Here is a 72,089-nt window from a genome sequence, read left to right on the forward strand (position 1 = left end):
ACTGCGGACGTGGTTAAAACCAAGTGTCTGTGTGCATGTGCTATTATACATGCTTGTTTCACCGTTATCAGTCCTGCAACACGCACAGATAACGTGTACTATGGTCTGTCTGTCATAAGAGGAGCAGTGAGGACATCCAGTGGCGAGACGATGGATGGATGAGAGCAGTCCACTATAACAAAGGAGGACATTCTTCTCACTTTTTACCACAGTAAACCAGATACTGCGGCTACCTTAACATAAAATAAAATACAGATTGGCATCTTCATTGAGAACACTAGGCGGATGTGTTATGGAGCAATGTGTTGGATGGGGTGGGATTGTGTGATTGGAGGGCTGTCATTTCTATCCCATAATATTCTCTCTCAGTGGTCCGCGGTAACCCAGTGTTAGCATTCCAGAATGAGGTCAACCAGCCATCCAATAATAATCACTGTGTGCTGTCGTATAGTGTGCTCATAGTGTTGATGTTCTCTGAATTGAATTAGCTTATATATTTATATGTGTGTGTGTGTGTGTGTGTGTGTGTGTGTGTGTGTGTGTGTGCTTGTATTTCTTTTTTATGTGAATTACATGCCAAGTTTTATTTGAGACAAAAATATATTGATTCTTTTATAATATCAATAATGGGATTATGTAAAAATATAGAAATATAAATAAATCGCATCTAATTTGCAGTAATTGTAATTTGCAGTTGTGTATGTACAATGATTATATTATAACAATATTTTTTATAAAGTATATTACACAATTTAATATATTAATATTAGTTATTTTTGGAGATTATTTGCATTCATAAATAAACATATCAAATATAATAACGTTTATAAAACTTTATATTAAAATGATTAAAATATAATCTGAAATTTATAGCGTGTAAATTGCATATAGTTGCATGAATTGAATCTATACAATTTAGATATTATACAATATATATAATTAAGTAATATTTATATTTATAATATTTAATATTTATTTACTTATATTATATTATATTTTATTATATTATATTGTATTATATTATATTATATTATATTATATTATATTATATTATATTATATTATATTATATTATATTATATTATATTATATTATATTATATTATATTATAATAATCAGTAACATTTTTAAACTGTAATTCACACCCCAGGTGTCCACCTGAAGCCCATGTTAAATCACCCAAACCATCCACAATTAGCCACAGTGACATCTCAAATGAGAGTGTAAAACTGACTGGGACGGAGAGGACAGTTAATTTAAAAGAAGAGCTTTTATTTACGAGCGTGAGCTGAGCGGATGAAGAGATGAGGAGCAGAGAGGCGCCGGACATGACATGCTGTTGCTGGAGGGACGGCGGGACACAAAGACACAATACAAGGAGGAGAGGGGTGAAAAAGTGCAGGCGAGGGGAGAGACAGAGGCCACTGCTCCAATGGGGAGAAAGGCAGTGAATCTGTTATTTATTTGCTTGCTGAGGTGCAGGAGAGTTCAGCAGTAAAGACAGGCTTACGGGTGTATTTGGGTAAATAAATGGTTCTTGGACATTTTCACAAGATGATCTACATCTAGAGAGATATATACAAATAAATCTGTATTCATTTTTTAAAATCAGATTTAATTTCTAAACCAATATAATGCTTAATAAAAAAATTCATATAAAATGCTTATTTTCATAAAAAAATATATACTATGCTAAAATACCTGGCTCTTTACATGCATTAAAAATGATAAATGTTTTTGTATTTCATAAAAAATTGTACGGCATAAAAACTTTATATTAAAGAACAACATGTTCATATTTATGTTTATCACTTATATCACTTATAAGAATCACTTATAGACACTTTAAGGCTTCTATAGGCCTAAAAATACATATAATTTGTGTATGTACATAAATCACAATTTGTATGTATACACATATATAAAACAAATAAAAATTGCACATTTTATTAAATGATTAAATTGCATTAGCAAATTTGGTCACTTCCTGGCTGTCAACTGCTTTGAATGTGTTTATAAATTAATAACATAATAAAAAAAATTAATTAAATTATTAATATATGTATGTAAAATATAATATATATTATATATTAATATGTATATATATTCCCAGTAATGGGTTGCAACATGTGCTGGATAAGTTGGTGGTTCATTCCGCTGTGGCGACCCTAGATTAATAAAGGCACTAAGCAGAAAAGAAAATTAATGAATGACCATATACACCTGTCCAGCTGCTTGTTAACGCAAATCAGATTTTGATCAGAAAAATCACACCGCAGCAACTCATTGCATTTAGGCATGAAGACATGGTCAAGACAATCTGCTGCAGTTCAAATCAAGCATCAGAATAGGGATGAAAGGTGATTTAAGTGACTTTGAACGTGGCATGGTTGTTGGTGCCAGACGGGCTGGTCTGAGTATTTCAGAAACTGCAGATCTACTGAGATTTTCACGCACAGCCATCTCTAGGGTTTACAGAGAATGATCTGAAAAAAAGAAAATATCCAGTGAGTGGCAGTTTTGTGGGCGCAAATGCCTCGTTGATGCCAGAGGTCATTTTCTGATGGCTACTTCCAGGAGAGGGGTCTGGATGCAGACTTGGTGCAGTGCAATCTGAGCTGCATCCAATGCTTTTTAATACGCTCACCTAACCCCACCCCTAACCCTACCCGTCACAGTGACGTCACTTACTCCGCTAAATGCATTGTGTCTGACATTGCATCGCTGAGTGATGCAATCTCAGCTTGCATTATAAAGGTTGCATCCAGATACTACTGACTTCCAGCAGGATAACGCACCATGTCATAAAGCGTGAATCATCTCAGACTGGTTTCTTGAACATGAAAATGCGTTCACTGTACTCAAACGGCCTCCACAGTCACCAGAACTCAATTCAATAGAGCACCTTTGGGATGTGGTGGAAAGGGAGATTCATATCATCAATGTGCAGCCGACCAATCGGCAGCAACTGCATGATGCTCTGAGGAATATTTTCAGTACTTTGATAAATCTGTCATGAAGGATTAAGGCAGTTCTGAAGGCAAAAGGTCCAACACAGTACTAGTAAGGTGTATATAATAATGTGGCCAGTGAGTGTATAATATTTTTATTTATATTTAATAATATTTAGACATTTCTGTTTGTCAAAAGTAAGTGGAAAAGTGCATAATTATAGGTGTGTAAATCTAAAGGCAACTGGCTGTATTTATTTTTAATTACCAATTGGTGTAATAATTAGTTTTAAAAGCATTTTAAACTGTGACTTAAGTGTCTACGTACTTTTCAGGGGTCACAGAGCACTGAAGGAAACCAAGATCATCATACATACCTCTGTCTCTCCTTCTCTCGCTCTTCCTCTCTCTCTCTCTCTCTCCTTCTCTCGCTCTTTCTCTCTCTCTCTTTCTTTCTTTCTCTCTCTCTCTCTCTCTCTCTCTCACTCTCAGTGGTGATTTATTTGCCTAAGTTCTAATATTTGTCAGCACTGTGTTTTCTCCTCCTTGTCTAAATGTCATCCCTTCTTCGAAGACAATATGGAGAGCAGGGAGAGAGAGAGAAAAGAGGGAGCAGGGCAGAGGGAGGAAAGAAAAGGTGGGGGGCACACTCGTAAAAAAGAGCAACAAAAGTTTGGGAAAATTAAACATTAGGTAAGCCGCGTTCACACAGGCCCGGTTTTGGGACAGGTCGCAGCACCCTTCCCCTGCTGCTCTATCTGTCGGGTTATTTATTGTTCCGCCACACATTTCTCTGTCAACTTCCGCTGGCTTTCACGCACTGCTCTTTTGTGGGCGACTCAGGATTTAAGGGCGACATTTTCTGATGCACCCTTCACTGACACTAGGTAACAGATGCTTGAGTCACATGCATTGACAAAAGGAATTTCCTCCCTCTCTTTCTCTGAGTCTCATTTACGCACACAGACCTGCAGATGTGTGCATTTAGACAGCCATTTGGCACTTGACTTCTGGTCACATGGCCACTTTTTGACGCACAACACAAATACAAACAGAGATCCGAGTGTGTTAGCACTTGTATATTCGCACCATCCTGCAGGACTCATTAGTCAGAGGTCACGTATTACGTCCTGAGCAAATTGGGCAATGAGTGCAAGCTCATCCCTCAATGTTAATATACTATGGCTGAAAATGGTCCCTCCCACCCTTTATCCATCCTGCCTTTAAAACACCACAACCATCACTTCAGCCACACTTTTTTTTTTCAAAACCTTTGGATTTGCTCATTTGGTGGACAAACTGGATTATTGAAATGGCAACTTTTTAGAACTTATACTGCTCTGAAAGGGAAATAAATGCTTTTTAGGATTTTTGATAAACTTTTTAGTGAGGTAATTCTTTAAAAATGGAACATCTTCTCATTTTATCTGTATAAGTAATAATTTTTTGACCCCCGAGTCATAGACTCAAGCAAAACGGGATATAGATTTTGTTTTGTTATGGATGAGCATGCCATAAGATGAATATCTCTCTGTGTGTGACAATAAGATTACAGCTTAGAGGCATTTTATCTTCAAAACACAAGTGGAAGTAATTAGAATAGATCGAGCTGATGATCAATTGGAATCATTTCTGAGACTCGGTTTGACATCGACAGGACTTTTTTGGAGCCTTTCGGACCTCAAACTGGTAAAAGTTTATCTCTTGCTTTTTGTAATAACTGACCAAGATTTGTTTATTAGATTATTAGAAATATCACATTTGATATTATCACACTTTACCTTGTCAAGGCTATCTAATAGATTATTATTATGCTCGTTATGCAAATAAATAAATGAATAAACAAAATAAATAAATAAATAAATAAATAAATAAATAAAATTATATTCTGATCACAGCCATAACCTATAAAATCTATTTACTTCTATGAAAAGATATTTATTAAAATAATAACTAAAAAAGAACAAATACAATATATTTTATTATTTACAACTCTATATCCATACACTGTATCTAATCGTTTTTTTTTATTTTTTTTAATCAAATTAATTTGTAAGTCGCTTTGGATAAAAGCGTCTGCTAAATGACTAAATGTAAATGTAAATGTAATTTAATTTAAATTAACAAAAGAACAAAAAACTATATAAATCTATTTTGGTGCTGGTTATAATCAGTAAAAATGTCATTTATACCAGTCAGCATATGGAAAAAAAGTTATTATTTTGTCTTATCTTTTATTTTAAATTGTTTTAATATATACATTTAATAGTATAATAAATTATCTTATATACTATGAATATTTGTTAAAAATATTATGAATAATATATAGATTTGTTATGTGTAATTTGTTATTATATATTTTATAATTAAATGCGCATAATATTTATGTGTGTGTGTGTGTGTGTGTGTGTGTATATATATATATTATTTAATATTTAATAATTTATTTATTCTATATTATATATATATATATATATATATATATATATATATATATATATATATATATATATATATATATATATATATATATATATATATATATATATATATTTAGTGGTCAGCATAATTGAGTACACCTCATTTTGAAAATGAATATTTTTATCCATTTCTCAGTGAATATGGGTAATATATATAGAACATCTGTAGAAATTGAAAGATAATACATTTAAATTCATGCACAATATTGCAATAAAATATACAAACTACAACATTTCAACAAAATTGTATATTTTTTGTTTCTCTTGATTTTTGCTATTTTAAAATGTATTTTATATTTTCTATAACACATAAAGTTGGGTGTACTAGTTTTTGGATAGTTGTCAAAAATTATTTTGTTAGATAAGCTACAGATTTGGATTCAGTACTGACTAAACTAATGTTTATGCACAAATATAATATTGTAAATTGTTAAGCATCAAATGCAAAAACCATCACCATCTACCAAAGTGCCATCTGGAATTTTTCTCAACCTCTTATGTTTATGTTCAGTTATTTCATGATAAAAGGGATGAAAATAACCTATTCTTTGCCATAAAAGTGATATTACTGAATCGAGATCCATATTTCAGATGGCACTATATATATTTTTTCTCAACACATTTCTAAACATAATAGTTTTAATAACTCATTTCTGATAACTGATTTATTTTATCTTTGCCATGATGACAGTACATAATATTTGACTAGATATTTTTCGACATTTCTATACAGCTTAAAGTGACATTTAAAGGCTTAATTAGGTTAATTAGGTTAACTATTCAGGTTAGGGTAATTAGGCAAGTTATTGTATAACGATGGTTTGTTCTGTAGACTATCGAAAATATATAGCTTAAAGGGGCTAATAATTTTGACCTTAAAATGTTTTTTTTTTTTTATTAAAAACTGCTTTTATTCTAGCCAAAATAAAACAAATAAGACTTTCTCCAGAAGAAAAAACATGATCAGACATACAGTACGGTGAAATTTTCTTGCACATCATTTAGGAAATATTTAAAACAGACAAAACCTTCAAATGGGGGCTAATATATCTGACTTCGACTGTATATATATATTACCTGTATAAGATTTAGTACATATAATAATGTATATCTTAAAAATAGTATTATATTATGCATTATTAACAATGTATTTTATAGATAATGCAAAATATATATATATATATAGAATTTCATTATTATATATGTGTAAATACATTCTGTAATGTATTTTTTCATTCTACTGATTTGGACAGATATGAGGGGAACATCCCCAACTACACAGACACTACTGTAAGAGAGAAAACAGTATAGAGTTGAACAGACAGACCGGCAGGCAGACAGACAGACAGGCAATCTGATGCCAACAGTCTCCTCTGTGACTCTCACGGGACGACTCCTCCTGCTGTTGCTATGGGCAGCCCACCTCGCCATGGCAACCAACTGGCTGTAAGTAGGCTTGTGTGAAAGCGTTTGTTTGTTATGCCATAACTTGTAAAAGACGGTGACTTATTTCCCTCTATTCTGTTGACCTATCCCAGCATTCATTAACGAAATGACATCCTTTAAGTCCTCTGTCTACACTATTAGATTCCCTCGTCCTGTATTTGATGTGTCGGCCATGTTGCTGTACCTGTTTCTGCAGTTCTCTGGCACGTCTGTCCCGCTCACGTCCCGTGTCTGGTGCAGAGCCATGTGGACGTCTGAGGGGTTTGTCTCCAGGCCAGGTCGGGGTGTGTCGGGCGCGGGGGGAGGTCATGGAGTCCGTGCGAAAGGCTTCAGAGATGGTCATCGAGGAGGTGAGAGAAAACAGCACACAATGAGTATTTAATGGCCATTTTTTCAAGAACATGATGGTAAAGATTCATGAAGATACATTGTAAGCTGAAGGCCTCGGTACACAGCCAGACTTTTTTACACCACTAAATATTCATTTTACATTTACATTTTACATTTAGTCATTTAGCAGACGCTCTTATCCAAAGCGACTTACAAATGAGGACAAGGAAGCAATTTACACAACTAAGAGCAACAATGAATAAGTGCTATAGGCAAGTTTCAGGTCTGTAAAGTCTAAGAAGGGAAGTATTAGTAGTATATATTTTTTTTTTGTGTACAGTTAGTGTGATATTCAAAGAGGCAATTGCAGATTAGGAAGTGAAGTGGAGACTAAATAGTTGAGTTTTTAGTCGTTTCTTGAAAGTAGCGAGTGACTCTGCTGTTCTGATGCAGTTAGGGAGTTCATTCCACCAACTGGGCAGATTGAGCGTGAGTGTTTGCTAAAGTGATTTCTTCCCTCTTTGGGATGGAACCACGAGGCGACGTTCATTCACAGAACGCAAGTTTCTGGAGGGCACATAGATCTGCAGAAGTGAGAGCAGATAAGGAGCAAGGCCAGAGGTCACTTTGTAGGCAAACATCAGAGCTTTGAATTTGATGCGAGCAGCAACTGGCAGCCAGTGCAAACGGACTAGCAGTGGAGTGACATGTGCTCGTTTAGGTTCATTGAAGACAACTCGTGCTGCTGCATTCTGGAGCAGTTGAAGAGGCTTGATAGAGTTAGCTGGAAGCCCAGCTAGTAGAGAGTTGCAGTAATCCAGTTTGGAGAGAACAAGAGCTTGAACAAGGAGTTGAGCTGCATGTTCAGATAAGAAGGGTCAGATCTTTCTGATGTTATAGAGTGCGAATCTGCACGATCGAGCAGTTCTAGAAATGTGGTGGTCAGAGAAGTTTAGTAGGTCATCAATCGTTACTCCAAGGCTTTTCACCATTTTGGATGCAGTAATGGTTGCCCCATCCATCTGGATTGAAAAGTTATGGTGTAGAGTCGGGTTGGCAGAAACTACAAGCATTTCCGTTTTCGCGAGGTTCAGCTGAAGATGATGATCTTTCATCCAGTGTGAAATATCCAACAGGCAGGCTGAGATACGAGCTGGAACCGAGGTATCATCAGGATGAAAAGAGAGGTATAGCTGGGTATCATCAGCATAGCAGTGGTAGGAGAATCCATGTCTCTGGATGACTGGTCCTAGAGATGATGTGTAGATGGAGAAGAGAAGTGGCCCAAGAACAGAGCCTTGAGGTACCCCAGTGTTTAGATGCTGTAGGTTGGACACCTCTCCCCTCCAAGACACCCTGAATGACCTGTCAGAGAGGTAAGATCTGAACCATTGTATAACAGTGCCCGCAACGCACAGTGACTCGAGCGTAGATAGCAGGATCTGGTGGTTGACAGTGTCAAAAGCAGCTGACAAGTCCAGCAAAATGAGGACTGATGATTTGGAGTCTGCTTTAGCCAGTCTGAGATCCTCCACGACCGAGAGCAGGGCAGTCTCAGTTGAGTGGCCTTTCTTAAAGCCGGATTGCTTGTTGTCCATGAGATTGTTTTGAGTAAGAAAGTCTAGAACTTGATTGAACACTACTTTCTCCAGAATCTTGGCCATGAATGGAAGCAGGGATACTGGTCTTTAGTTTTCAAGTAGCGTATGGTCCAGGTTGGGTTTCTTTAGCAGTGGGGTTACCCTAGCCTGCTTAAATGAAGTGGGAAATAAACCAGAGTCAAGAGATGTGTTAATTATGTGAGTCAGTGTTGGTATGACTGCAGGAGAGATGGCTTGCAAGAGATGAGAGGGAATGGGATCAAGTGGACAGGTGGTTGCATGGCTAGATAGCACATATTCATCAATTATTTTTGAATGTCAATTTGTACAAGGCAAAGTGTCTGCATCAAAATTTGAATGATAAATGTTAAATACACAGAAATATTACAGACAGTGGTGTAAAGCAGTGGTTCTCAAAGTGGGGGTCGTGGGACAATGAAGAGGGGTTGCCTGGTGATTTCCAAAAATCGATTTATTTTTAACCATAATAATTACCATATTTTATCCATAATGTACTGAAGAGAAAAAAAATAGTTGTTTATCGTTACTATATGCTAGTTACTAAAGTAGCTTATAGTTACTAGTTCTATTGGATTACAACCTCTGGGGTATTTACATTCTATTAAAGACACAGCAATGGGGTCAGTTGCAGCAGATTGATTTTATAACACCAGGTTAAACTTTCTGGCCCATTTACAGCACTCACATACATTAAAAAAATTAAACAAAGGATAGACTTGGGTCTATTGGTTTGTGTGCGCCATTGCATGCAAGGTTTCTGTATTTATAACCACATCAGAGAATATTGGGGGTCGCGAGTCAATGGCATTGTTATTCTGAGGATTGTGGGCTGAAAAGTTTGGGAACTCCTGGTTTAAAGTAACAAATTACAAATACTCAAACTACTGTAACTGAGTAGGTTTTCTCAGAAATTGTAATTTACCAAGTTAAAAAATTGTGTACTTAAAAACAATCCAATATCAACATCTAATGTTTAATGTTACAGCTTGATGTTGTGTGGATGTTACCACAATGACGTCAATCAGACATTGGATTTTAGTTGCCTCACCTGACGAATGTTAGTATCTGCAACAATGACGCTAGTTTAAGATGTTGGCTCAATGTTGGATTTTGGTCGCTTTCTAACACCACCTAAAATCAACGTCATTTTTTGATGTTGTAATTGGATGTCAAAATAAGGTTGTCCTCAGACACTGCATGGCTAGATTTGAATTTTGGTCATCTGACTTCACAACCTAAATCTAACCTATTATTAATGTCTTATGACGTTGTCTGCCTGCTTGACAATAACTAAACGCACTACAGAATGTTACGTTTACACACATCCACAAATTACATGTAAGCGCATCAGCTTTTTACAGTCTAATACTCTCTACTCAATACTCTTGAGTACTTTTAAAAAGTCTACTCATAGTTTGAGTAGTATTTACAACAAATACTTTTACTCTTCTTGCACTATATTGTTAGGCAAGTAAGGGTACTTTTAATTAAGATTTTCACTACTCTTTCCACCACTAATTACAGATAAGTGTCTAATTTAAAGGACATCTATGATGAAAATCCTCTTTTGTAAGCTGTTTGGACAGAACTGTGTGTAGGTATAGTGTGTCCACAGTCATACTGAAGTGATATAAACCCAAAAAGTCTTATTTTTTAAATTTACTGACATTAAAATAGGATCCAAATCCCAGTGATTTTGAGGCCCATGCACCGCAGCATGACATAGAAGTGCAGTTTCCCTTGCTTACCAAATTGATTCACAGATACCATGTTTCTATAATAACATCTATTTACACGTCCACAGAACATGTTTTGCAAAGAAACTGGAATTAAAACATATGTTACATGTCTCTGCGATCAGCTGCACCTCAATAATAAGTGAAGTTTAGCAAACTTATGCTGCGGTCACACTTGAGTTTGAGCATGTGAAATTCTATAGTACAGCGCCGCAAAAAAGGGCGGGATTAAAAAAAATGATTCGACAGTTAAAAAAGTGAGCGATTGGTCAATATTTTACATTTCTGTCTAGTGAGGTCGTGTTTTCCTCGATTGGTCTCACGCAGTCAAGAGATGAGATTTCGCAGGTCAAAGTTCACCAAGTTTGAACTTTGCAATGCAACGAACTGTGAAACTTGCCACACGGCCTTGCGTTTCCGGTTTGCATGCATATAAATGGAAGTCTATGAGGAAAAAAATTCCCGTGTGTCTGCAGCTTAATTTCGAGGAGCACATGATATGATTGATTGCGGCTTGTCTCTCATCCGCAATCATTAGTAAGCCAAATAGATTAATCCAAACTCACTATAAGTAGCCTGTCTAAAACTACTCCCCTATCTTCGTTTTCCGAAGAAACCCCCACCCAATCTTCCCCCTTTCTTCTTTTACCAGGGGGAGCACTCAAGTACTACCTGATCTCAATCCTCCTTACATGCTTTTCGACCAGGCCTCATTTATCTCTGAGCTCAGGTTTCTCTCCTGGGACAGCATGCTAAACTTGCTAATATTATCGAGCAATATCTAAGTGTAAACTCTTGAAAAGTTTTAGAACAGAGCATGTTTGTAATAAAGAGAGTAAAATCACCATGTAATTCTTAACCGCTATAATCAACCCAACTGCATGGTGTCAGTAAATGTGCTTATGTGTGTGTGTGTACTGCAATTGGCAGTTGTGTGTGACTCATCATTTAAGAAAGGCTTGAAATAAACTTCACCACAAATACATCAAATAAACTTCCTTGGTATTTCTGAATAATGAGCTGTATTTCAGCTTCATCCATTTCTCCGTGTCTTTCTCTATCACTGACTGTTGTTTATCTGACGAAACGCATAAGAAGCAGACACACAAGTCACAGGCTAAAACAGCTACACTAGTCAGACACCAAATGGGCAGATTCTATATTACATAACAAAACTCTTACATTTTGTAAAAGGGGTAAAATAGGTGGCCTTTAAAGATTCAAAAAATGTTTGTGAAAATAAAAAGTCAAAATAAGTGTAAGAATTAATGCTTCCCTGAGTAAACAAAAACATACTTATTTGGAACAGTACTTATTAAAATATAGGAATAAGTGATAATGTTATTATATGTTAAATGATTAAGATTTGAAAGATACTGGAAAAGTATAAAGATGTAAAATGATATCAGAATTTTGACACTGCACTATATGAAAAGTCTGTTATAATTTATTCATCATTGATAGACAGAAGAGGAGTGCATAAACTCTTTTAAAATGTCATTAAATGATTGATGTTCTAAATATTCCTGACAAGACATGACATTGTCATGAAAATGACATTTTAGTTGTGTCTTCATTAATGATAAGAATGTATGATTATTTTTTCCAAATTAAAATGCAATGCCGGTTTTAAAAACAAATGTTCATAAGGTGATGCTACACTAACAGTTTCATATGTCTATATATATAAACTCTGACTAATATCCGTTTGTTGCTTTTTTTCCACTGTAGTGCCAACATCAGTTCCGAAACCGGCGCTGGAACTGCTCCACCACACCTCGGGGGATCAACGTGTTTGGGCGAGTCATGAACCAAGGTTACTACAGTGATGTCACAACACACAAACATAACTCATCAGACATAACATAATCAGACTACAGAATCATTTACATCAGTGCTACAACTTACACTGATGGTTCAAGTATAGAGTGTTAAAAGTTAAAATTAAACGTTTTTCAGTGTATTTTTCCAAATATCAAATGAAAAATTGTCATTTAGACAATTTTTAAAAATCTTTTTTTGACAAATGATCAAAATAACTTCCATTTGAATATATTCTAATCAGGGTTATTGCTGATTTCATCACTGTTCTACAGTTAATACACTGGTATTGTGCTGTTTAAAAATGAATATAAGCTAAACACATGACATTTGTTATTTTGACCATTTCTCGTTTTATGCTCTAACGTTTTTACTTTAATTCAAGTATTAGTAAGCAGAAAAAAGTAAAAACTGTTCCTTTTTACTGAGGTATATATTTACATACAAAATATTAATACCCCCTTAAATTTTTCACTCGTTGTTATATTGCAGCCATTTGCTATTATTTTTTCCTCATTAATGTACACACAGCACCTCATATTGACAGAAAAACACAGAATTGTTGACATTTGACAAAAAATATCTGAAATAACATGCTCAGTATTTAGTAAAAGCACCCTTTTCAACTAATACGGCCATTACGGCGAGTCTTTTTGGGAAAGATCCCATTTTTTACACCTGTTTTTAGGGATCCTCTGCCATTCCTCCTTGCAGATCCTCTCCAGTTCTGTCAGGTTGGATGGTAAACTTTAGTGGACAGCCATTTTTAGGTCTTTCCAGAGATGCTTGACTGGGTTTAAGTCAGGGCTCTGGCTGGGCCATTCAAGCAAAATCACAGAGTTGTTTTGAAGCCACTCTTTTGTTATTTTAGCTTTGTGCTTAGGGTCATTGTCTTGTTGGAAGGTAAATATTTGGCCCAGTCTGAGGTTCTAAGGACTCTGGAGTTTTTGTCCAGGATATCCCTGTACTTGGCCGCAGTGGGTCCCTGCAGCTGAAAAACACCCCCACAGCATGATGCTGCCACCATCATGCTTCACAGTTAAGACTCTATTGAACAGGTGATGAGCAGTGCCTGGTTTTCGCTATAAATACCACTCAGAATTAAGGCCAAAAAGTTTTATCTTGGTCTTATCAGACCAGATAATCTTATTCCTCGACATTTTAGCAAACTCCATGCAGGCTTTTTTGTGTTTGACACTGAGGAGATGCTTTCGTCGAGCCCCTCTGCCCTCTGGTTGACTAACAAATCAGCCAAAAATGTCAACAATGCTCTGTGTACATTAATAAGAGGAAAAATAAATCCAAATGTTTTCAGCAAATGGCTGCAATATAACATAGTGAAAAATCAAAAGGGGTCTGAATACTTTCCATACCCACTGTGTATCAGATATTGCATTGAACAGTAGGTGGTATTTTTGTGGCATTAATGATTACGGATATGACACCATTTAGGTGTCCACATTCATATATTACCCTTTCCTTAAGTACATAAATGCCTTCAGCTTTATAAAACTGCTCTGATTACACCTAACTGGCTGTGTTGTCCTCAGGAACGCGTGAAGCAGCTTTTGTTCACGCTCTCTCATCGGCAGCGGTGGCAGTGGCAGTGACCCGGGGCTGCAGCAGGGGTGAACTGGAGAGGTGTGGCTGTGACCGAAAGGTCAGGGGGGTCAGTCCTGAAGGTAAGAAATCAAACACCCTGATAACAAAAGCACACCAATAAAACACACAAACATATGCCTCTCACTCACCCTTAGGTTTCCAGTGGTCAGGCTGCTCTGATAATCTGTCCTACGGCGTTGCATTCTCGCAAACCTTCGTGGACGAGCCGGAAAGAGCGAAAGGCATGTCTTCAGGACGGCCACTAATGAACATTCACAATAACGAAGCAGGACGGAAGGCAAGCGAGCTCATAAAACTCATACTGATATCAAAAATCTACCTGAATATTGGCTTATGCTGCTCTTGGAGGGCCATTGTCCTGCAGAGTAAAAACAGCTGTCTGGGTGTTTCTAATAAGCCTGATTTTTAATAATTTTTGTAACAATTTTGGAACATTTGTAATAAGCCTGGATGTTTAAGAGCCTGATTTGTTGGCGTGTTTGATTGGGGTTGGTGTAAATCTCTGCAGGACTGTGTGTTTCCCTCAAGAAGATTTGGGCACCCCTGGTTTACATGGTTTTCTTTCCGTTCTGGTTTAGGCCATCCTTCATAACATGCAGGTGGAGTGCAAGTGTCATGGTGTTTCGGGATCCTGCGAGCTTAGAACATGCTGGAAGGTCATGCCTCCATTCCGGCGGGTTGGTGCAGTGCTGAAAGAACGCTTTGATGGGGCAACAGAGGTGTGTTACAAGTCTGGGTTGGATTAGGAACACAATGAGCCCTGGGGCTATAGCAAAGCCAAAAAAGGGCCCGTTTACTTTAATAGTTTATTTATTTAAGAAATATCATTCTTGTAAATAACTGGACCATTATTATCTAAAGTTCAGCTTGGTTTATATTTGATTATACATTTACATACACAGCAAACAAAGCTGCCAAAATCAGCATAAAAAAATCTTCAATACTTCCCAAATGAGTACTTTACAATATGTTAAATAGTTTTTGTGTTTACTGAAAAGTTTCTTTAGAGTTTTAGCTGAGCAGAAATTCCTAATGATGTTTTTAAAATCCATGCTTCTAATTTACAAAACAATTTGCCTTGTGAATCAATTACAGGAGGCTAGTATCATTTGTTTTAGCATCAGATATTTTATCTGATGAAAGAGCCAGCGCCAGTGTTTCATTGTCCCGGACTATTAATGTGTTTTTTATTAAAGGGCAAGATATAAACATTCATAAGAAAGTTTGCTTTCTATCTGGTTCAAAATTCAAAATGTTGTCTTGGTTATATTATTAGGGGAAAGGATTGTGCAATTGCAGACACTCAGAACCAAGATCTCTAAAAAAATAGTTCTTCATTTTTTTTATTATTATATTTTGAAGTGGTTCACAGGATTGAAGATTTTGCAGCTTGTTGAAACTACCTATTTAAAATGAGCTGAAATAATTCTCACATTTTTGGGACAACTTAATTGTTTTATGTTCAATCCACTTAAATTTGTAAAAATAATCAAGTTAACTTAAACAATTCGTGTTGGGGCAACAGGAATTCATAAGTTGTAAATTTTAAAGGTATTGTAATAAACTCCAGTGGCACTCCAGGGTTTTTCCAATGTGTATTTCAATGAGTGGCCTATAAAGTGTACCCTAAAGTCCTTACATTTTAAAAGAATAGTACATCCTTGCTTTAAATCAATAAAATTTCCTTTAGAACTAAACCTGACTGACCCAAACATTGAATGTACATTCTTTAGGTATTTGGTAACATAATTGTGTTTCTAAACATTTGGCAAGATCAAGGGTCACATCTGTTCTTGGTGTTTAGGTGCGGCTAACGCGTGTGGGCTCTCGCACAGCTCTCCTTCCACGGGACCCCCAAGTAAAGCCACCAGCCACACGGGACTTGGTCTACTTGGCTCCTTCACCAGATTTCTGCCGACTGGACCCAGACAACGGAATTCCTGGCACTGCAGGGCGACGGTGTAATGGTAAAAATCAGGTTTCACATGCTATTTTATCACGCTGTACACGCAGTTTCTAATTGTGCCTCCATTTGCCAGGAACCTCGCGGTTGGCTCCAGACGGATGTGAGCTGCTATGCTGTGGCCCAGGTTTTCGAGCAGGTCGGGCTGAGGTGGTTCAGCGCTGCTCCTGTAAGTTTTCATGGTGCTGCTCAGTGCGCTGCCAGCAGTGTAAGAACACGGTGCTCATACACACCTGCCGAGAATAAGACACACCTGGAAAAACCACGCAACCACACCAGAAACACCTCATCTCACGTCAGACCTAAGAGCAAACTGCCCACAATATGAACAACCATCTCCATCTAAAACACTCTGGATCATGTCAATTTTGGTGACTTTAAACTTCAGAAATGACATTACAATTATGTTAATCTTCAATGAAACAAAGTGTTGTATTGAAACATGCAAACAACTTATTTTCTAAAACGCTCAAATACACATCAAATACAAAACCATTAACTAACTCGCTCAGACAACGCTCTTAAAGCTGAGATTAATCCCTGAATAACAGTGGGAGAATAATGTTAGTTTAGTCTATGAGGCATTAGCATTAAACTCTAGCGCAGAGCTGCTCTATCTGTTTTTTCTTTATTTATAATTTCTTTTCAGTTTGCTGATCGTGTTTATTTATTTGAGTTCATCATGCCTGTATGGCATTATTTTTGGAATGAAGGTTCCCCTTGCAAACTCTCTGGCTTCAGCGGTTTCATTTCAGCTTGTCGTATTACATAGAGGCCCGCCTCGTATATTACCATTGTCTTGTTTTTACAATCTATATGACCTTAAATAAAATTGTTTGACATTCCAAATGTGGAAAGAGGCTTTGTTTGTTAATTATGTATTCATACATGAAAAAGATGCACATTCACACACACACACATACAATGCTCAGCATATACAAGTACGCAGCTCACAAAAAAACATGAAAAAATTATTAGTGATGTCATTTATTTTTTTGCAATATTTATCCTAAATTGAATTGTATTACTTTTCAATTTCTAAATGTTTGGTGACTAAAATATTATTTTAATAAACATATCTGTTTAATACAGCTGTTTTGTTTAAATGCACCAAAATACCTAAAAAATTGCCTGGATAAAAATATTCATTTTCAAAAGGGCTGTACTCAATTATGCTGAGCACTGTACATACACATTAGACCTGCACGATATTTGAAAAATCTGATAATGCAACATATTATTTTTCTGCGATAAATGTTGCAATGTAAATACAGTTTCACAAGATCAGTTTTAATAGCACTAATTGACGGTTTTATGGAGAGTCTAACAGTAAATATTCAGGTACAGAAATTAAATAAGCATGATACAAAAAATACATTTCTAACTACAACTTTGTTTTCCTTCTAGTCCAAATGTCAAAAATTTATCATAGATCAAGAAAAAATATATTGCTTAGTTTTCAACTTCAGAAAGAATAAGTCCAAATTAAGAAGGGGGGGTTTAAATCATCTCGTTTTTCACCTTTAAATGTTGAGATAAGAAACTCTAGAAAAGGACTAAAAACAAGACAAAAATTCTAAGATAGAGAAACTTTTTTTGCATAAATTACACATAAATACGGTTTCATGTGCAATTCTTGAGCTTATGGTGAACTATAATTCAGACTCAACATTGCATATCTTGCGATGTGACTATTGCGAATTTAGCAACATCGATGCTAAAATTATATATTGTGCAGCCCTAATATACATAGTACCAGTGTTCGAAAGTTTGGGATGAGAATATTTTCCTACTCTCACCAAGGCCTCATTACTTAAATAAAAAAAGAAAGAATGGTAATATTGTAATGCACAGTTTTCCAAATGAACCCCTTTATATTAAGTATCTAACTACCATGTTCTACTATTTACATTAAATATACCTGTAAATAATTATGTCTGTATTAATGTTTTGCAGTTAGAATCTAATTATTTTTGTCCTAAAATAGTCATTGGATTTTGGCTTATATCAGAAGTGATGGTAAAACAATTACCCTGGGCCTATTTTAGCTATATTTGGTGTCAGTGATGATGCAGAATTATCTAAAAAACCAATGTACGGTGATTAGATTTATAACCCTTCTGGCACGTATAAATAGATTTTACTGAATTGGAACTGAAAAGATCTTCTCCATTGCTCCACATTAATAAAAATATGTCATTACTTGCGTGCAACTTAAGAAGCTAAAATATTCCCTTAAAAATAAAACTAAGAATTTTTATGTAATATGGAATCTATTTATTAAGTAGAGAGCAGTGATTGAACCCTAGTAGAAACACCTCAAATTCCCCCAATTCCAGTTTTTTTGCTTCTTTCTTTTTCCTCTTCCCCCCAACTTTTTTTCTGTATTTTTTGTTCTATTATATAATAGCAAAATAATATTATTAAAATTATTTGCAATACAAGAGAACATGAATAACAATAAAACAATCAATCAATAATGTTGATAGTAGCACTTAAAATAATATTTTTGTTGCTTGTTCAAACTATTCATTTCAAATGAGCTGAAGCAACACAATTCTTGAGATTTCATTGGGACAACAGAATTGTTGCATGTTCAATCCACTTAAATTAGTAAATATTAATGAGTAAACTTAATTTTGTTGTCCCAACACAAATTGTTTGCGTCCACCCAATCTAAATTGGGAAATGTTAAAATAAAATTTACTCATTTAATATTTTCATGAAAAGTGGTACTCGTTTCTACTAAGACCTTTGTGAAATTTTTTAACCCTATTGGGTGAAGAACCATATATGGCAACTTCATTGACTGATTATAATATCATTTAAGTCATAAAATTTCAAAGGTCATGTAATAGCCCCCAGTGGCTCTCCAGTGTTTTATCATTGTGTATTTCAATGAGTGCCCTATAAAGCGTTCAAACAATATTACATCATGGCTTAATAAAAGCATTGTTTCCGTATAATAAGGTTCTTAGTGACCGCAAACTTTTGAATAGTACATGCTTTAAGTATCTGTCTATTTGCACACACCACACAGTCCCACAATCATCTAATAATCAGAATACAGCTACAGCTGTGTGTCAGTCGCTCCATTTTATTACAAATATAGTGAGATTCCAAACACCGCAGGACTAAAAGGCCACATTTTAAACCATCATCATCAGTTTTAACCTCCTTTTAACTCACACGACTGTTAAGATTGGTTATTCAAAATATTATATTTCAAAATGTTATTTTATTTATAAATCACAATCAAAATGGTACTCTAGCAAAAAAATAAAATAAGAAGTCATTTAAAAAAAAACTCAAGTCTCAAAATATCACCGCTAAATTCATTCACCCAAGAGAAAAACAAAAAAACAGTAATACATTTAATACATCATACTCAAAAGACAACAAAACGGGCAAAAAAATAAAAATAAGTTCAGTTTTCTAAATGGCCAGCAGATGGCACGAGAGTAAATGCACTTAGAGAGAGATTCTAGGAGCATGAACCACAAAAGGAGAGAACAGTCTGGCTCATACAAGAAGAAATAAATGTTTGCAAACTAAAATCCAGGTTTCAATCTCTCTTAAACCACATATAACACCGGTCACTCAGAAGGGGATGTGGTCATAGACTGAGACTCCTATGGCCATAACACTCGGATCCAACATTAAAACAGTTTTTAATAGTTAAAATATCTAAAATGATTACAGTTTATTTTATATCTCTCCAATTCAACACCACTGTAAGTGATTAGAGCTAATTAAATGCCCAGGACAATCACGTTAGCTTGCTTTTGTGCCAAATTCAGTCCAGTACACGTTAACAACACACATGACAGAACCTGCCTAGAGGTGTTGTGGGAGCCCGGCGTCTAGAAATGGTATATAAAAGATAATAATAAAAAAAGACACAAATCGGAACTCATAACAACACTAAAAGGCAAATTTGTCAAGAATCACTTTTGTGCCAATGGCAATTCTGCAACGCAGCAAAAAGCTCAGAGGAGATTCAAGAAAGCTGAAATCAGCTTACTGCGAGCACACACACACACACACACCATCCACAGGTTACAAATAGCTGAGTCCTGCAGAAGCGTTCATCAGAGCAGTCAGCATGTTCGGCTTTACACTTTATGAAATGTGCTGTTTATTGGCATTGTGTGCGAACCACCCTTGTGTGGCTTTAGAGCAAAGCATGTGTCATGGACAGAACCTGCTGTTTGTCCAGTGAAAGAATTTCAAATCATTCATTTTTGTTGGCCGTCAGAAACCTGAAGCTTTTAATCTCATGTATTTGTGCCACAGCCACACATAGATTACATTTTTTGGGGAGGAGATTATGTGTGACTGACACTTAAAGCATTAAAGTGGATCTTTATGTTGTTCTGTAAGACATCACATGCATAAAGTGCACCTGTATCTTGTTTTTATTGATATATTCTTTGTCTTGTAGGGGAATTATTGGTTCCAGGGTTCTCGAATTTCTTCTGTTGTTCTAGAAACATTTAGAAAGGCACAGTGTGCATTTATTTGTTATCAATACCTTTTTATGTCAACCAAATTCCTCCAGTATCACAGTTTTTTTTTGTTTTTGCCGTTTTGTTCCCATGATTTTTCCCAATTATAACTCTTCTCCACTCCAAAGCCAAGCCCTACCAACCTTAAACCCCCATGTTTCTTTTTATCTGCCTCTCTTGATGGAGTGAGTGCATCACCCACTGCTTGTATTCCTACAAAAGGACGCAGCGCTTCTTGGGTTTGGTCTCAGGAGGTTCAAGGGCGGCGAGAATTGCCTCGTCGAATACGTTCTTCAAGCCTCTCTATTAGAAAGAGATGATAAAAAGACAAAGGTCACGTGGGTGATAAGTGAGTATCTGTTAGGTTATGTCATCACAGGTGTGTGCGGCTGCTCTTTTAACCTGTGTGAGAGCGGAGCACTCCACGTATTTGACAGCTCTGAGGTCTCTGGACAGCTTCTCCCCACTCTCGGGTGATATGGGGCGCTGCTTGTTTTTGGCAAGTTTTTCCACAGTGTTACTGTCATCCCTCAGGTCCACCTGAGTGCCCACAAGAAGGAATGGAGTGCGTGGACAATGGTGAGAGATCTCTGGTACCCACTGAGAGAAAAAGAGTGCAAAACAACTAATGGTAAGATATCGAAAGGCATTGAAAGAACAAACATCATTAAAACTTGGAGGGCCTTTTTTCTTATGTTAAAAAATCTCTTGAGCTGGATCTACACAGATCACCCTTGCTAGCTTTTGACAATATTAATACATCAGTTTGTAAGCTTTCATTACTCAAATTGTAACATTTAGATTGTTGCATAAATATAGACATCTGCCCCTATATTATTTGTGTAATTGGGTTTTGCTTTAGTTTATTATTATTTTCATCTATTCATTTATACTTATTCTATTATTATTGCTATAACGGTTGTTTGATATGTTTGTAAAATGTTAAATAAATCATAAAAATAAAAAAAAAATCACAATAAATTTAGAAACAGTGTGAAACACTGGAACAGCCAATCTGATCAAAAACAAATTTGAGAAAGAAAAGTGACAATCTTAGAGCCCATTTTAATTTTTGTGGGAACTATCCTTTCAAATAATGATTAAAAATTATATATTTTTTGTACACATTTTTAAACATCAAAATTTCAAAACCTAGAGTGAGGTAAAGATTTACTTTAATTAAATGCATTTTTGTTAAATATAAGTATTAATTATTTAACAAATTGTGCACAATGAAATCATTTATTTTAAATGTAAATCTTCTAAAAAACATTATTAAAGTATATAACTTTGTATATTATAGTTAATATTCTTTCATATACTTAATCTTACCACTCACAGACATTGACAACAGTGTGTGTACATATTATAATATTATATTAATGAAGCTTGTAAAATAGAGTAACTATCAGTTTATTCTTGATAAAATCAGGCAGAAATAATAATCAACTTTCCTGTGGGCTCCCTTACATGACATTATAAACTTGAAATCTCTGTTCTGAACTGTCCTTATCTTACAAATCAATCTGTGCTGGCTGTTTCCATTCAAACTTTCCTCTTTCAGTTCTACACCCAAAAATAAACTGCAGTCAAAACACATTTCACGCTCCAAGTCAGTAGTGCGTTACAATGCTTAAAGATCCTTGAATATATCGGTGTGAAAAAAAAAACAGATTTTAATTTATTTATGATTTAAATTCTATTATGAAGGACATGATAATGTTAAAATGATGGCAGAAATTCTTTAATAGGCTGTTAAACATTTATTCCTAAAATAGTACAATAACAGAAAGCTGCAAATGACAAAATCGCAGTCATTTATTTTAGAGAGCAGACAGTGTAATATTCTTAATTATATAATATATAAGACATAACTGAAAATTAAGTATGTGGCAAATAAATTAACGCAAAGAAAAGCATTTTCATATCAAGCTGATATTTGTTTTTGTTTTAAACTTCAGTTTTGTTTAATTTCTTAGAAAACATTTTATGAACAAAACATTTGCATCAGGATGGCATCGTGATTTGAGAATGCTTAGATCAAGGGTCAATTGTTTTGGCAGATGCATTTTTTAAAGAGCCATTGGGGTGGGGAGGGACCTCGTTTCATAACTGTAACAAGAGGTAATTCAATCATAACTTAATGTCAAAACAGCTATCATAACATTATTTATCAATATGGGTCTCTTTTTGGATTCTCTGAAGCTATAGAAATTAAAAATTAAAAACAGGAAATACATTAGGACCATTGGTTTTGTTTACATCCCTCAATATGGTCTATATATTTAAACAAAAATTTTTTTATCTTCATGTACAACTCAAAAACAAGCAAATATGAAGCTCCACATGTCAAGCAAGTCCATGAATGAAGCACCTATTGTAATTTTTTTTTTTCATTTTGCCATCACTACTCATGAATGTTGTTTTAATTTACATGCATGAGGTGACCATAAATATGTAAGTTGTTTGCCCTTTATTAATGTTGTGATTCAAGTTAGTCCACAGCGCCGCATATTGGTTAAAATGTCCTATAATTGTAAGCTGAGTACTTATTCATTTTGCTATAAAAAATACAATAAAAAGGTCTTTCTATTTCATAACTGTAACAAGAGGCAATTCAATCATAACCTAAGGTTAAAACAGCTATCATAACATTATTAATCAATATTTGTCTCTTTTTGGATTTTCGGAAGCTATAGAAATTAAAAATCTAAAACGGGAAATAAGCTGGAATCATTGTTTTTGTTTACATCCATCAAAATGTTCTATAGGACATGAATGAAAATAACATATCTGAAAAGAATACCAGGGATAAACAAGTATCTTAAAGTCAAACAAGAAATTAGAAGTGTGTCAGTAAATTGTAAAAGCAAAAGTTGACTCAGCTCAAAATTGTAAGGCAATTTGATGCAGAACTTTTTTTTTGAGTTGACTCAACTATCAACCCAAGTACTGCACTTGACTTTAATTTGAGTTAACTCAAAAAAGTCTTGCAGCTGGTTGGCTTAAAATTTTAAGTTGTCACCTTTCTTTTACAGTGTAACAGTGTGCATTTCAAGTATGCTTTGATCCATTTAAATACAAAGCAGATCGATTTAAATGAGCTTCATACTACAAGTACAGCAGGAAAATCAGGTACTGCTTAAGAAGTGTTTTAATGACACTAAACAGCTTGTGACGTCGGCGTCACAGTAAAACCTCACTGTACGAAACACACCATGTGTTGAAATGTGTCTCAACACCACAATCTATCTACACACATCTCCACACCAGATATAAATAAATACTAACACTGAAGGTTAAAACCACTTATTTTCAGTTTAGTTGAGCTTCAATAATCAATATAGTCATCAAAAAGTGGAGAGAAGAGTGGCTTAAAGTTTAAATGAGTAAAACAGCAGAAAACATCCGATTAACACGCACCTTCTCTTTCACATTCTCAAAGGAGGAAGGAGAAACAACTGAGAAGCAGACAAGGAAGACGTCTGTCTGCGGATAGCTGAGAGGCCGAAGTCTGTCGTAGTCTTCCTGCCCTGGGAAACAAAAACAAGATTCAATTGATTTATTGGTTCGATATTAGATGTAGAACAGATGGAGATGGAGAACAGCTGCGACTGAAGAGAAATCTAATCCACCATAAACACAAAAGCTGAAAACAATAATATGCTAATGAACATTTCAATGATACATGTACGTAAGATTCATTTGTGTTTATAAAAGCTTTTTTAAGCCCAGCAACAGTCACAGAATTTAAATTCCCACTAGGTTTTTTTTTTTTTTTTTTACCGCAGTGACATAGAACCAACATTTTCTGTTCCCCAATGGACTTTGTAGCACCACAAACCTGTTTTTTCCATTGTGTGTTCAATATTTTAATACCTAGAGAACATTGAGCATTGGAAATAGGGCAGGGATGTTCAAGGTTCTTCATGAAACCAAAGCCTCCAGCAAAGGCAGGATTTGATGCATAATGCTAATATTTAAAAAGATATTTTACTAACCCAAAACCTTTGATCAATAGTGCACCAATCAAAACTGTAGAACTGTATGATGTGCTGTTTATCCCATTACACTTCATTTATATTTAGTTTCTCTAAACACACGTCAACAAGCAAGACATATATCGATGTTATCATCTGACACCATAAAATGTGTTTAATATTGTCTAAAGAAATATTCACATACACATTCACCTACTAAACTATGTAACATTATCTAGGCAGTAAACATTAAATGATAAGAAAAATGTGTCAGATGATCTGGACTAAATTGAATGTTTGTTTTTTTCATGTGTTCAGCACGGGAAGATGTCCAAACAGAAATGAGCAGAGGCCCTATTTCCAGTTTTCACATCTTCTTTTTGTATAACTGGCTATACACATCAGACATCACCACTTGAATGCTGTAGATGATCAAATCAGATTAATGTCCAGTGCTCACCTGCTGTGTCGAAAAGCCCCAGTGTATACGGTTCCCCTCCAATCATCACCGTGACAGCATAATTATCGAACACCTGCGAACAAACACAAATCTCCCTCAATTCATATTCACTGGACGTCACACATTAGTTCATATCTAAAATTAATTAGAGTGGTCATTACTGAAGCCAAATTTGGAGCTTATCTAACAAAATAACTTACGATAACGGTTCAAAAACTAGCACACCCAAATTTATACCTTATAGAAACATATTAAATACAAATAAATAAAAAAGGGAAAAAATCAAGAGAAAATTAGCTTAAATTTTGTGTAATATCTGTTTTTTTTGCAATATTTAGCTTGAATTTAATCATATTACTCTTCAATATCTAAATATGTTTGGTGACTAAAATGTTATTTTAATAAATATATCTGTTAAATAAATCTGTTTTGTTTAAATGCACCAAAATACATTGCTAATAATTACTGATGGATAAAAATGTTCATTTTCAAAAAGGGCTGTCCTCTATTATGCTGAGCACTGTATGACAGCAAGTCGTTTTTAGGAGGGAAACTGTACTTCATCTCATTTTCAAACTTTAACTATTCAAAAACAATGGTAGCTCTTCTGAGCTTAAGTCCGTGCTAGTCTGATGGTGCAACAAACACCAAACGCCAGGTTGCAGTATTAATTATAGTAAATAAACATCATCTTTAGGTCATGAATGGCAGTGAAATCATGAAAGTATTAAAAAGGTGGACGTCCATTTTTGTGCAATGCTGTCCGAATGGGGAAGTTAAGACTATACATAACATTGAAATACTTGAAAAGCATTCGTCTAAAACTTTCACACATCTCGCTCTGTGGCATCTGTCTAACACTGAATGTTATTATGTCAACACACATTTTACTAGGCTATATGGCACATCTTATAATTTTGACATGTTTACGTACACTCAAAACAATGAAAAATATGTCTTATTTAAAATGAGCTGAATCAACAAAATTCTCAGATTTTTTTTAGGGTCAACTTACTTATTTTATGTTCAATCTACCTAAATTTGCAAAACAATTAAGTTAATTTCGCTTTGTGTTGGGATAACATGAAGGATTTGTTTGGAACCCAGCATTTTTACAGTGTACTTGAATTATCATTAACAGAAAAAATCATCAGTTTTGTCGAGTTTAGGCAAGTTCTTGTTTTGTTTTTGTTAAATACAAAGACATGCATCATTCAGTACTCTTAATACACGTGTAGATTTAAAAACAAGCACTTAATTTTACTTTAGAGAATACCATAGCACTTTTACTGAGGGAAGTATCTATATTTGTCTAAAAAACTGGAGCTTATAATTTTAACTATCACAAAGCACAAAACTAGGGCTGCACAATATATCGTTTCAGCATCGCTATTGCAATGTAAAGTCACATCAAAAGATATGCATAATATGTTGTTGAGTTGACTTAGTGTATTTTTCTACCTTTAAATATACATAAGGATAAAGCATGCACTGTTTATTTCACTTTTATCTTTGCTTTACTGCGTTCATCTATGCTTGTAGTTTGTTTATTACATTTTTTGCATGATTCACTGCCCTACTGAATCATCCCAATCAAAACAAACACATTTGATAATTGACTTTAGGGACCAATTCTCACTATTAAGTTGCTTATTAGCATGCATGTTATTGAGATATTGGCTGCTTGTTACTACTTGTAGCCTACATATTCTGCATTATCTTATTCTATAGACCATTTTCAGGGATGTAAACAAAAACAATGGTTACATTTTTTAATTTCTATAGCTTCCGTGAATCTAAAAAGGACTTCATATTGAAAAATAATGTTCTGATAGTTGTTTTGCATTAAGTTATGACTGAATTGTCTCTTGTTACAGGTATAAAATAGTTTGACAAGCAGAAAATGTTCATGGGACAATGACATGACCACATTGAAACAGTCTATATCCCTAACCCATTACCTAAACTACATTAATATCTATTAATAAGGCGCAAATTAGGCGTTTATTGAAACAAAAGTCATATTTAATGGTTTGCTAGCAATAACTATATAGATTCTTTCCGAACAATGCTATTCAATCACAGTATATCCCAAAGTATATCTCAGAAAAATAAAATATCACAATGTCCAATTTTCCAATATCGTGCAGCCCTACACACAACAGATAATAGCTGGCATTATTCTACATAATCACTGTGACCCTCCCCCTGAATCTCTGACCCGCAGCCCTCCACCATTTACTCCATTACCGTAGGAACGTATTCGGAGGGGAATTTGTTGGTTGTATATGAGATGAGCAGACAGGTCTTTCCGACAGCTCCATCCCCAACCACCACACACTTTATGGTCTGCATCTATATGGAGAAGGAAAGAGACATATTAGAAATCAAGTTACCTCAATTGCTATTGGCCCTCATGGGATTCAGAAGTGCCTCTGAGTGAATCATTCAGGAATTGTTTCGGGCGTTCACTGTCGCCTCTGTTTGGCAGGTTGGATGCATTCACCAGAATTGTCAATAAGCCCTAAGTGATGTGATTTGATTTCAGAGACAAAGGCAGGCATACAGAAAGACATCTAGAAGAATGCGTCCGATCTTATTTGCTTCCGCATATTAGCGCTGCTTAGAGGAAGACTCGACTTTGTCACTTTGTCATACTAGTGCAATATAATCGCCGATTTTCAACTGTATTACCGTCTGTAAAATATATTTAATATCCGACAACCTGTATAATGTTCTTTCTGTTCAAAACACACATTTTGAAGTCTAATTTTGGACGCGACAAACAAAAGATGAACAGACTTTCAGCAAAATCCTCATTAATTTGTTTGTCGTCGATTCATTCGTGATTTTTCTTAACAAGACACGTGCTGTATTAATAATACATTTCGTTTTTTGTAATTAAATTGTTTAATTCTGCTTTCTTCCCCAATTAATAAAGTTAGACACTTAACCTAATAAGTCTTCTTTACTCACTACTACAATAAATAATGAAGAAATCAGTAGTTTGAGGCGATCACAAATAGCGAGATGTATCCGGGCGGGATTTGTTAGCAGTAGATAAATCAAAGTTTTGAGTAATGAAGGCGACAGGATGCTGCGAGGCTAAGCTAACGCGTTAGCACTACTGAAAGGGCCACAAATCAACCCAAATCAAAACTACACAACGGTTAAAACCCGGCCTAAAGTGCGTGCTGTTTTACTGCTGTTTGATCGATAAGAACAAATATAAAATAATGATACAGTTTAATAAAAGCTTACCGTTTCTCTCCGGCGACTAGGCGTTGGTTACGTCCGGGTTTGAGAGTATCAATCTGACGTGAATGAAAGCGAAAAACGTCCGAGCGTAGAGCCTCGATGTTCAGCCTGCCCACTCCGCGCACACGCCCAGCACAGCCTGCAGTTTCACTATTGCAGCCGCTAGGGGAGCAGTTACAACTTTGAAGAGGCAATAACTCGACTTTTTGACTTCAAGGCCCCTCATTGTCAACAACATTTAAGGGCCCTCCGCCTAACATCCATTCATTCAAACTTGATAACAAAACAAAAAACATGTTCCATAAAATATAAGAAACCAAATGATTTACAAAATACAGCAATACCAATGTCACCACAGCTCGGATTGATATCATGCACTACTGACCTCTATGTTTGATAGTTAGTTAGTTCCTTTATTAATCTGGGGTCGCCACAGCGAAATGAATCGCCAATTTATCCAGCACATGTTTTACACAGCAGATGCCCTTCCAGCTGCAACCCATCACTAGGAAACCTCCATACACTCTTATTCTCACACACACACACACACACACACACACACACACACACACACACACATACAGGCATACATGGTTTATGAGGTCAATGTGACTTTTTGGTGGTTTACGGGGACATACCTTTGCCAACATCCTACGAACATAAAACTTGTGCCAAAAATTTTTATTTGAGCTACAAAAGGCAAACAACGCTTAAAAACAGCAATTTTAGTTTCACAACACACTCAAATTAACTGTGTGACATTTCACAGGCTTATGGGGCCAGACAAAATCATGGTTTACAAGGTCTGTTTACATGTTACACACAAACCTAGCCCCTTCATGGTTTAAGAGGACTGATTAACACATTTTACATATCATACTATTCTGCTATTGCAGTAAGGGTGACAACAGAACAGACTCTGGCTTTCCTCAGCTAGACCCCTGCTAAACCCATCTCAGTTGCTAAGGTTCTGCCTGTCACTTCTTAAATGACAAAATCCTATTTTGCTTATAATACACTTTTGATTTAACAAATCTGTAGGCTTATTGTGTTGTATCACTTATACAATCTGTTTAATGTACTGTTGAACAATGAGTGTGTATGGGTGTTTTCCAGTGATGGGTTGCAGCTGGAAGAACAACCGCAACATAAAACATATTCCGGATAAGTTGGCGGTTCATTTCACTGTGGAAACCCCTGATAAATAAAGGGAGTAAGCCGAAAAGAAAATGAATGAATTAATGATTACAGCTTATAAACAAACTAATGGTATTTTAAAATTTAATTAAGTCGTTCAACAGATAATTCTTTTTCAAATTTAAATATTTATACTAGAACACAACATGGTAGTGCACTAGAATACTGTCAAATACAAAACATTGCCACTCAATGACAGGAATAAAAAAAAAAAAACTTTTTATTTTTATTTTTGAAGTCCAGGAAAACAGCAGGGCAATTAAACATGTATATACATTTTATTATGAAATGCATAAACTATTATCACTCTGACAAGAACAAAAATTAGATGGATTAAAAACAGATAAAAAAATAGATAAAAAGAAAAAAAGATAAAACTAGACATAAAAGTTTGATTCCACAAATTGAATGATACATACAGAATGATATGAACACAAAACAGATTAAAAACTAAATTTCGTAATGTGACAGTAATATAATGTGTTATAATGTGACTAATTAATATCATACACATTTTCACTTTTTTTGTCACAGTGACAATATTTGACCATTTTCACACATGTAAATAAAAAACAAAAAAACATGTCTTTTTGCTACTCAACACTGTTGTAAATGTTCAGTCTGAGGGACTGCATTTGTGGGTTATGGGTTTTTGTGTGATGGGTATTGCCCAGGCTCATGAAACAGACGTGGACCTGGACTGTGGAGCAGTACCAGACTGTGGAGTAGTGGCAGACATGGGTTGAGAAGCAGAGGCAATCTGTAGAGCAATGTAGAGACTGCCCTAGAGTGATGATGGACTGTGAAGCACTGGCATGGAACAGAAGTGGGCCTGGGCCATGTTTTTTTATTTTTTTTTTATTTACATGTTTGAAAATGGTTAAATATTGTCACTCTGTGACAAGGAAAAAAAAAAGAAAATGTGTACAATAATAATCAGTCTTTTGAACTCATTACAGCCTTCACGTCTGCTTTTGTCCATGGTCTTCTCATGTAGGTTGTTCTGCCAGTGCTAGAGCCTGAAAGCAAACAAGATGATTAACTGTTAGCATCACTGACTTTTAATAGATCATATCAACTGTTTATCAATATCGTTTAAAAGTCTCTTTCTTGGAAAAAAGGTTAATCCTTAGGTGTGCACTTACACCATAGTTATGCATCACACAACTACATGATTTAACAGCAACATATGCGAGTATAACTTTCAGTAGCTGCTTTGAATCATTGTGGACTACTGAAAGTGATATGACCTTTCCATGTAAAGACTTTTCTTAATTTTAAAAAAAGGCAAGCAATGTTTTCATAATATTCCCTATTATATTTTTCCACTGGAGAAAGTCTTCCGGTTTTTAGTTTAGCTGAATAATAAAAAGGTAAAAATCTGCAAAGGTCAATATTATGAGCACAAAAAATAAAATAAAAATATATAAAATTATAAAAATTAAGATTTATTTTTTGATTTTTTGTCAGCCAGATATCGCAGAACCCTATTTAAAAATGGCCAGATACAAAAGAGAAGTGATAAATGGAAGACATTGACGAGAAATGTAGCATAGGAAAAAGCATTTGTGCATTTGCGCTACAAGCACTCCGATAGAAAGTCTGAACGTGTATTGAATGCTGCTGGAAACATTGCAACTCCAACTAGGTCTGCTTAATCCAGACAATGTGTCAGCATGTTAGCTTTTCTGTCAAATAATTTAAAATATGACTCAAAAACAATGGAGAGTTAGTAGCCTACGCTGTTTTTTCCTCAACATCTCACTTATATTGTTATCAATAGGCTAATATTTTTTGTTCTTCTTCTTCTTATTATTATTATTATTATTAGTTACTATATATATATTATTACTGATACTGAAAAGTGTTATTTAGGCTATTTGTGAAGTTCTTAAAAATGTAACATTTAATTATTATACAGGAGGGGGGAACCAGTGAATATTGTCCTCACCACTTAAAAAAAGTGTAAATAACAAAAAAAAAAACTAAAAATAAAGGATAAAAGGAAAAGCATGCTCTTGATCATTTTTTATAATCTGATTTGTACATGCTGCTGTGTGTGTGCACTTAGGCTAGACGAGCAGAGTACACACATCTAAAGTTATCTTACTGTGAGCGTTTTAATGGTCAAATAGGTGTCAAAATGCTGTGTTCAGTGATCATTTATTAGATGCTTAAAGCACAGTTTGTTTCATATTTTTATTCTATTGTACATATTTCCCTTTGCTCATTTACAGGGAGGAAAATAACTGCATATATACAATTGAAATCCGAATTATTAGCCCTCCTGAATTATTAGCAACCATTTTCCACCAATTTCTGTTTAATGGAAAGAAGATTTTTTTCAACCCATTTCTAAACATAAAAGTTTTAATAACTAATTTTTTATAACTGATTTCATTCATCTTTGTTATGATGACAGCACATATTTTACTAGATATTTTTCAAAATACAAGCATTCAGATTAAAGTACGATTCAAAGGCTTAATTAGGATAATTGGGCAAGTCATTAATATTGACCTTAAAATAGGTTTCAAAATATTTAAACCTGCTTTTATTCTAGCCAAAATAAAACAAAGACTTCCTCCAGAAGAAAAAAAATATTATAAAAAATACTGTAAAAAAAATCCTGAATTTGTTAAACATCATTTTGGAAATATTTATTTAAAAAAAATTTAAAAAAAATTCACAGGAGCACTAATAATTTTGACTTCAGCTGAAAAATAGTTTTGAATAATCATGTTTGCAATTATGACAAAAATAATCGTGATTATGATTTTTCCCATAATACAGCAGCACTAACTGTATGTGTAATGTAGCCTACAGTAGATTATGTGATGTGATCAATTAAAAAATTTCTTTTTTCTTTTTTTCTTAGTAATAAACATGCTTTTACACTATACTGTATGCTTTAGAAAAGATACAATAGATGGTGAGAAGTATAGCCCCAGGCTGCAAAAATTAAACAAATATAAGAATGAAGTTGTTTAGCCTTTATAGCGCCCTATTAAATTGTGTTGGGGTAAAAAGAATGTTTACATTTCTTTGACTATCATGGCGATGTTATTACCTCAAATCTTAAACGTGCGCACATTGCAAGAAATGAAAATCGCGTCACAGCACACACTACAAAATATTAAGGTTATCGAGTCAATGAAACACATCACCTGATTGCAGTATAACTTGCTTTATCAATAATTATTATTATTTATTATAGGCCAGGTTACAAATATTTGAAAATCTGTCACTACATGCAAAACACTCTCATGCACTCAAGATAGGTTCCCTTTTGCATAGCTATTAGTAGCAGTTATGAATTAAATAAATGGGCATATCGGCACGTAAGGTGAGTCGCCTATTATTTATCATCTGTTTATTTTTCTCTGTTCATTTCTTTCACATGCATGCAGAGCGAACAGCCTGTGCAATTTCTGCTTGTTTAATAGAGCGCCTCCTCTTATAGCCGGCCTATTTCGGTATAAAGGACTACATTTTTTTTTTATACTGTATGCTATTCTATCCCCTATATTAAACACAGCAAATATATAATTAAATATTAGAAACATAAATATTTTAAGTTTCTAAAAGCACATTTTAATGTTTAAGCATTGTTTATTGGCTGTCGGCGTCGATGATGTGCACCTCTCAAAAAATGTAATTACAAGTCGCAACGACACAGAGCGCAAGCTTGTGATTTTTTTGATGGTCGTGATTGGTCGGCTTGGCAGCGCTGACGAGTCTGGGGGCGGGACCAAGAGCAGTGCAAGTGGCGCGAGCCCAATAGAGCGATTGTTTACAAGTGTGGAGTCCCGTGAAGGAGCTCTGGATAGAAAGTTTTGTTTTGTGTTTATCTCATAGTTAAAGTTGTTCCACGTCCGCCGGTTCCAGCCTCAAAATGAGTGAGTTTGAGCCACTTGTATGTTCAGGAAGCGTTTAGAAAAAACAAAACAACAGCGAAGAAACTCAACACAGAGGAACATTAACACCTCACTGCCAACTAGCGTTTCGAAAGTGTTAATGCAGACCAACAGAGACATCGCGCAGAAGTAAAATAAACAGCTACGCGCGTTGCATGTGCTGTGGGTTACACCGATCATAACGCAGAAGTATAAACCAGGCTTTATAAACTTTAATTTCATAAGTGCATACAATATAATATTAATAATAATAAGACAATTAGGATGTTTATCAGGGTAGACGACATGCAGTGAGTGGATAATTCCATACGTGCAATATGTACATTTAAATCTCTCCATTTTGCTGTAATGGCTGTGCTGTGTTTGACTGGCAATAGCTTTTAGATTATAACCCGCGACCCACTTATTAATATGCAGCCTTTTATTGATTACATGGGGCCAGTTGCACCAGCAGTGTGTAAGTTAAAATGAAGCCTAGTTGTGACTTAAAGGGACACTAATTTACAATGTACGCACTACTAAATATTTCTGTGTTGCACCATTTCACTTAGTTTAAACCTAACTCTGTGTTCCAACTAAAAATTTACCGCAGCCTCCCCCCATGTATAATGGTAGAAAAGAGATGATGGTGAGATTAGTTTACATCGAGGAGCTTGCAATGATCTCCCTCTATTCACAGCCTTATTTTCTTCCCAAATCTCGCATTTCTTTCGGTTTGTAAATGAAGAGTTTAATTTTGTTTCAAGGAGTGTTTTGTTTTAACATACATTTCTTTATGACTGGGTTTTTTCTCCCTGCTATTTTTTCTTTAAAGTGTAGAATATTTAAAAAATCAAGTTTTATGTTTTGATAACTTTGTGTAATTTGTGTGCATTCACAGCAAATTTTCAAAGAACAGTTATATGTAGATGCATTAGTTGCAGAATTCTAAATCAGTTTAACGATTGAAACACTTTTTATTTGATATTAGGTGATTTAATGCAACTACGTATGACTTTACGGCGAGCTTATGAACTTACTAACTACGGTTTGCCTTAAGAGCATGTGGTGCAACCGAAGTAAAAACAACTTAAGTTATAAACAAGCCAGTAGTTATTATTATTATTGTTATTATTATTGTTATTATTATTATTACTACTACTACTATTATTATTAGGCAATTTTCTGAAGCAACCCCTGTAACCAATTTAGTGCTTTTGGGTTGTTGTTGTTTTTGGTTAAAGCGCAATGCCCCATTAACACCTCAGACAGGCTGCTTCATTAATAGCCAAACATTTTGTTTGAGATGAGGGCAGGGGTATATCTTGAGTATATTTCACAAGCAAGGTTGACACAAAATCCCCGGTTATATACCTTTTACCTATAGGCCAACTTATAGAAATGTAGGCCCATATAGGCTGTTTCTATTCACAGCAACTTATGGACTGAACTACGTGTTAATTAAAATTTCTATATTAGGCTCGTAGCAATTGATATTGGAGTCATGGAATATTGTTTGCATTTATTTTGCATATTGTTTGCAATATCCTACTTTAATAATAATAATAATAATTAATATTATATTTAAGTTTTTTCTATTTCTAAATAAATAGCCTACTGTAAATTAGGCCTACAACCATTAATGATTTATATAATTTATATATGAAATTAGAAATAAAATTCTTAATAATATTTGTAAAGGAAACAAAAATTGGTCTTATATGTGCCATTATATATATTTCAATTAATATGGAAAATAAGTGCATGTTTTCACCAAAACTATGATAAGGTTTTTTTTTAAATGTGTGATTGTGTAAAACGATATAATTTGCAAATAAAATAATGTTGTTGTTTTTTTCTCTCTCTCTAAAGAAGTTGTTACCACCTCGTTTAGAGCATCATTATGGGCATTTTACGTTATAACTAATGTGGTTCAAACAATAGATCTGTGACAGAGAAACTACAGGTTTTGGGACACACTCGTCACTACATCGTTCTTTTCCCAAACGACACATTGTACTATGATATTTCTGCCGCGAGTTATGTTGTTATTTGGGAAACCCAGCCCTGGTGCAGAGCCAGAGGAAGAAGCGCGCTGCGCTTGTGGAGCAGATAAGAAGCTAGAGAAGCTTCTAGACCAGGGGAGAGTTTCCCAAACAACGACATATCTGAATGAAGGGGTAATCTACTGTGTTTTAGCCTAATTATTATTTCTAATGTTTACACACTGTAAAATAGGCTAATCCAATCTTAAAAAAAAAACACAATCAATTTTTGTGAATTGTTTTTATTCCGAGCTAAATAATATTTTAGAAAATGTTGCATATCAAGCTGTTGGTATCTCCTCGCGGTTGAAATTGGCTGTTATGCGGAAAAAAAATAACAAATATTAGCTCGCAGGCTAGTTGCTTTTTAGATTTAATTTAAGCCTATATTCAGCTGACAGCGCACACTCAGCCACGATACAGAGAGAAAAAGTAAATAATAGATTCTTTAATGTAAACGACTAAGAAAAACTTTGGCTATATACTCGGGAGAGAATGTAATGAGATCTAGACTGGCTGTAAAATATATACACCATTAGTAATAGTTAATCAACGCATTTTATTTAAAAAAATCTACTCATTTTAATATTGCGATTTTTATATTTTTTAGAGAATGTCTGTTTTTATAAACTTTTCTGTCATTTATTTCAAATTTGTCATTATTTTATTAATTTGATGACGTTAATATTTTACATAGGCTATTTTTATATACTATTTATATACATCTAAAATCCTTTGGCATTCAAATTAAGGTTGTGACGATGAGGAAATTTCCCCACAGGTTAATCGAAATGTGACAACACCGGTAATACCGGTATCACCGTGAAGGTCGGGTTTCCTCTTTTCTTTCTGCTTTTAAATAGCTTATAAATGCATATAATACTTTCACTTTCAGTTTTGCGGGAATTGCCGATTCGGCGTAAATTGTTTGAATGGACGAATGTGATTAATGTTAGAATGTTTTTAAAATGAATAGTAAAATAAAATAGCAAGATAAGTAATTAAATTGCACAAAGTTTAAATACGATTAAACGAATAAACAAGAAACAAAAGGATGGGATCTTGTGGGGCTCACTATGTTCCCCATCGTGCTGAACACACTCTCAGATGAGCAGCTTGTTGCACGCAAAGATACTTTTTGGTTATATTTGCTAACAGGGGGAACATGTTTGGTTGTCTTTTGTTGTCCTACCTGACTTCAATTTCTTAATGTATTATTTAGCCAAAGGCATTATATATTAATAGCTTAGTCCTTATGAACAATCCGTTTATAAAATAGCCTTATTAACAAATTTATAGGCTAGTGAAGAATAAACCGAATATGAAATATGATCCTTGCATAATGATCACAACTAAACAAGCTAGCACTCATTTTATATATAAACTTTAAATAAAAAAGAAAGAAATGTTAAGAAATTAAACATTGTGTAAAAAATCTAAAGACAGGCTAAATAAAAGTAATTTTATTTAACAGGCTAAAAAAAAATCAACATGTAAATGTATAAATATTTCGATAAGTATTGTTATGGAATATTTATAACTATATGATCTTGCTTTTTTTGGTTATATCGATACCAGCTTTGAGCTCTCTTACAAGCACAGTTGACAGGCGCAGGTGTCTTATGTCACTGTCAGTGGCGAATTACACACAGCATACCCTGGCAAGATGTTTTATTTGTTGCCGATTGGCGTGTTGTTCCTTTTTTAAAACACCTTTTATTTTTAAAATCCCTCAAGGTAATGTTGTCTATCGAGTTATATAGTCTCCCTCGGAGATATTGTAGTTCAGTAACGTGGTGCGCAGAATATAACCGTGAAGCTTAAATAGGCTGAGCATATTTTTATTAATATTAAGACACATTAATACAAACTAGCCACCCTTTGATTTTTTTTCGTTTACGTATATTTTTATCAAACGAAAAATGCAATGAATAGTTTAATTTGGTTTTCATTTTATTAGAATTAATATAATTAATAGGCTACACAACTCCTATTGGCTCGAATTGCGTTTTGACAGATAAGGCGTGACTTGCTCAAAGATATTTGTGCCTGTTAATTTCAGCGCTGTATTTTGACAGATTTCGCAAAGGCTTCATCTATTCTACCTGTCAGCTGGTACCAGCCTCAGTTTTGCGACTTGACCTGTGTGGCGTTTCGATGTCTGAATGATAGCAAGAGAGAGATGAGATCAGACCTCAGATTCGATGTGTAGCCGCACTTCACAGTTACTTTATAGCAATTTTTAATATTGGCTCACCTAAATTAACTTTTCATTTATTAAAAGCCGAAATATTTCCAGACAGATGAAGCAACTTTCGGTTTTTAAAGACAGCGGCCTCGGTGATAAAAGACGCGCACACACACAGGTTACATTCTTGTAGGCATATTCATTTTTTATTTTTTTACATGAAATGCATAAAGTGCAAAAAAGAAGAGCTGAACTTCGGAAAAAGTGCTCACTTCAGTTGCCGTGATGATTGCTTTGTTTCTCTGCAGTTGGCTTGTCAATGGAGCGGCATTGCTACATCATTCTTGTTTTAATAAAAATAAGATATTTATTATTAAAAACTGTGAGATGATGATCGCGTGATTTTTAAAATGAGAGTATGCCTTGCATATTTATTCTCACGTTATAATTGAAATATGACACATTACTATGTTCAGATTTTAATTATAAAGCATGCTCTGGTCTTAAGTAAATTATTACGAATTCTATTTTCCATTTAATTAAAATAAATATTTAATTAAAAAAAAAAAACGAATACTTAGAAAAAACAAATGTGAGGACGGTGTCACGGTAAAAACGTGATGTCACCGGTGTTGCGTCTTAAAATCGGTATCACCGTCAACACAGTCTATCGTGGCAAGCCTAATTTGCTTTGAACTTGAGAGAGAAAAGCGAATTTTACCTGTCAGTGGCTACACATTGCTCCTAAATAGCATAAAGCATTTCTTTTTGATTTTAGTCTTTTGTAACATTCTTTTTTTTTTCTTTACTTTAACCCATTAAAAGAAAAAGTGTCATATTAAATACAATTATTATTAAAAATGCAATTAAGTTTTGTTTGTCACACAGTTAACTATGTGATGTGGGTAAATGGTGTGTTTCAATGTTGCAAGTCCTATATTTCAAACCTACGGGAAGCACTGTAATTGATCGTTTTTTTTTCCCCCAATAAGGTGGTGTAATAAATACATTACAATTTTTAATTAAAAGTTATTCACATTAAATAATAATAATAATAAACATTGGTTAAAAGAATGTTAAAAACACAGGATTATGTTTTAAATAACTCCAAATCGAGGCATTCATTTTAGGCCTCTACAAACTACAAAACGTCAATGCAAATTAATGCAATACTATATGTAAAAATAAACTATTATATACTATAGTGGCCTATAAAAAATGGTCAATATTGCCTTATTTCTCGTCTCGCTCAGCACGTGTGCATTGAATTGCAAGTGACAGATACAGAGGAAATTAATAAAAATAATATAGGCTAGAATTAAAATAATTTAGCCCACCTAGCAGTTTTCTTTAAAATTATAATAGGCCTGTATATAAAAATGGACTGAAAATTCTTGTAGGCCTTTTGTGATGTTCAGTTATAAAAATGCTTATCTGTACATTTGTAAAACTGTTCTGTTTAGGCTATACTGCTACTGCTTTTGAAAAGGAAAAAATAGTCTGGGCTATACTTTGAATTAATCAAAAACAGTTATAGGTTCAGTTTGAAATTTAACTTGATAAACAGTTAATGATGGCACCTGATGTTCAAAGAAACATCAATGGGGCGTCGATTAGGGATGTTTGGTTCTGAGTTTTTTGGATGAGACTCTTAACTCCTAATTTTGGAGTCGGTGGAATACATATGCATTCACTTAAAATAGTGCAAGGATTAAATATGCTGTCTCATATCGCACTTTACACAATGCTACTGCGTCAATTTCAACATTGTGTAGTTCTCTGGTCAGATAATACCAGCAGTAAATCATTTCCAGCCAAAATAAAATAGTTATCAACCTAAACTTTTTTTACAGCATATTTTAATTGTCTAGTTTAACTAGTTTAGTTTAACTTAGAAAATTACAATGCAATCTTGGAGACATAAAGTTAAAACATAATTTTAATATCAAAATGTTTAATGGAAAGATGAGTGGCAGTTCATTAACAAATAATCCCAACTGAGCCCAAACAATGTTAAAAACTATATAGAATAGTCTAATTATTTAGTATAGTCTAAGTATCTAAATACTTTACAGAGAGAATAAAATAATCTGTGGTTGTTCATTTCTTTGTTTACTGATCGGTTGAAGTGTCAAAAAATAAAGTAGCTAGCTTTTTCATTTGATTTAATGACCAATTAAATATTAAACCACATACATGAAATATTTAAGTTAAATAATTCATTCATAAACAAACCTAAAATAATAAATAAAAGCAGTGTGACAGAGCAGTATATGCTTTAAGGCACAGTCTCTCTTGTAAATGTGGTTTTCTTTAAAGTGTACTTTTAAATAGCTCATTACTTTACTCTTAAATATTACTGTTTGTTTGTGCAATTTGTTCATTATTGTATAATAAAGGTGTGTTAATGAGACAGCGGAAGAAAAGGAGTGAGTCAGACCTAGTTTTTGAACATTTTACCTTGACTATATTTTTATTTAAAAATCCTCTTTTGGAAGTTTTTGCGTTCCCTCGCAGATGTTTTGCGTTCTCGCAAAACTGTTTTTCCACAAACACTTCCTGTTCACTTCATACATGTCAACCCTCCTGTTTTACAAGGATTCTCCCAACCCTTCCGTTTTTGCTGGGATTCTCCCATATTTCTCTTTCTTTCCATTAAAGCTGTGGGTCGATCATCCCTCTTCTTATGCAACCTGTGAATTAGCGAATGCATGTATACGGATGTGCTAGGTATGATAAACTGATCCCAGATCAGCTTCTGTACACACCATTTAAAGCGACACCTCTGTTATCAAACAAGTGATGAGCAGCAAATGAATCTCTCATTTTCTTTTATTTCATAACAGAGGTGTCAATTTAAGAATGCACAGATCTATAATGAAAGTATTTCATTACTTAAGTAACTGTTTGTGCTCATTTAAGAGAAAATGAGTTGTGTTTAAAATAAAACACACAGGACGGACATGTTTACATATTGTTAAGTATATTTGTCTGTTTAAACACAGATCTGAATCCTGCACTTTAGCTACTCTTTAAATGGCATGTACAGAAGTTGATCTGGGATAATAAAAACACTGATTTAAAAAGTATTTTGTGACACCTACATCCATCATTACAAACACAGGTTTGTTTTAAAATAATAACTCTGTACCAAAGCGTTTATTTTAGGCCTGTATAAACTATAAAACATCTCTGCAAATTAATGCAATGCAATATAAAAAACAAAATTCAATATTTTGTCAATATTGCCTTGTTGTCTCTCAGCGCACACGCACTGAACTTCAAGTAACAGACAGAAAAAATAATTTAAAATAATGTAGCACACCTTGCAGCTTTCTTTAAAATTATAATAGGCCTGTATACAAAAATAGCGCTAGACCGTTTCTCAGTATTTTGCTGGTAATGTTTTTAAATAAATAGTTAGGCCTACTTAAATATTAATTTGCTATTAATGTACAGTAATTGAGACAAAATAACATAATAGTAAAATATAAATATAATAAAAGTAAAATAAGAGTAATAATAAGAAAAAAATAAGATTTTTAATAGGTACAAATAAGAGTAAAATATAATCAACAAAATGTAAATTAAAACTGTGAATGAATAGGTAAATAAAAAGCTTATTTATTGACCATCTTAGTCCTATCACTTTAAAATAACAAACACTGTTTATCTCTCTATATTTAGGCTAAAACACTGCTTTATTTATTAAGGCCTACTCATTGCATTTATGCTTGTACTTTCATTTTAGTTGTCTTTTAATTCTTTATGTCTTCTTTATTCTTTAATTTTATAATGAATCCTCATTGAACTTAACAAGTTTACAATGATAATAAACTTGTTCACAAGTATGTATTGATTAATGAAGAAATTATAATGCTTTGTTTCATTGTTTATCATTATTTACAAATAGAAGAGTATTTACAGCTACTGTATAGGCTACGTTTTGAAGAAAAAAACAGAAAAAAAAAACAGAAAAAAAACTGAACTGAAACTAAATTATTAAAAATAAACTTGTGAAACTTAATTTATGTCTTGCGGCAAAACTATTTGTATTATACTTTTAGTGATCTGCTTGAGGTAGGTCAATTTATTTTTATGCTTTTGATGAAGTAGCATTCAACTTAAGCTCTTTAGACCATGCACCGGACCGTTTCTCAGTGTTTCGCCGCAATGTCTTTAAATAAATAATTATTTAGGCCTATTTTTATTATTCATTTATTTTTTATTATTCATTTATTGTTATGTACAATAATTTTGACATAAAATGAGATAGTAAAATATAATCAACAACGAAAATGTAAATAAAAACGTAAATGAAAAAGCTTATTTAATGACTGTCTTAGTCCTATCAAAACAGCAAACACTGAACATCTCATATTTGGGCTAAAACACTGCTTTATTTATTTATTTAGGCCTACTTATTTGTTTGTACTGTATGTTTGTGCTTTCATTTTAGTTAGCTTTTATTTCTTTAATTCTATTTTCAAAAATTAACCCTCATTGCACTTAAGGGCCCTATCATACACCCGGCGCAATGTGGCGCAATGCACGACGCAATAGTTTTTTGCTGGTTTCAGCTTGGCGCAAGAGTCGTTTTAAGGCGTTGCGCCACATTCTTTAAATAGCAAATGCATTTGCGCTCATATGTGCACCCATAGGCGTTTTGGTCTAAAAAGGGAGGCGTTCTAAGGAGCATTGCTATTTTGAGAAACTATAATAGATTTTTCATTAGACCAAAACTAACCCGGCTAACTAACCAAAACTCCAGCGCTCTTGCGCCTCGCTTACACACTGCTTAATACACACAAGATGTATTTACATATGAATAAATTTAAATATTAAGGATATATATAGGATATAATAAGAATATATATAGGATATAAATATAAAGGATTAATATATTACAAAACATTATCTTCCAGCCTACATAAATATGAAAAACCACTGCTTTTATGTCTTCTTCATCTCGGGAGGCTTTTTCAGTTCATTCATAACAATTTGCTTTTGTATGTTATTATTAGCAGTATTAATTATTATATCCATATTTATATTTGTTTTATTAAAAAAAAGCTTAGATTTGCCCACCTGCAGGTTTTAGACCATATGCGGGCAACATGTGTTTTAGGATATAACTCAGGTTTCTGACAACACTTAGTTATTATTGTTCATTTATTCATTTGCTGGAAATTAGAACTGCATTTAGAAATAGTTTTGAAACAAATATTTGCACTTAACAAACGCAATTAATTATTATTATTAGGCTAACTGATGTCTGTGCGTAAAGATTTTCCTATCCACCAAGAGCGAAAGTAGATCATTTATCTCTCATTCTCGCGCGGTAGATTCTCTGTTTAACAGTTTTCTGTTAAAAATAACTGTTAACTGTTTGCTTGTGAAATGCTCAGTTTTTCCACTTAAACTTACTTTACGTATGTAAATAGCAAATGCGCTTATGGCATGATGCAAGGCTATTAAAAGGAATGGGAGATGAGACTCTGATTGGTTTATTCTCAAAATACACCTATAACTCATTAAGAAAATAAACTCAACCCTTTAGATCATGCTTAAAATTTGCTTAAAATAAAAAAAGGCCTAAAATGCACATTATTTTCAAAGTAATTTTAGTTACTTAGTTTCTTCCTGCATTGTTATTGACAGAAATTCTTACCATCACCACCATCACTGTCTGGCTTCCTGGATTTCTGTCCAGATTCACCTGTTATTTCCTGAAGGGAGAAAGTGAGAGAGACATTATTATTCACTTATTTAAATTATTTTATTATTTTAATTATTATTAGTTTATTTTCTTAATAAATTAAAACGTGCACTCATTGACTTCCATGTTATTATTTTTCCTACTATTGGACTTTTCTACTTTACAAGTTTATTTTTTCTGTTAAACAAAAAACAATGTATTTTGATGGAAGAAGAAAACCTGCAATCATTGACTTCCAAAATAAAAACACAAAAAATATGGAAGTCAATGAGTACAGGTTTTCATCTTCCATCTTCTTTTGTGTTTAACAGAAAAAATAAACCCATAAAGGGTGTGCAAATGATGACACATTTGTCATTTTTGGGTATGAGCCAGTCACAGAGTTGTTTTCTACAGAGGTTTGTTAATTCTTGACAAAATAATTAACAAACCTCTGTAGAAAACAACTCTGTGTTGGTCAAAGCGACTGGCTCATGGAGGTACTGAAACGGAAAAGCAAAGATAAAGAAAATTCAACATTTGTTTACTTACTTTTAAAGTCACACATAACAAACCATGCCCTCATAAACCATGAAGAAACACAGATTGAAGGAAGTGAAGGATGAGCAAATTATGACAAAATTGTCATTTTTGGGTGAACTATCCTTTTAAGGAGTGTCAAAATAGCATTACAAAAGAATTAACAAACCTCTGTAGAAGACACCTCTGTTTGTGTTTGTCAAAGCAACTGGCTTATGGAGGTACTGAAAGAGAAAAGTAAAGAAAGATGAAGAAAACATGACATTCGCTTACTGAAAGCTTTAAGTCTTGCAAAACCAATCATGTCCTCATAAACCATGAAGAAACACACACGTTATAAAATAACAGTCTACTGGTAACATTGTAAACCTACACATACTGTGTGCTCATAAACCATGAGTAAACACACAGATTTAATAAAACAATAGCCTACTGCTAAGTCACATCCAATAGACATACTTGGTCCCCATAAACCATGACTAAACACACAGTACTGCTACACTGCATTTAGCAGAAATAGGAAACTGTTATTTTAGCACTTAAAAGGATGGGTGATCCAAAAATGAAAATGTACTTGCTATTAATATACCCCAATGCATTCCAATTATTTCTTCTGATAAACAACAAAAACTTGATATTTTCATGGAAGAAGAAAACCTGCAATCATTGACTTTCATAATAGAAAACAAAAAATATGAAAGTCAATGGTTACAGGTTTCCATCTTCTTTTGTGTTTAACAGAAAAATAAACCCATAAAGATTTAAAACAAGTAAAGGGTGAGCAAATGATGACACAATTGTCATTTTTGGGTGTACTATCCCTTTACTATGCCCTCATAAACTATGAAGAAACATGTTATAATAGTCTACTGCTAGCACTATGTAAACCTACACATACTGTGTCCTAATATACCATGAAGAAACACAAAGATTTAATAAAACAACAACCTACTGCTAAGTCAAATCCAATAGACATACTTGGTCCTCATAAACCATGACTAAACACACAGGACTGCTAACCTGCATTTAGTAAAAGTAGGAAACTGTCATTTTTGCACTTAAAGTGATGGTTCACCCAAAAATGAACATTTACTTACTATGAATTTACCCTCAAGTGTTCCAAACCTTTAAGGGTTTATTTCTTCTGATAAAAAACAAAAACAAGATATTTTGATGGAAAAAAAAAACCTGCAATCATTGACTTCCACAATATAAAAAAAAATAATATGAAAGTCAATGGTTTCAGGTTTCCATCTTTTTTTAAGTATGTTATTTTGTGTTTAAAGAAAATAATTAAACCTTTAAACGTTTGGAACAAGTAAAGGGTGAGCAAATGATGACACAATTGTCATTTTTGGGTGAACTATCCCTCTAAGGAGTGTCAAAACAGCTTGACAAAAGAATTAACAAACCTCTGTAGAAGACAACTCTGTGTTTGTCGAAGCATTTAGCTCATTAGGGTACTGAAAGAGAGAAGCAAAGATAAAGAAAATTTTACATTCGTTTACTAACTGTTTTAGGTTTTGCATTACAAACTATGCCCTCATAAACCATGAAGAAACACACAGATTTAATAAAACAATAGTCTACTGCTAAGTCACATCCAATAGGAATACTGTGTCCTCATAAACCATGACTAAACACACAGGACTGCTACACTGCATTTAGCAGAAATATGAAACTGTTATTTTAGCACTTAAAAGGATGATTCATCCAAACATGAAAATGTACTTACTATTAATATACCCCAAAGCATTCCAACCCTTTATGGGTTTATTTCTTCTGATAAACAACAAAACAAGGTATTTTGATGGAAGGAGAAAACCTGCAATCATTGACTTCCATAATAGAAAACACAAAAAATATGGAAGTCAATGGTTACAGGTTTCCATCTTTTTTCAAAGTATCTTCTTTTGTGTTTAACAGAAAAAATAAACCCATAAAGATTTAAAACAAGTAAAGGGTGAGCAAATGATGACACAATTGTACTTTTGGGTGAACTATCCCTTTACTATGCCCTCATAAACCATGAAGAAACATGTTATAATAGTCTACTGCTAGCACTATATAAACCATTGTAAACCTACACATACTGTGTCCTCATATACCATGAAGAAACACACAGATTTAATAAAACAACAACCTACTGCTAAGTCACATCCAATAGACATACTTGGTCCTCATAAACCATGACTAAACACACAGGACTGCTAACCTGCATTTAGTAAAAGTAGGAAACTGGCATTTTTGCACTTAAAGTGATGGTTCACCCAAAAATGAACATTTACTTACTATGAATTTACCCTCAACTGTTCCAAACCTTTAAAGGTTTATTTTTTCTGTTAAACAACAAAAACAAGATATTTTGATGGAAGAAAAAAACCTGCAATTATTGACTTCCACAATAGAAAACACAAATGATATGGAAGTCAATGGTTACAGGTTTCCATTTTTTAAGTGTTTTATTTTGTTTTTAACAGAAGAATTAAACCTATAAAGATTTGGAACAAGTAAAGGGTGAGCAAATTATGACAAAATTGTACTGTTTGGGTGAACTATCCCTTTAAGGAGTGGCAAATAGCATTACAAAAGAATTAACAAACCTCTGTAGAAGACAGCTCTGTTTGTGTTTGACAAAGTGACTGGCTTATGGAGGTGCTGAAGGAGAGAAGTAAAGAAAGATGAAGAAAACATGACATTTGCTTACTGAAAGCTTTAAGTCTTGCAAAACCAATCATGTCCTCATAAACCATGAAGAAACACACAGATTTAATAAAACAATAGTCTACTGCTAAGTCTCATCCAATAGACATACTTGGTCCTCGTAAACCATGACTAAACACACAGGACTGCTACATTGTATTTAGCTAAAATAGGAAACTGTAATTTTAGCATTTAAAGGGATGATTCATCCAAAAATGAACATTTACTCACTATTAGTTTACCCTCAAGTGTTCCAAACCTTTATGGGTTTATTTCTTCTGTTAAACACAAAAGATACTTTGAAAACCTGTAACCATTGACTTTCATATTATTTGTTTTTTCTATTATGGAAGTCAATGGTTACAGGTTTACATCTTTTTTTAAAGTATTTTCTTTTGTCTTTAACAGAAGAATTAAACCCATAATGTTTAAAACAAGTAAAGGATGAGCAAATTATGACACAATTGCCATTTTTGGGTGTACTATCCCTTTAACGAGTGTCAAAATAGCTTGACAAAAGAATTAACAAACCTCTGTAGAAGACAGCTCTGTTTGTGTTTGTCAAAGTGACGAGCTCATTGAGATACTGAAAGAAAAAAGCACAGAAAGATTAAGAAGACATGTCATTGGCTTACTGAAAGCTTTAAGTCTCGCAAAACCAATCATGTCCTCATAAACCATGACAAAACACACAGGACTGCTACACTGCATTTAGTAGAAATAAAAAACTGTCCTTTTAGCACTTAAAGGGGTTGTTCACCCAAAAATTAACATTTACTTACTATGAATTTACCCTTGAGTGTTTCAAACTTTTATGTGTTTATTTCTTCTGATAAACAACAAAAACAAGATATTTTGATGGAAGAAGAAAATCTGCAATCATTGACTTCCACAGTAGAAAACACAAATAATATGAAAGTCAATGGTTACAGGTTTCCATATTTTTTTAAGTATTTCATTTTGTCTTTAACAAAATAATTAAACCTATAAACGTTTGGAACAAGTAAAGGGTGAGCAAATTATGACACAATTGTCATTTTTGGGTGAACTATCCCTCTAAGGAGTGTCAAAATAGCTTGACAAAAGAATTAACAAACCTCTGTAGAAGACAACTCTGTGTTTGTCGAAGCATTTAGCTCATTAGGGTACTGAAAGAGAGAAGCAAAGATAAAGAAAATTTTACATTCGTTCACTAACTGTTTTAATTTTTGAATTACAAACTATGCCCTCATAAACCATGAAGAAACACACAGATTTAATAAAACAATAGTCTACTGCTAAGTCACATCCAATAGACATACTTGGTCCTCATAAACCATGACTAAACACACAGGACTGCTACACTGCATTTAGCAGAAATAGGAAACTGTCATTTTAGCACTTAAAAGGATGATTTTATCCAAACATGAAAATGTACTTACTATTAATATACCCCAAAGCATTCCAACCCTTTATGGGTTTATTTCTTCTGATAAACATCAAAACAAGGTATTTTGATGGAAGAAGAAAACCTGCAATCCTTGACTTTCATAATAGAAAACACAAAAAATATGGAAGTCAATGGTTACAGGTTTCCATCTTTTTTCAAAGTATCTTTTTTTGTGTTTAACAGAAAAAATAAACCCATAAATATTTAAAACAACTAAAGGGTGAGCAAATGATGACACAATTGTACTTTTGGGTGAACTGTCCCTTTACTATGCCCTCATAAACCATGAAGAAACATGTTATAATAGTCTACTGCTAGCACTATGTAAACCATTGTAAACCTACACATACTGTGTCCTCATATACCATGAAGAAACACACAGATTTAATAAAACAACAACCTACAGCTAAGTCACATCCAATAGACATACTTGGTCCTCATAAACCATGACTAAACACACAGGACTGCTAACTTGCATTTAGTAAAAGTAGGAAACTGTCATTTTTGCACTTAAAGTGATGGTTCACCCAAAAATGAACATTTACTTACTATGAATTTAGCCTCAAGTGTTCCAAACCTTTATGGGTTTATTTCTTCTGTTAAACACAAAAGATACTTTGAAAACTGATGAAAACCTGTAACCATTGACTTTCATATTATTTGTTTTTTCTATTATGAAAGTCTATGGTTACAGGTTTCCATCTTTTTTTTAAGTATTTTCTTTTGTCTTTAACAGAAGAATTAAACCCATAAGGTTTAAAACAAGGATGAGCAAATTATGACACAATTGTCATTTTTGGGTGAACTATCCCTTTAACAACTGTCAAAATAGCTTGACAAAAGAATCAACAGACCTCTGTAGAAGACAGCTCTGTTTGTGTTTGTCAAAGTGACGAGAACATTGAGATACTGAAAGAAAAAAGCACAGAAAGATTAAGAAGACATGTCATTGGCTTAATAAAAGCTTTATGTCTCGCAAACCAATCATGTCCTTATAAACCATGAAGAAACACACAGAATTAATAAAACAATAGCCTGCTGGTAAGTCACATCCAATAGACATACTTGGTCCTCATAAACCATGACTAAACACACAGGACTGCTAAACTGCATTTAGTAAAAGTAGGAAACTGTCATTTTAGCACTTAAAGTGATAGTTCACCCAAAAATGAACATTTCCTTACTATGAATTTACCCTCAGGTGTTCCAAACCTTTAAGGGTTTATTTCTTCTGATAAAAAACAAAACAAGATATTTTGATTGAAGAAGAAAACCTGCATTCATTGACTTCCACAATAGAAAACACCAATGATATGAAAGTCAATGGTTACAGGTTTCCATATTTTTTAAAGTATTTTATTTTGTCTTTAACAGAAGAATTAAACCTATAAACGTTTGGAACAAGTAAAGGGTGAGCAAATGATGACACAATTGTCATTTTTGGGTGAACTAGCCCTTTAGGGAGCGTCAAAATAGCTTGACAAAATAATTAACAAACCTCTGTAGAAGACAACTGTGTTTGACAAAGTGACTGGCTTATGGAGGTGCTGAAAGAGAGAAGTAAAGAAAGATGAAGAAAACATGACATTCGCTTACTGAAAGCTTTAAGTCTCACAAAACCAATCATGTCCTCATAAACCATGAAGAAACACACGTTATGAAATAAGTCTACTGGTAACATTGTAATCCTACACATACTGTGTCCTCATAAACCATGAGTAAACACACAGATTTAATAAAACAATAGCCTGTTGCTAACTCACATCCAATAGACATACTTGGTCCTCATAAACCCTGACTAAACACATAGGACTGCTAAATTGCATTTAGTAAAAATAGGAAACTGTCATTTTAACACTCAAAGAGATTGATCACCCAAAAATGAACATTTACTCACTATTAATTTACCCTCAAGTGTTCCAAACCTCTGTGTTTATTTTTTCTGTTAAACAACAAACTATATATTTTAATAGAAGAAAACCTACAATCAATGACTTCCATAATAGAAAACAAAAATAATATGAAAGTCAATGGTTAGAGGTATCCATCTTTTTTCAAAGTATCTTATTTGTTTTGTCAAACAGAAAAAAGAAACCCATTAAGATTTGGAACAGTTGAGGCTAAATTAATGGTGAATAAATGTTAATTTTTGGGTGAACCATCCCTTTAAGTGCTAAAATAAGTTTCCTATTTCTTATTTTTTTTTATTAAATCTGTGTGTTTCTTCATGGTTTATGAGGACACAGTATGTGTAGTTTTATAATGTTAGCAGTAGACTGTTGTTTTATAACGTGTGTTTCTTCATGGTTTATGAGGACATGATTGGTTTCAAGTACCAAAATAGCTTGACAAAACAATTACAAAAACCTCTGTAGAAGACAAGTCTTTGTGTTTGTCAAAGTGACGGGCTCATATAGGTACTAAAAGAGAGAAGCAAAGAAAGATGAAGAAAACTACTGAAATCTTTAGGTCTCGCATAACCAATCATGTCCTCATAAACCATGAAGAAACACACAGATTTAATAAAACAATAGCCTATTGCTAAGTCACATCCAATAGACATACTTGGTCCTTATAAACCATGACTAAACACACAGGACTGCTACACTGCATTTAGCAGAGATAGGAAACTGTTATTTTAGCACTTAAAGAGATGGTTCATCCAAAAATTAACATTTATTCTATTATTTTACCCTCAAGTATTCCAAACCTTTATGGGTTTATTTCTTCTGTTAAACACAAAAGATACTTTGAAAACCTGTAACCATTGACTTTCATATTATTTGTGTTTTCTACTATGGAAGTCTATGGTTACAGGTTTACATCTTTTTTTTAAAGTACTTTCTTTTGTCTTTAACAAAAGTAAAATGTAAGCAAATAATGACACATTTGTACTGTTTGGGTGAACTATCCATTTAGGGGGTGTCAAAATAGCATTACAAAAGAATTAACAAACCTCTGTAGAAGACAACTCTGTTTGTGTTTGTCAAAGTGACGGACTCATGAAGGTACTGAAAGAGAGAAGCAAAGATAAAGAAAATTTACCATTCGTTTACTTACTGTTTTAAGTTTTGCATAACAAACCATGCCCTCATAAACCATAAAGAAACACACGTTATAATAGTCTACTGTTAGCACTATGTAAAACTACACATACTGTGTCCTCATAAACCATGAAGAAACACGCAGTTTTCATAAAACAACATCCTACTGTTAAGTCACATTAAATAGACATACTGTGTCCTCATAAACCATGACTAAACACACAGGACCGCTACATTGCATTTAGCTGAAAAAGGAAACTGTAATTTTTGCATTTAAAGGAATGGTTCACTCAAAAATGAACATTTACTCACTATTAATTTACCCTCAAGTGTTCCAAACTTTTATGTGCTTATTTCTTCTGATAAACAACAAAAACAAGATATTATGATGGAAGAAGAAAACCTGCAATCAATGACTTCCATAATAGAAAACACAAATAATATGGAAGTCAATGGTTACAAGTTTCCATCTTTTTTCAAAGTATCTTCTTTTGTGTTTAACAGAAAAAATAAACCCATAAAGATTTAAAACAAGTAAAGGGTGAGCAAATGATGACACAATTGTACTGTTTGGGTGAACTATCACTTTAAGGAGTGTCAAAATAGCATTACAAAAGAATTAACAAACCTCTGTAGAAGACAACTCTGTTTGTGTTTGACAAAGTGACTGGCTCATGGAGGTACTGGAAGAGAGAAGCAAAGAAAGATGAAGAAAACATGACATTTGCTTACTGAAAGCTTTAAGTCTCACAAAACCAATCATGTCCTCATAAGCCATGAAGAAACACACACGTTATAAAACAATAGTCTACTGCTAACATTGTAAACCTACACATACTGTGTCCTCATAAACCATGACTAAACACACAGGATTGCTACACTGCATTTAGTCAAATTATGAAACTGTCATTTTAGCACTTAAAGGGATGGTTCACCCAAAAATTAACATTTATCTACTATGAATTACAGGTTTACATCTTTTTAAAAGTATTTTGTTTTGTCTTTAACAGAACAAATAAAGAAACAAGTAAAGGGTAGGCAAATGAGGACACAATTGTACTGGGTGAACTATCCCTTTAAGGAGTGTCAAAATAAAATGACAAAAGAATAAACAAACCTCTGTAGAAGACAACTCTGTGTTGGTCAAAGTGACGGGCTCAGGGAGGTACTGAAAAAGAGAAGCAAAGATAAGATTTTTTTTAACATTGTTAAATTACTTTAAGTCACGCATAACAAATCATGCCCTTATAAATCACGAAGAAACACGTTATAATTGTCTACCGCTAGCACTATGTCAACCTACACATACTGTGTCCTCATAAACCATGAGTAAATACACAGATTTAATAAAACAACAACCTACTGCTAAGTCACATCTAATAGACATACTTGGTCCTCATAAACCATGACTGAACACACAGGACTGCTACATTGTATTTAGCAGAAATAGGAAACTGTCATTTTAGCACTTAAAAGGATGATTTTATCCAAACATGAAAATGTACTTACTATTAATATACCCCAAAGCATTCCAACCCTTTATGGGTTTATTTTAGCACTTAAAAGGATGGTTCACCTAAAAATTAACATTTACTCACTATTAATTTACCCTCAAGTGTTCCAAACCTTTAAGGGTTTATATCTTTTGTTAAAAACAAAACATACTTTGAAAAACGATGGAAACCGGTAACCATTGACTTTCATATTACTTGTTTTTTACTACTATGGAAGTCAATGGTTACAGGTTTCTATCTTATTTCAAAGTATCTTATTTGTTTTGTTAAACCGAAAAAAGAAAACCATAAAGGTTTGGAACACTTGAGGGTAAACTAATAGTGAGTAAATGTTCATTTTTGGGTAAAACTATCCTTTCAAGAAGTATCAAAATAGCTTAACAAAAGAATTAACAAACCTCTGTAGAAGACAACTCTGTGTTTGTCAAAGCGACTGGCTTATGGAGGTGCTGAAAGAGAAAAGTAAAGAAAGATGAAGAAAACATGACATTCGCTTACTGAAAGCTTTAAGTCTCGCATAACCAATCATGTCCTCATAAACCATGAAGAAACACACACGTTATAAAACAATAGTCTACTGCTAATATTGCATTCTACATACAGTGTCCTCATAAACCATGAGTAAACACACAGATTTATTAAAACAATAGTCTACTGCTAAGTCACATCCAATAGACATACTTGGTCTTCATAAACCATGACAAAACACACAGGACTGCTACACTGCATTTAGCAGAAATATGAAACTGTTATTTTAGCACTTAAAGGGATGATTTACCCAAAAATGAACATTTACTCACTAACAATTTACCCTCAAGTGTTCCAAACCTTTACGTGTTTATTTCTTCTGATAAACAACAAAAACAAGACATTTGGTGGAAGAAAATCTGCAATCATTGACTTCCATGGTAGAAAACAAAAAAAGATGGAAACCTGTAATCATTCACTTCCATATTATTTGTAAGTATTTTCTTTTGTCTTTAACAGAATAAATAACCCCAAAAAGGTTGGAGACAATTAAAGGGTGAGCAAATGATGACAAAATTGTACTTTTTGGAAGAACTATCCCTTTAAAAAGTGTCAAAATAGTTTGACAAAATAATTAACAAACCTCTGTAGAAGACAACTCTGTGTTTGTCAAAGTGACGGGCTCATAGAGGTACTGAAAGAGAGAAGCAAAGATAAAGAAAATGTAACATTTGTTTTCTAACTGTTTGAAGTCTTGCATAACAAAAAATGCCCTCATAAACCATGAAGAAACACATGTTATAATAGTCTACAGCTAGCACCATGTAAACCTATACATACTGTGTCCTCATAAACCATGAGTAAACACACAGATTTATTAAAACAATATCCTACTGCTAAGTCACATCTAATAGACATACTTGGTCCTCATAAACCATGACTAAACACACAGTACTGCTACACTGCATTTAGCAGAAATAGGGAACTGTCATTTTAGCACTTAAAGGGATGATTCACACAAAAATTAACATTTACTCACTATTAATTTACCCTCAAGTGTTCCAAACCTTTAAGGGTTTCTTTTTTCTGTTAAACACAAAAGAAGATACTTTAAAAAACGATGGAAACCTGTAACCATTGACTTTCATATTATTTGTGTTTTCTATTATGTAAGTCAATGGTTACATGTTTCCATCTTTTTTCAAAGTATCTCATTTGTTTTATTAAACAGAAAAAAAGAAACCCATAAAGGTTTGAAACACTTGAGGGTAAATTAATAGTGAGTAAATGTTCATTTTTGGGTTAACCATGCCTTTAAGGAGTGTCAAAATAGCTTGACAAAATAATTAACAAACCTCTGTAGAAGACAACTGTGTTTGACAAAGCGACGGGCTCATGGAGGTACTGAAAGAGAGAAGCAAAGAAAGATGAAGAAAACATGACATTCACTTACTGAAAGCTTCAAGTCTTGCATAACCAATTATGTCCTCATAAACCATGAAGAAACACACAGATTTAATAAAACAATAGCTTGCTGCTAACTCACATAAAATAGATATACTTGGTCCTCATAAACCATGACTAAACACACAGGACTGCTACGTTGAATGTAGTAGAAATAGGAAACTGTCATTTTAGCACTTAAATGGATGATTCACACAAAAATTTATATTTACTCACTATTAATTTACCCTCAAGTGTTCCAAACCTTTAAGGGTTTATTACTTCTGTTAAACAACAAAAACAAGATATTTTGATGGTAGAAGAAAACCTGCAATCATTGACTTCCACAATAGAAAACACAAATAATATGGAAGTCAATGGTTACAGGTTTCCATATTTTTTCTAAGTATCTTCTTTTGTCTTTAACAGAAGAAATATCCCAATAAAGGTTTGAGACAAGTAAAGGGTGATTAAATAATGAGACAATTGCACTTTTTGGGTGAACTATCCCTTTAAGGAGTGTCAAATTAGCATGACAAAATAATTAACAAACCTCTGTAGAAGACAACTCTGTGTTGGTTAAAGCCACAGGCTGAAAGAGAGAAGCAAAGAAAGATGAAGAAAACATGACATTCACTTACTGAAAGCTTTAAGTCTCGCATAACAAACCATGTCCTCATAAACCATGAATAAACAGATTTAACAAAACAATAGCCTACTGCTAAGTCACATTCAGTAGACATACTTGGTCCCCATAAACCATGAGCAAACACACAGATATTAAAACAATAGCCTATTGCTAGGTCAGCAAACTTGACATTGTTTCTCTTGATATCTCAATATTGTAAGCTATAAAAAAGCTTTAAATATTAGTAATATTTGTTATTTCTCAAATGTGGTAAAAAATAATATATTTTAATAAAATGGCCTAGTAATGGTTAAAATGCTCAATTTTGCAAAGATCTGGCATGTTAAACTTTAAATTGGTCTTTAATGCACAGGACAGAAATGACATCAGAATACAAATTCAAAATTCTGAAGATGAGTGTTAGATGTATGCTTGCACTCTCTTATGGTCCACATGCAAATAGATCATTTTCACTGGTATAATCAGGCATTTGTCATCATCAGATTTCAACTTGCATTATTTTCATCATTTAACAACAGTAGTTTATACTGCCACTGTGTAAACGTTTAATCTTACGCATAATACTCACCGTGTGAATAGAGGCTAATCTAAAGAAAAAACTTTGAATTGTTATATTGCGATTCTCAATATAATAATGTATCGCTACACCCATATTAAATGTATTATTATATAAAAATAACTGCACAGATACAGGAACAATAAGAAAATATCTCTTCAGATCAACATTTAGAAGACAATTACATAGACAAACCTCTTTGAAGCTCACTCTGTTCAGAATTCAAAGATAATGGCTCATGAAGAGACTGAAAAACATAATCAAAACACAGAAAATAAAGCTAAAACAACTCAAGTGTGTGCTAAACAGACATTATTAAACATTATATTTAATACTACATACAGTTCAAAATATGCCAATTTTTAAAATAAAATCCAATATACCCTACCTTTGCTTTTTCATGTTTGTTACAGGAGAGAAGGTCAACTCCTCCACATGACACACTCTAAAATTACAATTGTATGTTGTGATATCGTGCAGAACAATGTTTTAAAATTAAACACAAGGTACTTTTTTTATACAAGATTAAAATAGTAACTCTGCCAAATAAAAACAGTTCTGTCAACACATGAACACTGACTCCACAGAGTATGCGTCACAAACTCTTCTGGACAAACAGTGAAAACTGATACAGAAGAAACTAAATCATTGAAAAAATTCATTATGTTGGTTTAATAGTGCACAAAAAGTACACTGTACAGGAAACTGGCCCAAAACAATTATCTAATACTTTACTATTTGATAGTGTCAGGCCCGGATTAAGAACTCAAGAGGTTCTTATATATGTATAAATGTATGAATAGAATACATTTTTTTCAAAACGAATCTATAATATATTGCCCACATTTAAAAAAATTTTTATATATATATATATATATATATATATATATATATATATATATATATATATATATATATATAGTCTACAGAGATTTAACTTATTTTTTAAACATTTAAAAATTAATTAATAATATTTGTGAAAATTGATGGTATAAGTACACTTGTTCAAGTTAACTGAAGCAGTACTAAAATATATATTTTAAAAGGTATTTAACTACTATTCTCCACTGTGCTTTGCGAGAGCGCTTACTGAACAGCACATGTTCGATGACATAAGAGTGCCCCGGCCCGAATGCAATGTGAGTGCAGGCCGTAGGGGGAGACGGAAGGGGGGAAAAGCATGCTTCAGCCTGGTTCATGGCAACTGTACAGTGCGAGTACGCCCTCAGACACACGATGAATCCAGTCTGCACTGCCATTGGCATCTTCGCCTGGTTAATGCTAGCATGCACATAACATTACCATAACGTCTTCTATACCCTCATTCTCCTCATCATGGGTCTGTTTGAAGGAGTGAATACATGAAACATGCCTCAATAAACATGCACCCTCTCCTCTTTTTCTCTTGTGATTGCCAAATCCACTTGTCCACTCATTTTGATCTACGGCAAATACTACACTACAGTCCGCTCAATTCAGTGCAGGTTATTTCAAAACTTACATGCACTTCATCAATTAGAGCACGCTGTTTAGTTAAAAAAAGGAAAGAAGGAAAGGAAAAAATCTGCATGCTTTTTATACATGGTGATATTTTCTGACAATTTAAATACAATGATAATAATAATATATGATATTGAGTATTTACTAAGAGGAAATGCCTAGTTTCTAAAAAAATGTTTTTAAAGAGAGGGAGGCACCCTTTATTAAGGCATGTGCAACCTATTAAATGCTCTTCAACAGAGCCATGAGGTAGGAGAATATGGGTGAAGTAGCGCTAGTTGTGGCAAATGATAATCGACAGGCTAACCAGGGTTTAGGAAAGGGCGACTAATAGTGGTGTAACGGATCCAAAATCTGCAGTTCGGATCACTCTGCGTTTTTTGAGTTATGGTTCGGACCATTTTTTGGATCAGCAAAAAAGGGGAGGAGACAACTTGCTTTCCATTTATACAAAAATGTTACTATACTATTACTATTAAAGTATTCAATATGAAATATGATCTTTGCTACTGTTGCTGATAATGCAAAATATATAGAAATCTTGTACAACATATACTTATCTTCAATTAATGATTCAACAATTCACAAATAAAACTTCATGTTTCATTATACTGTAGGTGTATTATATTTGAAAACTTATTCAATGACATAATTTTGATGTTTGTTTGTCGCCATCTGTTGGTTACACAATGTAGTTGCTTTCACCAGCATCTTGTTTCATTAAACAGTGATTTTATTCTTACCATAATGAATGCATTAATGCAGGCTAAACAAACAGTGACAAAAAACACCTTAATAGCCAAAAGCATTTAGGTAGGTCCCACAACGTCATCATTATATTTTACAGGGAAGCCAAAATGCTTTCATTCATGCAATTTGAATGACACGGGAGGCGATCTCTCTGCGATTGTTGAAATGTTGGATTAACCTACAAGTTCAAAAAAAGTTATTAATCTACGGGTCACGCGCATTCCGAACCGTGGGTTGTGATCCGTATCGATCACGGATCAACAGTGATCCGTTACACCCCTAGTGACTAACATCACAAATAAATAAATACCAATGAATTCTATTAAGATGTTGCTAACATTGGAAAATAACTTTATTATATATTTAAAATAACTATTTAGAAGCTGTTTATACACATATGAAATAAGATAAACATCATCAAAACACACGAGGCACTTGTGACTTTATTTAACATTTGCATTATTTAAAATTTTTTAAAAATGTTTCCTACCTATTAAAAATAAATGTATGTCCTATCTGATATGCAATGGGGAGAAAAAAAATAAGAATAAGTTCAGCAGACGGTATATTAGAACTCGAGTTGATGATCAATCGCGTCAAAACATGTTGCTATGTGCATTACAAGCTACACCACTGGCGCTATTTAGTTATGTTGTTTCTGTCGGTCAGACATCACTTGTCTGACAAAATTTGTTTAAATGGCTTATTCCATCAATGCGTGTTATTAACCATTAGTTAATCAGGCCCTGGATAGTGAACAATCTTTAATAGTTTTAACTTTTCACTAATATGGAAATCATTAATATTAGCATTTTTTAGACTCTTGAATTAAACATTAACATCTTAAAGTGTGGTTTTCAATTAGGACATTTCTTTTTTTTAATTATTATTATTATTTAAATGTTATTTGTTGACATTTATAATGTCATGTCATCAAATCATCATTCATGACTTATTTTTTGGTGTTAAATTAAACTCCTTTTTGCATCTTAACATTTTATACACTATGCGTATAATGAAACATTAACTGGGGACTACCTGCAGTAAGAAAAAACATGTACAAAACTTTGGTACCTTTGATGTCACTGATGTACCTCCACGTAAGCATGCCTTTATCCTTCCCCAACCTCACATGATGAGCAGCATCTTTCAAAGGATTTAATCCTCTGCTTTGACTCTTACCACCATTCATTCACTGTTAAAATATTATATAAGGTTAAACTTCACAGTTTATAATATCAATACAATACCACATATGCAAAGCAGTATTAATATATGTGACGTAGTGTAAAATTCTCTAAAGACCAAAACAGAACAAAATAGTAATATAGTTATCAAATTTCATAATACAGTTATCACATTTCAAACCATTTAACAAAATATAAGTTAGTAGTGCACTATTTTGACAATTTGATCAAATAAAGTTATTTATTAGTTTATCACAAAAATAACTTTATCACAAAAAAAAACATTAGAAAAAATTAAACCACACATTTACATTACTAAATTCAAACATTTTGTTCAATCATGCTTAATAATTCAAGTTTAGTAAATTGTTTCTACGTCATATTTATGTTTAATATACCTTGTTACCATGTTATTTATACCATATTCGAATGGTCATTGTTTCTCACATAAAAGTATGTGTAGAAAAAAAATCACAAATTACATAGTGCATCTATCATAACGTTACATCTCATGGAATCAGACGGCGAATTGTTTACCGCGGAGGAGTGAGCTCTGCCCGGTTCTGGGTTAAATCGACACCGGCGCTTCCGAGCCAGATACAGGCCGAGCGCGTGCTATTATTAGCAAATACACATTTTGAAGAACTACGTCTGATGCTGCCATTACAAACACCTATTTCTAACGTTTATTTGTTCTCATCTTCTGTTCCCATTCACTAATTATTATTGTCTAAAACAGTACGCGCCGGATATAAATATATAAATAAACTTGCTATTTTGAATAACAAGTGGAATAATACAGTGCATATAATAATAAATAATGTACAAAGTATTAAAAACAAATGACTTACTTGTTTGATGTGAGTTTCACTGCTTGAAGCGCGACTGTCACGTCCACAGTCTTCATGATGAGGGACATTTTCCCGCGATTGAATGTATGGCGCGAAATTGTGTAAGATTTGGCGCGAGTGTGTATAAAAGTGCAGTACCAAGTTCCGCCTACAGAGGCGCTGTTCAAAGATCACACATACACATCATGGTTTACAAGACCATATTTGTAAAGGTCATAAAAAGCACACCAAGTGTAATAATAACCAAATAACAATGTGAACTTTTGAAACAAGTCTTATAATTATCATTTAGGTCATTGTAATGAATAATCATCATTTAAACCATTTTTAATATCAACTTAAATTTTTAGTTTATGAGACCACCAAAAATGGTCTCATAAACTAAATGGTCTCATAATGCTGGTGGGTAAACCTGAAAATTGGTTCCATAAACCACATATGCCAACACACACACACTACGGACAATTTAGCTTACCCAATTCACCTGTCCCACATTTTTTTTTGGACTTGTGGGGAGTATTAGGTTGCAGTTGGAAGGGCATCCATTGTGTAAAACATATGCTGAATAAGTTGGCAGTGGAAGTTGTCATAGCTGTGTAAACATAGAGAGTACTCTATAATATATATATAATTAATCTATAAATGATTTTTTTTTTTTTTAAGATTTAAGATGTTGATGGCCATTGAAACATGTCATCTCCATCTTGTAAAAGGTGCTTATGGGCCTCAGGCATTTGGGCTTTTTTGTATTAGCTGTCATTTTTAATCATAATAATTATTTTCCATAATGAAAGATAACAATATATTTCAATATCAGTTGTTAATGCTTCCAGATTTAAAAAAGAGAACCCCAACAATGACTGAATATTAGAGGGTCTATTAAATGGCATAATATATTTTCGGCTGCTTAATTTTCAGAGGTCGAAAATTTTACACATCTCGAATGTATAGAATTCAATACATCTCGAAAATTTAAAACATCTCAAACTCTAAATCAAATATCAAAACACTTTTAGATTCCCATTTCTGCTGTGTAGATGTCTCTTATCAATCTAGAATAAAAAAGGTGCAGAGCTTTTCATTGTTATTGAAATAAATTTTATCGTAATTTGATATAATTTTGTTTATCAGCCCCGCCCTACTGGAATATAAACATTTTATGAACATATTTAATTCAATAACATATCAAATTCAATATACTTTTTAAAAAAAAAAGTTGGAATAGAGAGAAATGGAAAGAGTGCAGTCCAGAAATCTGAAAATGATGATAAAATGCCTGCACTTCTTTTTTTCTACATATTATATCAGTTAAGATATTTTATACAATTTCTGTATTAGCTTATGAATAGTAAAGATGTGTAAGAACCAATTGAAATTTATGTTAGCAAAATGTTTTAGACAAAATGCCGTGGCTATATATTTAAAACACATTTTAAAATTACATAGTGTGCAACGATGAAAAAGAATAATGTACATTTTTGCGATTAACTCCATTGTATTTTTTTAATGGAATATACTCAAAACTACATGTAAAAAGAAACCCAAGCTAGAAGAGTGTAGTGGGAAAGGGGTAGTCCAAAATTTTAAGAAAAGTCCCTTGTCAAATGTAATATTACTTTTATTACACGTTAAATGGCACAGTAACTTCATCAGTCACGTGACCTAATGTGGGAAACGAGTGGCTTTTCTTCTGTCAGAGAAATGTTCTCTCTGTGCATCCTGTGTAGTGCCATCTAGTGATGTGACAATTACAAGCCACAATCTCTAATATTTCTCATTTATAATCTGAAATAGGATTAATTTCTTCCAATGTTCATTTACAAATAGGCTATATGGACACATACATGTGTGGGGGTTCATTAGTTATTGCACACAATACTACCAAAACATTAACCATACATAAACAGGAAATAAAATGTCCCAAATAAATATTAAAACTAATTTAAAAATCAGTTAGCTAAAATAAAAGTTAATTATGTTTACGTAATATTAAATTATGTTATATTTCCGAAAGACATAATATGAACATACATGTTCAACGTACGCAATTTATTTATGCCCAAGTATCAGTAATAACACAACTGATATACAAATCAATCAGATAACCTTCAGTTGACGATAATACACAAGCATTCGTATAGAAAACAATAATTTTGGCAGCAACTTTTATCTTTATTCACCGGAATGTGCGCTGCGCCGTTCCCCTCCTCTTCCTCCCCCTCCCATCCCTCTTTTCTGTTGACGTTTGGCTTTTGTGCCTGTTTTACTAAATGCGCGTAATCTTGCTCTCAAAGGCATCTCTTCCTGCCTGGACTTAATTTTTTGGTGCCAGCGCGTGACATGGCATCGACCCTGATGTGAAGCGTTTCGAAAAAGACGCGTGAATTTCTCAGAAGCGCAAGATTTTCGCCCAAGATCTTCAAGGTTTTGTTTCCTTTGTCACACTGTCTTCCTGTGCTCATCTGCGGAGGTTATTTCCGTCGGTCCGTCTGCTCTGCGTGCTGCTGTTTTTCTCACCAGCTGGACAAAAAACACATTGACCTGTATTTCAGAGCCTTGTTGTGATTTTATACGAATCATTTCCGCGCGCATGTTATTATGCTAGGCTAACAGCCCGAAATAGCTCGCAGGCTGTTTTGGATTAGCACCTGCCTGGAATACTCGATAATATTCGCCTTAATGTAAATGTTCTGCAGAGCTGCTTTAACATATCAGGGTGCTTTGTCCATTTCGCTCGCTTTATTGATGGTTTTAATTGTGATTAAGCTATAGGGCGTGCAGGCCGAATTTTGTAATTCTCCAGTTGAGGTTGTTTTGCATAGCTGCCAGAGGAGCTGGATGATTGGTTGACCAATTAAGGGCCCCAGAGCTGCTGTTTCACTGGCGTTTGATTGAAGAGACTGAAGTTTATTTACTTGTTTGACTTGAACCGACCAAGGAAGGAAATCAACAATGTTTCGTTACTTGAATGATGTGGATGACAGCCCGTACATGATGTGAGTGTTAAGTCTTCTAATGGGGTATATGCACAGCTAGTGTTTTTCAGCCAATGATAAACCTCCTGTGAAAGCTTAATGCAAGTATTTTCAATTTCAGAAGGTTCCTTTTACAGCATCAATGTTGTAATGTAAAATGTTACAATACATCCAGTTAACTAGACTTGAGCATTCTTTTAGTTGTTCCAGCGTAAAACGAGATGAAAGACTGTGTAAGCGATAGTGCCGTCAGGATCAGCAGGTGAGCGCAGAAACTCTGTTGATCTGAGACCCACTTTATATCGTATATAAATTAGACATCACTGATATTTAAAGAAATCAAACCTTAAATGTGGCGGTTTTATAATAGAAAAACATTTCACCAGAAGCGCTGAGGTTGGCTGGCTGAAAATGAAAAGTCTGTGTACATATACCCCATTGACTGCATTTATAAAGGTAAACACTGTCTATTTGGACTATTTTGTGACTGTAAATAAATAAAGTTCATGTTGTGTTGGAATAGGGATCCATTCGCAGCACACAGGCACCAGATGAGGAGTATGTTTGGGTCATTCGGGATGGATCCGTTTGCTCTCACTCCGCAGATCCAGCATCCACGTACACGCATTCAGGTACACGTCTGATTAATCTATTTGCATATTAATATGTAGTATTTAAAGGGATAGTTTGGCCAAAAAATGTAATTGTCATCATTTACTCACTTTTCATTTGTTCCTAGCCTGTTTGACTTTCTTTATTCTGTTAATCATAAAAGAAGATTTTTTGAAGAAAGCTGGAAACCTGTAACCATTGACTTCCATAGTATCTGTATTTCCTATATGGAAGTCAATGGTTACAGGTTTTCAGCTTTCTTCAAATGAATTTCTTTTGTGTTCAGCAGAAGAAAGAAACTCTTAAAGGTTTGGAACCACTTGAGTGTGAGTAAATGGTGAGTACATTTTCATTTTTGGGTGAACTATTTCTTTGTTTTTTTGATGGTCTCTTTGATATATCAGGTCATCCTAATGGTGTTATTATAAGTTGTTAATGACTTTTAGGATATATTGAATATTAACGTTGCTGTTTTGTACTTTTAGCCACAAGCTGGAGCCTTGACCCCCTTTGGCATGATGGGAATGGTATGAATGTCTATCAAAATTATTATATGATTTAAAGCAAAAGTTTTTCTTCATAGCATTTTGAGCATTGTGTGTCTTTTTTATTTCAGGGTGGAGGATTCATGGACATGTTCAGCATGATGAGTGGAATGATGGAGAACATGGTAAGGTTTTAGTTTTTTCTTTTGATTGCAAATAAAACAAAGACTTATTGTAACACGGTAGAGTGCTTTTCAAGCCCATGGTTACAAACCACAATATCCTAAAATCTGAATCATTTTTCTACGTAGGATCTACTTTTAAGTTTTATAATATTTAGGCTGTGATGTAATGTTTTGCATTTGTTTAGTCAAGTCAAGATTTATTCACATGAATGTCTGCACATGTTAGTCTGGTTTTATTTAAAAGCTTAAGTCACATTTTGTCATCATGTACATAATGATTAACCTATAATAATTATTGTCTGAAAATGTTACATTTGTACTATTTATTTTAAACTCTTGACATTTATTCATACAGGTTTGTGTTTTCAGCACCACCACGATGCATTATTTTTACAGCTTCTGCGCAGTAACAAATACAGACTGGACTTTTCCATTGTTGATCTCACATTAACATAACTGAAGTCTAAACTCTTGTGTTAAGAGGATACTGAGAAAAGAGTAGGTCAACTGATCTTTGGACTTTCATGTCTTGTCTTTTTCTTTACTTTGTAGGAACGAATGTCTGGTTCTCCAAACTGCCAGACCTTTTCCTCCTCGACAGTCATCTCGTACTCCTCTACAGACCCAGGAACACCTAAAGTCTATCAGCAGACCAGTGAATATCGCACTGCTCCCGGGGGTGTAAGAAACACTTTAATGTTTACAGCACAATGTTACCCTGTTACACATGTATAGACCGTGTTATCAAACTATTTCATAACTGTAACAAGAGGCAATTCAATCATAACTTAATGTTAGATCGAGCTATCACAACATTATCTATCAATATGTGGCTCTTTTTGGATTCTAGGAAGCTAGAGAAATTAAAATTGTAAGACAGGGAATACGTTAGGACCATTGTTTTTGTTTGCATTCCTCAAAATGATCTATACAGTATGTAAGCAATAATGTAGGTCCAGTCAGTTGCTGTTGCAGGAAAAAACTTAACAAGGTGATCAGGACCTGACATGAAGCGTAGTGGTGTTGTATCAACCTAAAAGGTTTTGTTTTGTGGTAACAACCAGCTGGGGAAAAAACAATATAATTTAAGTAATCAGTTTCAGACTAAACAAATGTTTAAACGATACAGCACAGTCATACAACTTCAAACCACGTGAATGACTTACTAGCAGCTTCTATTTAGATCTGCAAGTTGTATTAAATATGTTGTGACATCTAAATCGGCGTAGTTTCCAACTGGTGGATAATATAAGAGTTTGTGGTTGAAGATAAACATTATGAGTTTCGATAGTAGCCTAAAAAATGCACAAAAAAAATGTAAAAAAAATTTTTGGTGTACAATTTCATTGCAGCTAATAGAATATGACCGCTTTCTAACAAACACTGAAGCGGTTCGACTAAAAAAAATAAATGCAACACTTGCCAAAAACTCAACACAAAGCAAAAACAAAATGTTGCATTGCTACAAATCCAAGGTTTGATGACGCCAAAAGAATGGTATATGCAAAACGGTGTAAAAAGCCACTTTTCCTCTGCATGTTACGACATGATTTGGTTTGGTACAGCTTACTTTTGGGGGCTTTTCCTATGTGTTTTGTACCTAGTACTTGATACATTTAGTAGTACCTCCTTGATGTTCCAAGCAAGTTGTTCCATTATCAAAACGTGATGTGTACACACTGCAGATCATCAATTTGTTTTGAGAGGATCGCCACTATCAGCGTCTCTGGATTTACAAAATTAGTCATATAGTAGATGCTTTTGTTCAAAGTGACTTACAATTGATTTGGGAAATGAGACACACAACCTGCTATATATAAATAGTCAGCAGCAGCCACTGCTGTTTGGTTGGTTCGCAAGGCAAACCTGTTGGTTTGTGTCAAGCGTTTGTTTATGTTGTTTACTATGATGCCACATAGAGCTGGGCGACTTGGCCTAAACCATGATCTTCATAATTAAACATTTTAACTCAGTTACGATTAATGAACCATTATTTATTTCATTTATTTATTTATTTTTTGCCCTCATAGTTCACTGACGGTTTCGTACCATAAATATGCTTAGAAATCACAAGTGAGAAATTTTTGAATGAAGAGTGCATTACTTGATTTTAAAATCATAATTGACGTAAACACACACTATCTTTGATTATTTATTGAACATCAAAGTTGAACAACTGAAATTAAAACACACATTGCCTTAAACCAAGTCACATTTTTCTTATAAAGAAGTGAAAATAAATAGTTATTATTTTAAAAAATAAAACATTTGTTTTCATAGTTTTTCATATTAAAAATAGAAAATAAGCAGTATATCTTTTAAATAAAATAACTCTTGCATATCCTGCAAATAATATTTTAAACCGTGCATTTCTTGCATCTTCGGTAAACAAATACTTTAATGTAAATAATAATTTAAATGTATTGGAAAATATGCTGTTTCAAGGCATCTTTGGTGCACCTTTCAATTATTGTCAACATAGTCCAAAGTAAGGCTCAAGAATGAGTCCATCGTCCTACTTGACCAGAGATCTGATGTGGCTGCAAAGTTTGGCTTACAGAGTGGAGTCACGTAATCCCACATGTTGTTGGAAAAGAAATTGAAATAATTGACCTATAAAATTTAGATTGATTATAGGTTCTGAATGATGATTTCGATTAATCGCCCAGCCCTAATGTCGCAGCAGTTAACTTGGCACAAGTATACCAATAATCCCATCTGAATAAAGTGAGCTACGTTGTTCAGAACCATATGTAGACGTGCAGTGCAAACGCGGCTTTGAGCAGAGGTCAAAACACAGAGCAATGGGGAAAAGTGCCTCATTAGCAAAGCAAAATATGCATTATACAAGCTGTCAAATTTGTTTAGGAACTAATTTTTTTTGTATAGTTCTAGGTTTGTGTTAAATTTCCCTGCATGAACGCTGACCAAGCCAGGATTAAATTGATTATTTTCAACTTTGGTTTAGTCCAGACAAACCAGGAGAATGCAGGAGATGTTTTTGCACTGAAGTATCTCACAGTTGAAGGAGCACAACTGCTGAATCGCCCCTAAATGTTTTTTGAATTGTTTGTTTAGATCAGAGAGACGCGTCAAACGATGCGGGACAGTCAGAGCGGGCTGGAGCGAATGTCTATTGGGCATCACATTGGTGAGAGAGGTCATGTGATGGAGCGCTCCAGGAACCGTCTCACAGGCGATCGTGAAGAGAGGCAGGACTTCTTCAACCTGGAGGAGAGTGAGTCAAATCCCTCCTTTCTCTCTGACATTCCCCCCCTGTAACTACTTAAATTTCATCTCAGACCTTTGTGTAGAAATTCTCCCATTCACTATTGTGGAAATGGTTCTCTTTCAGGTGAGGCAGCTGCCTTTGATGAAGAGTGGAGGAGAGAGGTGGGTCGGTACCGCCCCCCTACTGCCCGCAGTTTAGATTATGGGCGTGAGCGGGGCGCAGGGGTTGGACAGCAGCTGGCCCTCACAGCACCTCCGACCTCCTCCTCCTCTCCTTCACCCCGCCACGAGTCGCCACGCCACCATCCTCCTCAATCCCGTCCACGCTACGACTGGTGAACGGTATGAGTCTCACACTGCCAGAACTCAACTCATGTGTGGAGTAGAGCTGCATAATCTCCATAAATTGAGAATTACAGCCAAGTTTTGGTTTAAAATACAATTGATTTTAACATGATTATGAATAGACATCAAAACTTATTTAAGATTATCAAAATAAATATACAATGTGCTTTTACAGACAATTTTTTACAAAAAATGTGAGCTGTAGAAATTTTAGTTATACTTTAAAAATAAGAAAATAAGTAAATACGCCAATAGATAGAGGTAAAGAAAACAAGAAGAAAAAGCGAAACATCATACCATCCAATGTACATCTAGTCATACCTTCTCAAAGTACTAATATTGGAGACCCATTAGTCACAAAGTCTCTGGAAAGGTGAACAAAACAAAATATGATATTTCCCACATCACGTAGTAGAAGTTTTTTTAAAAATCTGATTGCTGCAGATTCAGTTGTCATATTTAAAAGAATGTCTTGAACAATTAATTTAATGACATACATTTCTTTTTTAGTCAATATCTTTGTTTCCATCTAACCTATTTTCTCATATTTTGGAATATTGAATTTGGAAACTTATGCATGCAACTGAGTAGTAGAATACATTTTTTATCCTATTAAAAAAGTGCATGAACTAGATGGAATTGTATTTTCTGAATAAATCCTAGCATGCACATCAAAAGTGATGTGTTTTTTGTTATAACAGATCATGTGATGATGATGAGCACAATGGGTCTGCATTAATGGAAAAAATAGGCGACCGAACACATTGCACAACATCTGAAATGTTGTTTCGGTCATGCTAAAATCCCTTAGCCAAAGTTTGTCATTATATTGGTTCCATATTATTACCTCTAGAACTGTCTTGAGCATCTGTGGTCACAAAGAGCATTTTCGCACCCCCCAAAACCACTGTGCATTCATTGGGTTTCGTTTCTGAGTTATAAATATATTATTGTATTCGAAAAAAAAACAAAAAACACAGTGGCTTCTCCTATGGCAAAATATTTTTTTTCTTTTAGATATATGGCTCCAGTATATCAGCATGATTTTGTTCTTTTTGACTTGTTGGATGGAAAGGGTGCTTTATTCGCAAACATTTTATGAAAAAGTAATTCACCTTTTTGGGTAGAAACATAGCTATTGACTGTTACACAAGTAGATGGTGACAAATGTAATTGGTACACTCTGCATTTGAAGCAATAAGAACATTGGTCTTTATCCTGAAAAGGACATTTGCTATTTTAATTGCTATTTCACTTCTGTGGACTGTAGTGTTTATATCCAAAATACATCTCTCGGGATTTGTATTTTGCATTTTGTGTGGTCTGAGCACAGATCTAAATATTCAGTATTGTTAAAGGTTTAATAAAGAAAGGCACATCTCTGTGATTTAGAAAAGGACCCTTTTCAAGACTGTTATGACGTGTTTAACTGTGATCATAAACCTAAATCCTTGAAAGTTTTTAATAATTTGATTAAAAAAAACATAGCAACATTTTTATGCATTTTTGTATGTATTATATCATCTTGGCGTCAAATTACAAAAAACACCTTATGCAAGGTGTTTCTAATGCAGCATCTATGGGGCTGAAAGTAAATTTGATGTTATTCTCTCCTCTGTCTGCCGTCACCAGTCTCACACCATTTATTTATTTTTTCTGAAAGTCTTGAAAACACCATCATAGAGTTTTTCTTTTATTATTTCAGTGAAAGGGATTGTTAAAAAAATATTTGTTGTACTCTCTGATTCACTGCGCTCTAAGGGTGCTTTCACACCTGCCTTATTTAGTTCGGTTGAATGACACTAGAGTTCGTTTTCCCTTTTGGAACAGTTCGTTTGTGGTGAGAATATGATCCGAACTAAAACAGACCCATCTGCAATAAGTATTGCGCCTTTTTGGACTAATCCAGCTGCTGTAGGCCGATGCGCTGTGCATTATGGAATATGGAGGAAAATGTTGTTGACAGCGCTTTACTGACAGTGAGAGAGAAAGGGAAAAACATTACCTGTTGGATCGTTGGTAATATTTCCGGAAGATGACTATTGTAGTTTAGCTAAATTAATTCATGCTTCCTGAAGTGACCTGCAATGTGCCATCGCAGTTTGCAATGCCTTAAAAAAATTGCTCTTCAGCCGCAGCCGCGCTTCACTCTCAAAAAGTATAGTCTGACTAAAGTGATGTATACAAACTGTATTGTATACTATGAGCAGGGATACAATCAGTCAGCGCAGTTGTAGCCCAATGGTCAAAAGCGACATTTTGTGTCTGCCGGTTTGTTTACTTGAGGGAATTTCATTGCCATTTTCTTGTACGTGAATTCTAACCGATTGAAAAGCAGTTTAGGAAATGCGTTCAATAACATCTGGCCAATGAGTGATGTGGATTATGTCAGATGACTGAATTTTGGATCTTTTTAACTAGTTCAGACCAAAGCAATCAGTGTGGTGTAAAAACGACACTGCAGAAAATGCAACAATGTATCATTTGTTGCCCTTGGTCCGGACCAAATTAACTGTACTACAGATGTGAAAGCACCCTAAGTTTACCCTTCCGCTACTGAGAAACACGCAAATGTGAAAAGGGTCTATAATGTATGAATGTCAATGTTAAAATGTAAATGGCAGCTTGTTTTCATGTTTTTATCATCAACGTTATAGTGATGAAAGTACAAAATCAACATATATGTGTTTTTCAATTTCTAGTTGCTTCAGTAGCCAAGTAATAAAAAAATACATGAAATACTGATTGATTACCATTGTCAGAGAAAATAAAAATCCATAAATTTGCTAATAGTCTCTGTATAACGTTTGCTCCAGTTTTTTTTTTTTTAGGTATAGTGATCATAAATGCATAAAAAAGTCACTGTAATATATATATATTTTTTTATAGCGATATTTATTTTTAACAATTGATCTGTGATACCTGATGTGATTTCTGCGGAAATAAATTGCATAGCGATATTACAAACCTGCTCTCTTTTGAAGACGTTTTAAACTTAGCAGCTGATCACAGAGAGTTGGAACAGATCTTTTAATCCCAGTTTCTTTGCGAATTCTATTTTTGGGACTTTTATATGCATTACTACGAAGACATGCTAACATGCTCCTGTCATTTAAGGGGCAGAGAAAACTGCACTTCTATGTCATGTTGCAGCCTCAATAACGCTAGGATTTGAATAATATTTTAACATCAGGAAATTAAAATCTTGTTGTGTTTATATGACAGCTCCTACACACAGTTCAGTCCAAACAGCTTCCAAACGTTGGGTTTTGCATCATAGGTTTTTGTATAACTTTTTTTTTTGTAAATTTATTTTTAGTTCAGTGAATATAAATGCATAAGAAAATAACTGTAAAATACTTTTTTTAATGTAATAAAACAATATTTATTTTTTTAACAATTGATCTGTGCATATGCTTGAACTACAATGCTTTGAAATACAATGTTGTAATTAATACAAAAAATAACTTTACCTCTCTTTGCAATGGCATCCTGATTATGCTTTTACTCAGCCTTCCTGTTTTGTTGTTGTGCATTTGTTTGTAGGTGGAGTTATCTACCTGATGCTGTGAAATGAGAGAAAGGAGGAATAGAGAAGAAAAATTATAACCGATGGGTCAAATGTTTGATAGATCTGAACTGTCTCAATATGTGTAGTCAGCTTCTTACAGGAACATGTGCTGGCATGAGGTATCATAACACGGGCTGAAGAGTTTAGAATGCATCCCCGTTGTGTGTAATTCGGCCTGGTCTGTGTACTTCATACCACGTTACTGCTCCCAAAGCATACACACCAGCATCCATCATATTTCAAACAGCTCTTCAACCTTGTGATATATACATACACAATGACATCTTTGTATTTAAATGAATTCCCATGCTTCCAATATTTCAATATCCAAATATTTAATTATACACTACACATATATGCACACACAGACACATACACGCACACACGCACACACATTCACCGTAAAGTCCGTATATGTTTGTGTTGACACTAGGGTATTTGTGGGTTTAACTGTACAATGCTGACTAATTAAACTTATTAACTAATAAAAAGACCTTGTTACATCATTGGCTTTGCTGTAGCGTGTGATTTGTGATAGAAATATACTTAGCGAGCTTGTTTGTCTTTGTTCAGAATGTCTTTTTTGCTAACACATGACTTGTTTGTTTACTTTTTATGCTTTAAAAAATAATAAATGCCGCATATTTTAATCATGTGACACCGAAGACCAGAAAACCAAAGCAATGTTAATTTTATTTCATCCCTCTCTTAGAAATGCAAACAAAAATAATGTGTTTAAGTCATTTCTGGAGAGTTTAGAAGTTCATCTTTTTTTAAATGCTCGATTCATTGTGCATGTGTTTTCTTTAATCTACTGACTTGCATGCTTGGGACAGCAATGCTTTCAACT

At 34.0% G+C, this 72,089-nt stretch overlaps 4 protein-coding genes across 53 annotated transcripts; 2 read left to right on the top strand and 2 right to left on the bottom strand.

The window, feature by feature from the left end:
* The first annotated feature begins 4,205 nt into the window (after positions 1-4,205).
* On the top strand, positions 4,206-16,820 carry wnt4b (wingless-type MMTV integration site family, member 4b). The gene is given in 9 exon segments (NM_131500.2): positions 4,206-4,639; positions 6,684-6,876; positions 7,073-7,226; positions 12,296-12,380; positions 13,936-14,067; positions 14,143-14,285; positions 14,587-14,727; positions 15,813-15,975; positions 16,048-16,820. Coding segments are annotated over 8 exon segments (1,077 nt in total). The 5' UTR covers positions 4,206-4,639; positions 6,684-6,787; the 3' UTR covers positions 16,218-16,820.
* Positions 16,821-19,048: 2,228 nt separating this feature from the next.
* On the bottom strand, positions 19,049-28,308 carry cdc42l (cell division cycle 42, like). Its single transcript, NM_199865.3, is given in 6 exon segments — positions 19,049-20,782; positions 20,882-21,079; positions 23,903-24,012; positions 24,920-24,992; positions 27,170-27,274; positions 28,181-28,308. Coding segments are annotated over 5 exon segments (576 nt in total). The 5' UTR covers positions 28,181-28,308; the 3' UTR covers positions 19,049-20,692.
* A 535-nt stretch (positions 28,309-28,843) lies between these two features.
* On the bottom strand, positions 28,844-59,915 carry LOC147840332 (uncharacterized). 50 transcript variants are annotated; one of them, XR_015511586.1, is made up of 21 exons: positions 59,836-59,915; positions 58,872-58,992; positions 55,936-55,992; positions 55,733-55,794; positions 54,896-54,934; positions 54,255-54,303; positions 53,543-53,593; positions 52,830-52,880; positions 52,035-52,085; positions 51,546-51,600; positions 50,830-50,884; positions 49,372-49,420; positions 48,728-48,782; positions 47,542-47,592; positions 46,976-47,030; positions 46,345-46,399; positions 45,154-45,204; positions 43,911-43,965; positions 43,175-43,232; positions 29,776-30,393; positions 28,844-29,590 (listed from the first exon to the last, which is right to left on the bottom strand). XR_015511586.1 is itself a non-coding variant. In XM_087287331.1 (16 exons), exons 6-15 carry the CDS (start codon positions 54,294-54,296, stop codon positions 43,219-43,221), a joined length of 480 nt encoding a protein of 159 aa, XP_087143457.1. In that variant the 5' UTR covers positions 54,297-54,303; positions 54,896-54,934; positions 55,743-55,794; positions 55,936-55,992; positions 58,872-58,992; positions 59,836-59,915; the 3' UTR covers positions 29,580-30,393; positions 43,175-43,218. The 50 variants fall into 50 exon arrangements, 14 of the variants coding, with proteins under 14 accessions (XP_087143457.1, XP_087143460.1, XP_087143464.1 ...); XR_015511599.1 differs by lacking the exon at positions 50,830-50,884; XR_015511584.1 differs by having other exon boundaries at positions 29,580-30,393; positions 55,743-55,794.
* Positions 59,916-62,515: 2,600 nt separating this feature from the next.
* On the top strand, positions 62,516-71,745 carry mlf2 (myeloid leukemia factor 2). Its single transcript, NM_001025516.1, is given in 8 exon segments — positions 62,516-62,831; positions 63,334-63,442; positions 63,908-63,949; positions 64,039-64,092; positions 64,645-64,773; positions 67,171-67,330; positions 67,448-67,665; positions 71,215-71,745. Coding segments are annotated over 7 exon segments (753 nt in total). The 5' UTR covers positions 62,516-62,787; the 3' UTR covers positions 67,663-67,665; positions 71,215-71,745.
* The last annotated feature ends 344 nt before the right edge of the window (positions 71,746-72,089 follow it).

The sequence above is a fragment of the Danio rerio genome, chromosome 16 (assembly GCF_052040795.2).
Source record: "Danio rerio strain M-AB ecotype USA chromosome 16, GRCz13ab, whole genome shotgun sequence".
In the NCBI taxonomy this organism is placed as follows: domain Eukaryota; kingdom Metazoa; phylum Chordata; class Actinopteri; order Cypriniformes; family Danionidae; genus Danio; species Danio rerio.

What these genes read in the sequence shown, in the direction of transcription:
- LOC147840332 (XM_087287330.1), bottom strand. Translation starts at nt 54,296, where the DNA reads ATGAGCCCGTCGCTTTGTCAAACACAGTTGTCTTCTACAGAG. An exon ending in CAGAGTTGTCTTCTACAGAG is followed by an intron (nt 52,881 to 53,542) that starts GTTTGTTAATTA and finishes TTTCTCTTTCAG; the next exon opens with CACCTCCATAAGCCAGTCGC. An exon ending in AGACAGTGATGGTGGTGATG is followed by an intron (nt 30,394 to 43,174) that starts GTAAGAATTTCT and finishes GTTTGCTTTCAG; the next exon opens with GCTCTAGCACTGGCAGAACA.